This window comes from Orbicella faveolata, unplaced genomic scaffold (genome assembly GCF_042242905.1).
Source record: "Orbicella faveolata isolate gen_17 unplaced genomic scaffold, um_ofav_v1 contig_13, whole genome shotgun sequence".
Lineage (NCBI taxonomy): Eukaryota > Metazoa > Cnidaria > Anthozoa > Scleractinia > Merulinidae > Orbicella > Orbicella faveolata.
The window spans coordinates 4,425,073-4,486,114 of NW_028301540.1; the positions used below are offsets into that span (position 1 = coordinate 4,425,073).

At 40.2% G+C, this 61,042-nt stretch overlaps 6 protein-coding genes across 8 annotated transcripts; 5 read left to right on the top strand and 1 right to left on the bottom strand.

Moving 5' to 3' along the window:
- Nucleotides 1-8,665: 8,665 nt before the first annotated feature.
- LOC110060645 (uncharacterized) lies at nt 8,666-21,467 on the top strand. 3 transcript variants are annotated; one of them, XM_020767434.2, is made up of 7 exons: nt 8,666-9,031; nt 15,635-15,889; nt 16,497-16,609; nt 17,724-17,873; nt 18,507-18,702; nt 19,439-19,540; nt 19,717-21,467. In XM_020767434.2, exons 2-7 carry the CDS (start codon nt 15,638-15,640, stop codon nt 20,932-20,934), a joined length of 2,031 nt encoding a protein of 676 aa, XP_020623093.2. In that variant the 5' UTR covers nt 8,666-9,031; nt 15,635-15,637; the 3' UTR covers nt 20,935-21,467. The 3 variants fall into 3 exon arrangements, with proteins under 3 accessions (XP_020623093.2, XP_020623092.2, XP_020623091.2); XM_020767433.2 differs by lacking the exon at nt 8,666-9,031 and adding an exon at nt 12,778-13,094; XM_020767432.2 differs by lacking the exon at nt 8,666-9,031 and adding an exon at nt 14,176-14,308.
- A 1,945-nt stretch (nt 21,468-23,412) lies between these two features.
- LOC110060618 (uncharacterized) lies at nt 23,413-25,681 on the top strand. Its single transcript, XM_020767399.2, has 3 exons — nt 23,413-23,490; nt 24,204-24,424; nt 24,962-25,681. Exons 2-3 carry the CDS (start codon nt 24,281-24,283, stop codon nt 25,586-25,588), a joined length of 771 nt encoding a protein of 256 aa, XP_020623058.2. The 5' UTR covers nt 23,413-23,490; nt 24,204-24,280; the 3' UTR covers nt 25,589-25,681.
- Nucleotides 25,682-27,318: 1,637 nt separating this feature from the next.
- LOC110060658 (ankyrin repeat and LEM domain-containing protein 2-like) lies at nt 27,319-36,161 on the bottom strand. The gene is made up of 8 exons (XM_089284153.1): nt 35,280-36,161; nt 33,735-33,857; nt 33,105-33,171; nt 32,228-32,436; nt 31,550-31,659; nt 30,049-31,173; nt 29,110-29,241; nt 27,319-28,637 (listed from the first exon to the last, which is right to left on the bottom strand). The coding sequence occupies exons 1-8, from the start codon at nt 36,111-36,113 to the stop codon at nt 28,574-28,576; spliced, it is 2,664 nt and encodes an 887-aa protein (XP_089140279.1). The 5' UTR covers nt 36,114-36,161; the 3' UTR covers nt 27,319-28,573.
- Nucleotides 36,162-37,835: 1,674 nt separating this feature from the next.
- LOC110060650 (uncharacterized) lies at nt 37,836-47,060 on the top strand. Its single transcript, XM_020767438.2, has 3 exons — nt 37,836-40,203; nt 41,920-42,430; nt 43,432-47,060. Exons 1-3 carry the CDS (start codon nt 37,960-37,962, stop codon nt 43,731-43,733), a joined length of 3,057 nt encoding a protein of 1,018 aa, XP_020623097.2. The 5' UTR covers nt 37,836-37,959; the 3' UTR covers nt 43,734-47,060.
- An 883-nt stretch (nt 47,061-47,943) lies between these two features.
- LOC149114686 (solute carrier family 35 member G1-like) lies at nt 47,944-52,889 on the top strand. The gene is made up of 3 exons (XM_089284157.1): nt 47,944-48,727; nt 49,310-49,555; nt 50,641-52,889. The coding sequence occupies exons 1-3, from the start codon at nt 48,010-48,012 to the stop codon at nt 50,871-50,873; spliced, it is 1,197 nt and encodes a 398-aa protein (XP_089140283.1). The 5' UTR covers nt 47,944-48,009; the 3' UTR covers nt 50,874-52,889.
- On the top strand, nt 52,824-59,584 carry LOC149114687 (abl interactor 1-like). Its single transcript, XM_089284158.1, has 6 exons — nt 52,824-53,183; nt 54,369-54,531; nt 54,976-55,428; nt 56,151-56,204; nt 56,528-56,686; nt 57,537-59,584. The coding sequence occupies exons 1-6, from the start codon at nt 52,824-52,826 to the stop codon at nt 57,701-57,703; spliced, it is 1,356 nt and encodes a 451-aa protein (XP_089140284.1). The 3' UTR covers nt 57,704-59,584.
- Nucleotides 59,585-61,042: the final 1,458 nt, after the last annotated feature.

The window sequence follows — 61,042 nt, forward strand, 5'->3', positions numbered from 1 at the left end:
CTCTCTCTCTCTCTCTCTCTCTCTCTCTCTCTCTCTCTCTCTCTCTCTCTCTCTCCACTCCTCAAGAAACAAATGAATAAGAACAAATTAAACAAGCAATATCTCGCTGATCCGTCTACTCAGAAAAAAGCGCGGTATAAACCCAGAGTACAGGAACAAATAAACCAACTTCTTGAGAATTGCAAAAAGGTTATATATATGGGTTATTGACCAAGCTTGTTCGGTCAAGATGGCTGGATATTGGCCAAGTTCTTTTTTTGCGTGTTTATGGACCGAGGCGGAGTCCAGGTCCATCAACTCGAAAAAAAATAACGAGGCCAATATCCAGCCATCTTGACCGAACAAGCTTGGTCAATAAAGGATTTATTATATGGCTTTCGGGGAAATTTTTCTTGCGGGACACGGCGGGTAGTCCCGAGCGGCCAAGATAGCTCCATCTTGCCCGCTCGGGTAGCCAATCACAGCGCAGGATTTGATTCATCTTGCCCGCTCACGGAGCTACAATCTTGGACAAAATAAATGGAACATCTGCACCGTTAGCCGAAATAAAATCTGATGATCTCTGTGAGCGATTGAAGCAGAATTGAAATAAAATCACGACATGGTTTATTTTTGGTGTGTCATGTACTTTATTAATATGAAAATTGAATATGCATAAGTGCGTGTTGAAGCGTTGGCCAAAAGCAAAGTTATTTCTTTAGCCAAGCCAAATATATTTTTATTGTTGGTACTGCGCGCGCGGGAAATAAAAATATTAAACGTTGCACATCTCTGATTAAGCTCGCTTTCTTAGTTTTTCAGAATTTAATTTTGAATTGCGATCCTTTTAAAAGTACCTTATCGATACCTTCACAAGTTGATTTTTTTTTTTTTTTTTTTTTTTTTTTTTGCACCTCTGACGTGGTGGCAATATGTGGATGGCAATGGTGCACGTGGAGGGAGGGTTCATTGATGTGAGGGAGACAGAGTGAACTGATAGCAGTGCATTGGCACTGTTTGCCAGCAGATTTTACGACAAAAAAAAATAGATTTCAACTTACCCGCAGAAAGAAGAAAAAAAAGAAAGAAAGAAAAACAGCAGACGAGGAGAACGGTCTCGAACCCGGGAGAGTTCTCACACTCCACCTTGACCCGCGATTTACGCGCTACTCCAGTGCGCCACGTAAGCCCTCACGCTTTCGTTCCATTATTTTTCTGAAAGCCTTAACTTTTCAGGCAGTTATTGGATATTTTCCTATTGAAGTATTTTCTTTCTGTAGAATAGTTTTCTTTATAAAAAAGAGTCTAGCACGATTTTTATCTACGTTGAAATCAAATTCAACGATTTACAAGTTTTTATTGACGATTTTTTACGGTTTAGCACGGTTTTGTAGCAGGGCAGTAAAATAATATTCTTAGCTTAGTTTTTATTTTATTGATCGCTTAAATCGTCAAAAACCGTTTTAAACCGTCCAAAAACCAACCTAAATCGTAGGAAATATGTCGTAAACCGTCACTTAAACGTGTAAGCATCGTTTTAACATGGTGCAAGTGCCTATAGAGAACGGTAGTTTTATTGACTTCAGTCTTCCGTCATTACTTCGTATTATGGCAGTGATACGACTATTCACAGACTCGATAGTTTTATTGATCAACTCCTGTGAAATACGACAGATTGTTCTGTATTAAACATCTCGCTTAATGTGAAATTCGAAGTTGTCTTCAGGAATTTGTACTGAAACTCAGTGTTTCGTTCGGTATTCTTTTTTTTTTCAATGGCATGTTTGTAGCGAGCTTTTCGAGCACTAATATGATTCGTTATTAATCGCAGTACTACTCTGGAAAGTTGGGGTTAGAATGACGCTTTTATTTATTCATTGTTATCAAAATACACTCTACTTGTAGTGCCTAAACTTAGGCTATCAGCGTTACCATTGAGCTCTGAAGCGCGTGACTGCGACAGACACCACTTCCTTGTACTGCCGATAAATGTGTTGACGTATAAGTTACTAATTACTGGCTCCCTTTGTCTTGTCACGTTGAAACCTTAAATACAATCTTGGACAAAATAAATGGAACATCTGGACCACCCCTCCCCCCATTTCAATGATGCCAAAATGGCGCGCTTTTGCTCCTTCGCGCCTTCATCATTGCTTTGTGGGGGGGGGGGGGGGATGGGGGATAATTGTTCCATTTTATTCTGTCCAAGATTGTAGCCATATAATAAATTACAATAAAAAACTAAACGAATCCAAAACCAACATGAAAGTTACATGAAGGTTGCTTAATGATGTCATAAATAAAAGAAAACCAAGAGTAAAATATCTGACCCATTGGCTGCTGCAAACAAATTTTGTCAATATTTTCCTGCATCGGGCCAAACTTGGCAAAGAGAATACGACCCAGTCAAGAGGAGATCAAGGTAAGAGAGTGAATCCCCCATATAGGCCTTATACCCAAGGTAATCCCTCTTAAGGTATTTTTAGACATGGTACCGAGTTCTTCCGCAGATGTTACTCGCGCGTTGCGTGGATGTTTTCGTGGAGAATTTGTTTATGTTTCGTTTCGTTTCATTTCAAAGCGATGGAAACCTCCAATGTTGTGTTGATGCCTTCTTTGATATTTTAATATCAAGGAACTTCGGCCCTCGCTATGTCTAAATCTCATCTCGAAACTTTAATAGGAGTTTAAACCCGGGGGGTATTCCCAGAAAAATTGCGTGGGGGTGTGGGGCCCGCTTCCCAAAATCCTCTCCCTATTTATGACCAAAATCTGCGATTTTCCCTTCTATTTATGACCTGACCAAAAATTCGATACCCTTTTTATGACCGTTGCGGCCGGCACAGTTGCCCTAAACATAATTTATGAAGGGCTTTGGATGATGTTCTTATCGATTATGATGAAAAAGTAGCTTCTTCTGAAAAAAAACATACCCAATTCAAGACTAGAGTGTAAAAACCATACCGTATTTATGACCAAAATGGCCAAAATCGATACCCTATTTATGACCCAAACGGCTGAAACACCATACCCTTTGAGGCCGCACATACCTATATAGCTCATATGAAGGAGTGCATCCCCCGGGAGTTGAAATAAGACACAGATGTCCCTTGAACAAATAATCAAACGCCCGAACACAACTGGACCGAACAAACAGATGGTGCAAAGTGCAGACAGAAACTCGGCATCCAAACAGCAAAAGGGAGTTTAAGGGCGCGTTTCTTTCAGAAAATCCAACATTGGATTTTATAATCCAAAAACGGATTTCGCGTTTCTTTACTAAGCAGATTAATCCAAGATCACTCGGATCATGGTGCATCAAAGGAACCGAAGAATCCTTGCCCAGGGTGGATTAGAATCTAATCGTGGACCGGATTTTCTTGAAGAAACGCACCCTTAGCAACAACAATAACGCTAAGGACACTTCATATTCAACCTACGAAGCTTGCAAGAATTTAGATTCATGCAGTTTCAATTGCCTATCACTGCCAAAAATATTCCAAACCGAATATGTAAGACAGCTCAAAATTCGTAAAAGAAATTTTTTTAAGATGGGTGAGCAATTTGTTACTAGATTGGATATTGGTGATCGCAAAGAATGTGAAAATCATTTAAATAACATAAGATGCGATTGTAAACAATCCGCTATAGGAATTTTGAAAAACAAGCGGGGATCGAAATGGGTTCATCGTAAGAAAAAAAATATCTTACTGACCACCAACCAGAACAAACCAACTGTTTTGGCAAATCAATCAACCTAATTGGTCAGAAAAGCCATTACTTTGGTCCTGATCAGATTGGTTTTCATTTGAGTGTCGAATGTAATTTCCCGTTTCCCTTGGTGTTGTATTAAACAACATCTCTACAATTCAACCAAGAACTGCTTGCTACCCGTTTTCAGCGAGAGATAAACGGAAGAAAATGGGAGCTAACCCAAAGAACTTATTAAATATTCAACTTCGCACCTCTGGTTCCAGTTGTAACGAAGACAGCAGTGCTTCCCGAGGGACGTCTGAGTGTTTTGTCCCATCACTCCTCCTGAGCAATCCAATGTCTCTTGCGCCGAAAATCGATGAGATAGCCTATGCTGTTCAACAACAAAATATTGATATTGCACTCTTCACTGAAACCTGGCTAAAGGAATCGATCCCTGATGATCCAATCAACATCGAAGGATTCCAATTGTACAAACGAGACCGCAAAAACCAAGAACATGACGGCGTCTGTTTATATGTTTAAGACTCGATTCAGTGTACGATATTGCAGGATTTTCACAGCGACGATCAAGAAGCTTTATGGGCCTTCTAGTGAGGCCTAAACGTTTGCCCCGTGGCTTTTCTAACCTAATTGTAGCAGTTGTATACCACCCAGATCAGCATCCTGACACCAGCGATGCCGCGTTGAACGAGTACTTAACGTCATCCCTGAATAAAATCGAAGCCCAATTCCCGAACAGTGGGATTTTAATAGCTGGCGATTTCAACACGTTCGACTTCAAAGCGTCAGCTAAATGTTACCAGCTCGAACCAATCATCAAGATCCCGACACGGGGTAAAAATACCCTGGATCAGATATACACGAACTTGAAGGAATACTACAAGCCTCCAGTAAGTGGTCAAGCCTTTGGTCTTTCTGACCACTTATCTATCACGGTCCTGCCCAACGTTCACCAGAAATTCCAAGCCCACAGTAAGATCATCAAAACGCGCGACAAAAGACCTAGTCGCGTGGCTAGTCTTGGTCGTTATCTGCTGGAGTTCCCATGGGACACTGCACTGAGTCAAAATGAGTCATGCGATGATAAGCTGGCTGCTGTTACGCCGATCGTCAATTATGGTCTTGACACAATCATGCCTGTGCGATCAGTAAAAGTTCACCATACAGACAGACCCTGGCTAAATGCTGATCTAAAACGGCTTATTCAGAAAAGACAGCAAGCCTTCTCATCCGGTGATACGTTCCTATTCAAATTGCTAAGGAACAAAGTAAACCGTGAAAGGAAAAGGTGACAACAAGGTGCGTGACTTAAAGGACACGCGCCCTCGCGATTGGTGGCGTGAAGTTAAACAGCTCTGTGGAAATGGTGGTAGTGCGCGGGAAAACATAAGGTCCATTTTAAGAATCCACACGGACTGCACTGACCGAGACCTCGCTGATAAAATCAACGAGGCTTTTGTCGGCGTTATGCAAGAGTACAATCCGCTATCCGATGACGTGATGGTTTTATGCGAGGATGACGAGCCTATTTCGGTGACAGTTGACTCTGTTGCAGAACGCCTAAGCAATATTAGTGCGTCCAGAGCAGGGGGGCCTGACAACCTACCAAACTGGGTGCTGAAAGAGTTTTCTGATATACTAGCTCCAGCATTAACCGAGGTGTTAAATCAATCATTCCGAGAATTTAAAGTCCCACGTATATGGAAGCTAGCGGATGTTCCACCTGTTCCCAAGGGTGCGTCTATTGAAGACTTTAACAAGGACCTGAGACCAATATCTTTAACATCTACATTGTCCAAAGTCGCGGAGGGGGCTGTCATCGACCGAGAACTCAAACCCTTGATGCTCGAGTGTATGGACCCTAACCAGTTTGGTTTTATTCCAGATTCAAGCACTACGTTCGCACTCATCTCCATGCTGCATCACTGGTTCGAAGCCACAGACGGGACTGGCGCCCATGTTAGAACAGCACTCCGGGACTACAAGAAAGCCTTTGATCTTGTAGACCACAATTTACTGATCGCCAAGCTCTATAGCCTAGGAGTAAAACCCACCGTTGTCAACTGGGTGGTGGACTTTTTTACGAAACAGATATCAACGTGTCAAGCTAAATTCTGATTGCTTCTCGGATTTTAAACCAGTCCCGGCCGGAATTCCACAGGGAACCCGGATTGGCGCATGGCTCTTTTTGGTTATGATCAACGACCTCACAACGAGCAACACCCTCTCTTCCATGTGGGAATTCGCAGACGACACCACGGTCTCGGAAATTGTCCCCAAGTTTGGTGCTTCAATGCTCCAAGATACAGTACATGATGTCCTTCGATGGTCTAACGACAATAGATTCAAACTGAACTCACTTAAGTGCAAGGAACTCAGAATAGACTTTCGAAGGGAAAGTAACTTGGACACTGTTTCTCTTGAGGGTAATGGTAATGCTTTTGAAATTGTGAAATCAGCTAAGATATTAGGCGTCACTGTAAGGAATGACCTTAAATGGAACGATCATGTCGATAATATTACTACGAAAGCGTCTCGACGAATTTACTTGCATAAACAACTCAAGCGCGCTGGCATAGACCGTAAGTCTCTAATTCAATTTTACTGTGTATGCATACGTTCCGTTTTAGAATATGCATGCCAGCCTTTCCACTCTAGCTTGCCAGCTTATTTGTCCGACCAAATAGAGAGGGTTCAGAAAAGAGTCTTAAGGATCCTATTCCCAGAGGTTTTGTATTGCAAGGCCCTGGAAGATGCGGGCTTAAAAACACTCTTTCATAGACGTGAGGAATTATGTAGCATTCTGTTTAAACAAATTGTAGAGAGTAATGACCAGCACAAACTAGCTGGCCTGCTGCCCGCGCGCAATGATAGTGAGAGATATAATTTTAGGACTAGGCATATGTTTTCAATCCCGAATGTAAAAACAATGAGGTTTAGAAATACTTTCATAATGCACTATGCAAATAAACAACAATTGTAAATAGAATTTTATACCAGTTTGATGTATTTTATTAGTTATATAACTTTTTTATGTATAGTTAGGAATTTTTATAGTTTAAATTTTTTAAACATGTAGTGCATAACACAAGTAATTCAGCTCATACCTGCAAGTTGTGAGTTTAATAAACGATTTATCTAAATCTATCATCCTTACTGATTGGTGTAAACTACTCGCGTTGTTTTCTCGACTGAGCCTGCGCACAGACGTCTATTATTTCCGTTCACGAGGAAAGTGACGTCTGCGGAGCGCCGTCAGTTACCGCGCTCCAGTATCCTGCTGTTTCTCCAGACTTCGGGACCACACTCTGATTGGTTACTTGACAATAAACGTTGTTAGCTATCGACTCTGACTGCCTTTGAACCCAAGATGCTCGACATAATTTATGCGGTGTTATTGGTACACATTAAGTGCGTTTTGACATTTACTTAACATGTCTAATTATGTGTCGTGTTTTACACCTGTTGAAAACAGAAAGACAACATACTATTCCAGGTCAATGCAAAAAAATCACCGATTTGCAAAAATAAACTTCAGCAAAAATTTAGTGTCACATGTTAGCTGTGAGCGACGTCGTCGTTTTTCGTCGTCGCCGTGGTCCTCCTCGTCGTCGTGGAGCGCTTGCGTCCACGATCCATGCAGCTAGCCACGTTGACCATGAAAAAGAGTTGCATGGGTTTCTATTTTTATGCATGCATGTGTTCCTAAAGTTATGGCGTCCGCTTGGTAACGACGCCAACCCAGAAAATGGATAAATGGTTTTCGTGTAAACGATTTAAAACCGTGTACTTTTTGATACGGTTTGGAAAGGATGTAACCGTGTCGATTTGAAACCGCGTCGGTGTAGACGCAGCCTTATTCATTTTCGACTGAAAACTCCAGAGAAGCAAGTACCTGGCTTTGAGTGGCATACAACACGGTAAATATCCCACGAGCGACTTGATTTACAGTATGAATGCAATACCTCTGATAGTTCAGAGTGAATTTAGACCTATTTTAACTTTTCTCGTCAAGTTTTTATGCATCTTTTTTCCATTTCGTTTTTTTGTTTTGTTTTTTTCTTGAATTGAAGTTATTCTCAACTACCTTAACTGTCTTTTTGTGGTGTGTTATTTTATGTAATTGCATTTTTTTTTTGTGGGGTGGGGGGGGGGGGTGGGGTCTCTCCTGAAAGGGACAACTACGGGCGTTGCGGAGGTTTTGATTTGCGTGATCTTATTCGCGACGACTGGTGAAGCGTGACTGTCTCGCGGGCTCACGTGTGTCTCTCACGCAACCACCAGTTGGACGTGTCCACCAGCAATTTAATAGGAAAAATTTAATCACGATTAAAAAAAATCAAATATGAAAGGACATGCATGGTTAATACCGGAAAAATCTTTTTAACACGCGCAATAAAATGACAAGATCAACATTACAAAGATACGGAGAAAAGGCGATTTGAAATATTGCTTTTAATTCATTATAATCTCACTTTAATTTTGAAGCGACGCTTTTTAACACAGCAAAACAAGCCAACCTGAAATTCTGATACGTTAAAATTACCACAAATTTTTATCCTTCGTAGCACACTTGTCTCCTATAGATACTGCTGTTATTGATAACTTTCAATCGACTTTCTACTTGATATCTATTACATGTCGACCACAAATGAATAATTGAGAAGTTTGCCGGATAATTCACACTTTCGAAGGGCGATTTGAGTCTTTGGCGGCAAAGAAAACTCTGTCAAGGGCGCGGCTCAAGAAAGTGCTGTTTGGGAAAATCTGACAATAAAAGCCCGCTATATGAATCTTTTGTATGTTGTTTCATTTCTATGCGTTTATTAAACTTTCAAGAGTGACTTTACCAGCTGATTTCTTGCTCGACTTCAGAATGTAAACAACATTTTCACGCTTGGGCTCCTTCCGATACGGCACGAGGTCAAACAAATACGAACAATGCCCAAGTGCGAGACAAAGGAATATATTAATGTGAGCAAAAATAATCCCAGGTGAACATTTGACCGTTAACGACTCGGTACTGAATCAAATGAAGCGAAACTGCTTTAAATTTTGTTCTCTCGCTCTCGGAAAACGGGCTGTAATTCAGTTTTTTTTAAAAGACAAATCGTTGTCGTTCTATCTCCAGTTATGAAGTGAAATATTTACTGAAGCAGTAAGGTAATTTCCTCGTTGTATTCGGCTTTCCGGCGAGTGGGTGCCTCGGTCAACAGCCGACTGAACGTGAATAGTACAGCTGACTTTGAAGCACTACGGCTAGACGGAAACTTTGCGGATAAGTCAAGCAAAACTTGAAGAAGAGATGGCTAGAGAAAAAAATTAAAACATTAAGGTAAGAGAACTTTTATGTCTCTTTCATGCTGAAAATATATTTCGTACAAAGCGGTGTTATTGTGTGCGCAGCGAAAGTTCAAAGACAATTGGGCATTTGATTCAATTCAAAGTTTATTATTCGAACCAATACAAACAGAATTTACGTTCTGTTTTCTCTGTAATTTTCGAGGGTAAACTGGCTTTCACCTTAGCAAATATGTTCCATTCGTAATTCTTTGCTGCCAACATTTCGCGAATATTTCACCGTCAAAGTATATTGTACTGTTCACAAGTTTTTAAAACGATTCTCCGTTCATTCATTGAATTGTATGAATCGTAAGACTGACCGGCGCTATAATAGATTACTCGTTTGACTTTCGAAGCTGAATTTCATCTATTTAAGAAAAATTTTCCGTGCTAAGAAATTTCTACGGATAGCTATATTGAAAGAATTTAATTGACGATCGATTTGAGCCTTAAAAATGATGACGCAATTTTAGCGTAGGAAAACTTTTTGTGTTTCAAGGTGCTATTTCTACGGTGTTTAAAGGCGATTGGCCTTGCGGAACATTCAATTCCCGTGTAATGGTTAAGTATTTCTTTACCCTTTTTCTCTCATTACAATTCTCGTATTGGCCTTCTGTCAGTTTTGTTCCACTCAATTTAGTAACAACGATTTACATTTCATTGGTCATGCTTCACAGAAAAGACAATAACCCGTTTTCATAATCCACCCCCAGGGGGGAAGCGTCGAGAATGGTTTTAAATTTATAACCCAATAACTATTAACGAAAAAATTCTTCAACCTATATCAATCAAAAGAGAGTAAAATAGTTTTACTTTTCTCCGCTAATGCAGATAACTTAGATTGTAAAAAGGACTCAGTTGGAAAGCTATTTTGTTTGTCATACGTCAGTATCACTCGAAAACACCGTCAGTTCACTTTCACTTCCAATACTTTTTTTCCTCTTTTGGCTGTTTGCGTCGAGTCGGGAAGAAAAAAGAAGAACTGCAATATGAACAATAAAACTATTTATCACATCGTACTCATATTTCTTGAACCCGAAGAGCCGTAATATCATGATTTTAGACATCTGCGGCAGCTTCGGAAACCACTGTCGTCGAGTATGAGTTATTGGTGTATGAAAACAAGCTACCGGGGGAGGTGTAATTCAACATTTGCTTAACTCGCGAGAGAACGCCTACGATATAAAAGCGATCAATTTTCATTCAAGCCAATATGTGTATTCAGTGCAATATAATTAACCAATTTGGGGATTTTCGTGACCGTTTTTAGCAAGCTGTAATATCCGAAATGCCATTTACCGTCATTTTGACTACGCAGTTGTGAAGTGCTTTTTAAAAATGTCTTTAAATTTTCCCTCGTTAAGAAGATGATGCAACTGACGTCCTGTATGATTTTTTATACATATATTTTTGCCTCCTACGTTTCAACTCTTAAATTCAAGTGGCCTTTGAAATACAATTTTTATTAATCTCCGGTTTCGGAAAAACAGAACAGAAACGCGTTGAAAACCATTTGATCTTGTCATTTTTTTACAAACTAAGTTAACAAAAATGCGATGGGGGTGAACGCAAGTCCATATGGCTGAAAAAGAAACCTTTATCTATCACCACTGGCCTACGCATGTTCAACATCTGTTCAGATCATCAACTTATAGAACTCGCCTATATCAACTGAGCATTCCACTAAAGGGACATGGAAAGCCTTGGTGGTTTTTGATTTTCGGTGTTCATGAAAAAAAGTCCGGGGGGACTCCCATGTCAAAAGGACGGGGGTGCTCGTGGGAGATTTTGAAAAGAAACCCTAAGAGGTACCAAGATCCTATTTTGTGGGTATGGGTTGGATTTTTTTTTTAACCTGGCTGAGAGGTACCAATTCAAATAAAGCAACACATTTACTGACACTCATCATTTTTAATAGCGATAAAGACGATTGCTTCAAATACCTTCTACTTGTAAAGTTGATCAATACCACAAAGGTTCCCGCTGTGGACCTTTTGAAGCTGAATTCCCTTAGAGGCGCCAAAACTGCTTTTTTGACTCTCTAAAGGTACAACGAGCACCCTCGTCCTTTTCATATAGGAGTCAACCCGGGGAAAAAAAATCGAGAACTTTGAGCAGCCTGTCGGTATCATCGAGAGACGTCATGTTAACGCGGGGGTTGACATTAAGGCCGTATTTTGATTGGGCATGATTATAGTTTTAACGCAAATATCTCGTTCACGTTTCAAGCAGTCAAAAATCTCCTGTTCGTCCCACATATCTACGTTTTGGGCTGTTTTGTAATTTTTTTGGTGAATTTTTGGGTATATTTGGGTATAAATAGTTTTTCTCAAAGGATTAGTTAAATTTATGGAAATAGGAAATTTTGAAGATTTGATGTTGTTTTAAAATTAGAATTTGAAGTTAAAAATTGGTAGGCGTACACCAAACAGTTGTCCACCAACCTGGGTTGTCCTTTCGGGGGCGTTCAACTGTCTGGTGGTGTTCCAAACCTTTTTTCCCTTTTTAATCCTTCGTTAAACTTCCTGAAATTTGACTTAAATTCATGATAACCCCCCTCCTTAATTTGCACCAGAAATCCACCGACGTCCGAAAGCATCCGACTCCGTGCTCTGATTATTACTACGTAAGCTAACTACATCAAAATAACTTTCATTTCTGATGCTCGTTGTTCATGAGTTTTTTCAACATCCCGCTAAGCTGAGCCGGTAAATCACAGAATTACAAAGGTACATTAAGTTGGAATTCACTTTGGCTGCGGCCATCTGATCGATAAAGATTAGAGGTAATCGGCTTACTAGCGCTGTTGTTGTTTTCTCTGTGTGTGAAGGTGTTGGGGGGGGGGGGGATTTAATCCTCGTACCCATACCTTTTTCTCACTTCAGTGGACGAGTAATAAGAAGATGCGCAGCAATTACGGACTGAATCTGAAAAATAGATTCTTTTAAATCGAAATTTATTGGGAGATGGTAACCTTCCTGTTTTGAAATAATCCAGAACAGCACGTAGGGTCTAAGCCTGGATGTAAGCACTGTAAAAATGGTAAGCTTTCATGGGAATAACGATCAAAATGTTTGCAATAAACCAGCAAATTCCCCCCAAAAAGAGAAAAATTAATCAAGCCAGCAAGACACTCCTAAATTACAAAAATTCACGGTCCTCTCTTTTCTCATATTTTTCTTTGATCACTGTTTCTCGTGCGTTCTCTCCGTTGCAACTTAAGACAATAGAACTACAACCAGCACCTTCCCCAAAGGATAGTGAATGAAAACGTGAATAAATAAATAAAAATAAGAAATGAAATAAATAAATGAAAAAATGAATCAGCAAATAACACATTAACATCCTTAAAAAAAGTTGAGTTAATTATTAAAGGAGCTCGAGTTATATTGGTCACGTCAAAAATTACCTTGAAATTGAACTCGGAAACCTGAAAATAGTCTTTTCCTTAGATAGAAAAACACCAAAGAAATAGTAATCAACCATAAAGGAACAAAGATGACTAAGGATAGAGAAGACTAACTCGAATTACAAACGAGGAACTTGAAAAATGTAGGCTAAACTTTTCAAGATCAGACCAGGAGCCCTTTGAAAGGGCCTTTGCAGTCCTGATAGAAGTTGGTAACCTGTGTGGAATCCCCGCTAGTGCTAGTGGCATGGGCGTTATAAAATACTTACTTATCTTTCATTCATCATTGACGCCTCCGGAAAACTATTACAAGATGAAATCAATATGGGCTGGGTACGACGGTATGTATGAAATGGCAGTTGATCTGTCGAGGGCAGAATGCCTTTGATTCGTATGAGTCGCTATGAGTGCAGTTTTTCACGATCTGTAAGATGAAATAATAGCTATGGAAAGACAGCATCTGTGGGAGAAGCTTTCTGGTTTACGCTAGTCCTTACAGGTTTCATCCCAGATGAAATTTTAAGTCGATTTTTGCTTCATCGACATTTTGACATTAGTGACCACAGAGACGAAAATCCGCGAACGCAGACAGCACAATGGCTTCGTTTTCTCTACATGCACGTTTCTGTTCGCTTCTTCGTAACCGGTAAGTTAACGGTCAATCATCTGTTGTTCTTTGTTATTTTACTTTGGTTTATGTTTTCGGCGTTGTTTATCTCCGCTGGCCTGTAAAATTGGAACAAATACACAGCTCTTCACAATGAAAAGCTTTAAAGGTCAAAATAACACGCTTTAAATGTTGTGATGCGATGAGGCTGTTTCAAACGCGACAACCAACAGCTCCCAAGTTTATGTGTTGATTTTGAATGTAGTATGTAGACAGAAAGTAGTTTAGCTCTCCTGAGGAAATCAGTTCGCAAGACTACATAAATCTTTTTTAAATGAATTATGTACACATCTCTAAAAATAATGAACCGGTGGCAGTCAGACTTTCCGTTGAATCACGCATATGTCTGAACAAAACTGAAAACAACCTTACCAGGGATATACATCTCAAATTTAATTTTTATAAAGTGAAAAATTCGATCACTACTCTTTTACTCACCTTTACGTTCATTCCATTAGCTCAAGCGGCTCTTTAAATTTCATCCATTAGTGTCCTATCTTAATTTGGTTTTTATCAACGTAACATCGACTGACATAACATAAAACGCAGTTTACTTTTATTCTAAAGTTTTCGGCGTTTTGTGATTTGCGTTGCTGTTTTATTTTTTGCAAGTAAGCGAATTCATTTCTTTAGTTCGTGAAGCAATTCTTCTCGTTAAGATCTTTCTGCTTTCTCATGCGATGAAGATTCCATTTCTGGGTGTAGATATCTCAGTTTACGTTAGCCGAGTTATCTGGAGTGTTTGTCAGCTCGCCATGTCTATTCAGACGCCTGCACGCATGAGAGATAGAGTCAATTGGTTATTTTTTAGTAGAATATTTAATTTAAGACACGCAACGGCGGGCCTTTCAGTAATTTAATGGCTTCACGCGTCTTTGACAAAAAGTTAGGAAATCAATTTTTTACACGTATCTTAGCCCTGGTTATCAGTATTTCAGTCGATGGACGCGCTGCATTTAGTAAGGTGATATCTCCAAGACATGAGGGTAATTTCGGTTGATGTTTCCATAACAACCATTAAGTAGCGTCTTTCACTGAGTAGCGTGGCTGGCGGTTTCTAAAAGCTCATGTAACGCGTCGGGTTGAACATAAAAATAGACAGAAGAGATGTCTGCTCATTAACTCAGATTTGCTGCTTTAAATATGGTTTTTCAAGGTGGAGAATCTTCTCGCCTAATTGAGTAAGCATGGAGGTAAATAACTTCTCATTTTTCGTCTTTATATATTTATATATTTTTGTAAAAACAGAATGAGATAACAGTGTGATTAACAGAACTTTAGTCTGGGTGAACCACGCGCCGCTTGATGCCTGTTTACGTTGATCCCACGGTCGAGCGACCTAAGTGAATACAAAAATATATATATTCTTCGGTTTTCATGAGGACGGTGTTTATCTGCATGAAAGATCAACAATTAGGGTTAAATTTTCCAACTTGGTAGCCAAATGACATACATTTGATGAGGCCGGAAAACAGGGAAGTATTATTTAAAAGGTTAAATATTTATCCATTAGATGCGTAGAATATTTCATGCCTTCAAGCGTGGGTACATGTGACGTCTAAAGCAGTTTCGCAATGAAAAATCAGCAAGGAAGACCGAAATTGCGACAAACACAGAAAATCTATTAAGAGTTTTGGGTTATGTGCGATTATTTGAAATGATTCTGTACCCCAGACAATAAATAATTGCATATGATGAGCTCCCTAACTTCCTTTCCTAATCGGTGCGCTAAATCAATTAAACATTAAAAATTATAATTTTTAATGCTACACTGAATATAAAGCAGTCGCTAAGTAGTGCTATTGTGATCAAATTTTTACCTCTTTCTGAAAAAGTTGCTTTGATTCGCGCTACCAGTAAAAATGAAATTTTCGATCCGCAAAATTTCAATTTTCACTGAGGCACTGAAACGCGAAAACACGACACGCGTCACGCGAGTGATCGAGATACGTTGTCAATCCAAACCATCGCTGATTCGTGCCCGTGGAACACTAATGATCAACACAAGGAACAAACTCGCCGAAAAACAACATATTTATGCGGATGCATTCATTTGATGCAAACACGCACTGTTGATGTGCGCGTTTGATGCTAGGCCTTTCTACAAATACCCAGACATTTTTTGGAAAACTTAAAAGGTTCCAAGATAATGAGAAAATATTAAGATATATAGAAAGGAAACATTTTGGCTGAGACCTGTGTTTTTTTTGTTTTTTGTTTTTTTTCGCTTTTTTATTCCGTCTCTACTCCTTCAGTTCTCTCCTGCAAAAATTTGTGAATATTTTGAAACTTTTGGAAGCGACTCAAAATCGGTTTATTTTTTAAACAAAGATATTATGAGAGTTTTTCGAGATATTTAGAAAAAATGTGATATTTAGGAAAAAATGGAGAATTTCCAGAAAGATAGTTTGGCGATTTTACGTTGTATTTTTGGAAAGACCTATGGATTCGTGCGTGTGTTGAGCCGGGTACGAACATTGCCGTGATTCATTTCTATTTTTCTCCTCTGACTGTTCTAGATCATGGACAAGCTAGAGATCATTATCACGGTACTTCTACTCTGCCTGGTAGCATTAGGCGTGTACGTGGCCACTTCATGGACACTTGCCTGGAAGAAGAAGAAGGAGAATGAAGGAGGCCGTGTGGAGGTCCCGTACAAATATCTGGAGGAGGAAGCAGAGAACGCTCGGAAGAAAGTCGCCACGGCCTATGCACAAGAGACTATGCCAAAAATTACCATCACTCCTGTACAACCACGGCCGGACTTCCCTAGGGTACGAGATATGAGTTACTGTTAACGCGCAATAATAGGGTATGAGTTGGAGTGGTGCAAGCGCGCATTGAAGCCACGCGCGTATCCTCGCTCGCGCGCACTGCTCCCACTCGCTACCTATTATTACTCGAACGCTTAGTGCGCAGTCCACTTGCTGACCGACGGACCACTTACTGGCCCTCTGTCTGTCTGTCTGTCTGATCAACATACAGACAACAGACTGACGGATGGCTGTCCTGAGAGTCTTTCTGACTCGCTCACCGACCCAGCTGCTTATCAACTAACCAGCTAAATGATCCTCTTTCTCTGACTGACTACGAACTGACTAACTGAATTACTGACTGACAGACCGATTGACTGTCCGACCGACCGACTCACCAGCCCTCACCCACCTACCCATTGCACTGACCATCTATCGGACTGACCACCAGACAGACAGACAAACGATGGATCGGCCCACCAGACTTCACTGACGCCCATCAATTAACCCATTGACCGAGCTTCTAACGGACTGATCGCCAGGTAGAGACACGGACAAACCTTTCCTTGTCGGAAACTGTATTCCTTTTAGGCGCTACGGTTTATAAGATCTTTACTTTTTCTTGTAGAGTTTAATGTCTTCAGACGAATTGTTTTCCGATGAGGAGGAAGAAGAGTCACACAGCGATGATCATCTAGACTTGGGAAGACTTTATTTTGCTCTTAGATACGATCAACACCGGTAAGACAAATGTCCCAACTCTCCTTACTGATTCCCTTACATGTCTTCAAATAGTTTAGTTTTTAGTTTTATTATCGCACACTGTTTACAGAAAAACAACTTAACGTAAAATGTCAGTGCTGAGAATTTGGCGGGAGATCTAAACAATACCTTCACGTTTATGATGATTCTCTTTATTCTCCTTACCTATCTACTTGGTTATATATAATGGTTGCAAGGAGAAATTCATTGTTGATCATGAGGTCGCGGGATCAAGTCCCGCTCTGATCACTAAGCTGAAGTTGTTTCTTGGTGGACCCTAGTTCAACTCCTCGGTCATGTTTGTAAATAGCCAACTGTTCTGCCCTCTGCTGGTTGGGATTTTCAAGCCTCTTACTGTTGATTTGAAATATTTGTTTCGTTCATTTTAAGAGGCATGCCTGTGAACTAGCTAGGTGTTGCTAAGCGCATTGACCACTATAAACAAACATTGAATACTTTTTTAACATTCTTCGAAATTCGGATCCAGATTAAATGTTATTCTTGGCATGGTTTGTCTCCTTCGAATAGTCGGGGCAAATTTGGAACGTCGCGCATTGTTTCTCTTAGCGGAGCGATGCGTGAAGATTCAGATAACGTTAGTTTTTGCCACTGAACTGGCGAGGACGGGGAAAAAAATGGAAAGGTAAAAAGAAATAGAGGATATTACATGGGCGCGAGGAGATAGGAAATTTCTGTTCGAGTTTTGAAAAATATTTCACGAGTGAGCGCAGCCAACGAGTAAAATATGTTTAAACACGAGAAGAGAAATTTGGTATCTCCAAGCGTACACATCTAATGTTTTGTTAATTTTATAGACACCAATGAAATACCAAACCATTTCACTTTCGCTCAAAAAGCCTCAATGTATTATGTAACTATAGCAGCGGTGATCTTTTTACACGGGTTATTTTTTACGTGTGAATATATCATGTTTTCACGCGAAAGATCCCCTTGTATTTCTTTGGTGTTGTTTATATAAAAAAGGTATTATGTCTCTCTCTACTCGGAAGCGAAAGTTATCCTCCTCGAAGAATCAAACTATGAAACTGTAAAGATGCCCAGGGACCTCATATAAAGTTTTCTATTTCTGTAGTTCCATGTTGATTGTGCGACTGATCAGAGCTGAGGACATTCCAATGGAGCGAGAAGCATCGAGTACTTACGTAGATGTTCATCTCCTTCCACTCAATCTACAGAGCCATACGTTTGAACCCTTCGACACCACAATTAACGTCAGTTTCAGGTATGAGATGAAGATAAATTTTTGCAGAAGTTCAGGGGGTACTCCCAGGAAAATTGGGTGGGGGAGTGCGGCCCACTTCCGCAAAACCCTTACCTTATTTATGACCAAAATCTGCGGTTTTCCCTACAGTATTTATGACCTGATCAAAAATTCGATATCCTATTTATGACTTGACCCTTAAATCAATACCCTGTCTCAGACCAGCCTTATAATGAGCTCCCTAGTTCAGAATGATGTTAAAGGCATCGCGAAGGGCTTCTGTTGATGGTTTTATCGATAATGATGAGAGAGTAGCTTCATCTAGTAAACAACATACCCAATTCAAGACTAGAGTGTAAAAACCATACCCTATTTAAGACCAAAATGACCAAAATCGATACCCTATTTCTGAGCAAAACGGCTAAAACCCGGGAGCCCATGGCTCCTGCTAAAAGCCATACCCTTAAGCTGAGGGCCGTACATACCTATGTATCCCACATAAGGGAGTATGCCCCCCCGGTGGGGAATGAATTAGCAAATTCACTGTTGACATTTTACCTCATTGGTATACGCGTGGTATCATGCCAAATACCAAGAAAAGATAATTTCTACTGTAGAGACGAATTGACTCCAAACTGACTTATTATTCCACAGGGAAGTGTACGAGTTTCCGCTGTCCCAATCGGACTTGGCACAACAGACACTCAACCTGCACATATGTCGTTATGACAGCTATTCCCGACGGACCTCTATAGGTGATGTGTTTCTAGCTCTGGCTGAATTAAGCGCACAAGGAATTGATTTTACACGAGAAGTCTTTCTCTGTCGAAACATCATCAGCCATCAAGAGGTAGGAATTTTTTTTCTGTGTGGTTATCCCATAACAGTGTTCTGTAATTGGTTAAAGAAAAACCCATACGATAAGTTTTAGCCAGTTACAGCAAACTACTTCGGTGACTTAAGCCCGGTCCTCACTAGCGACGCAAACATAAGCATAAAAGAAGCTTATGCGCTAGTGAGGACAGCCACGACACAAGCATAAGCATAAACATAAGAATATCAAAACCTTGCGTTCTTGTTATGCTTATGCTTATGCTTATGCTTATGCTTATGCCGCTATATTGTCCAGTGAGGACATGTTGGCATAAGCATAAGCGTAAGACTTTCAGCCAATCAGGGAGCACTTTATGCTTATGTCAACATGTCCCCACTGAACATAAGCATAAGCATAAGCATAAGCATAAGAAGAAAGCTTATGCTTATGCTTATGTCGCGGCTGTCCTCACTAGCGCATGAGCTTCTTAATGCCTATGTTTATGCTTATGCTTGCGTCGCAAGTGAGGACCGGCCTTTTAGCGTAGGCACGTTTTCCCGCGCTTGGCGCCGGTTTCAAGTTTTCCCGCGCTTAGGACTGGTTTCATGTTGTCCCGCGCTAGGCACCTGCGGCACTTGAAGCTCTGATTGGTCCAAAGAATTAGTTCCATTTGCCGTGATTGGCAAGCCGTGATTGTTTATTATTATTAAGCCACTAATAAACATTATTATTATTATTATTATTATTATTATTATTATTATTTTTCACATAGATCTACCGTACACTGGGCAGAAGGAAACGTCTGCGTCCTGTCGATGAAGAGGGACAAGATGAGAGTGAAATGAAACCCGAGTCAAAACCCAAAGAAAAAAAGGTGAGAGAGATCTCACTTAGTAGCCTTCCTCCTCTTAACTCCTCGCCGGTCTTTCTTCATATTTGATCTTATTGCCTGCATATTTCAACACTTTTATTAGACCTTTTGATATTTACAATTTCATGGCATTCCTAGCTATTGCTAATTCATACTCGGTTCTCCTGCATCTCTTTCAGGCTTCAAGAACAGTGAGCTCCCAGCGGATGTGGGATGTTCTCCGCAGAGCCGTGAAGTCAGGTTCATACAAAGGAGAGAATTTGCCTTCGGAGTCTGCCATGTACTGGGAATCCATATTCTCACCCGGGGCCTCCAGTGGGGAAGGACAGAGGTTTGTATCAGCGCCAACCAGCCCCGTCAAATCCCCTGAATTTGCCTACTTCTCGGGCCCAGGCCCTCCATCTGAACGCCACGATGACACCAGCGAAGAAGAAGGTGTGGAAGAAAGGGAGGAATCCGCTCTTGATTTCCCTACAGAGGAATCTGAGTTTGATTCTTCTGCCAATGAACAAGAGAGCGACAGGCACAAGGAATGGTCCCAGTCTCCTCCGATCAAGACTGTTCAGCTCTCCCCAGCTCCCGAGGAGTACTATCGAATCGTGCCTATCACCCCTTATAAAGACAATGGAGAAGCTCCTGAGCCCTCATTCTCCTGGAAACTTCCACACACGTATTCATCACGTGATCGTGATATAGTACAGACTCTTACCCAAGCCTACAAGGAACCTCGGGTTGTGCCTTTCGCAAGCGTTTCCCAGTTCGAGCCCGGCGCCCCGCCAGCTAAAAAAGTTTCGTTCAGCCCGCCTTCGGTTCAGACCGGAAGTGACGTCAGAGAGCGTAGGCCGGCACAGTCAAAGATATCAAAACAGAAAAAAGTGGGTGATACAAAGAGGACGGCATCTAAAGGAAAGAGAAAAACTGTTGCATCCAAAGAGAGAAAGAAAATGTCTCCCAGAAAGGAACCTGATGGTGAGCCCGCGGAGAAGATGGTCAGCTCAGTAAAAGGGAAAGCCAGGTACTTGCCCTCAAAGTTTCGGGGTAAATCATCGCTAAAAGGTCACAGAATAGCTTTTCGGCGAAAAGAACGAGAGCCTTCCGAAGGTTTATCGAACGAAACGTCAGAAGAAGAGTCGCTGGTAGAGACTCCTTCAAGATTAACGGAGGATGTTGCAACTGGAAGTGGAGGAATGAACTTCCCGTCAATCTCCACCGGAGACTACCGAAGTCCACCGTTATCTCCTTTAAAAGACTTTTATTCAATTACCCGATCGCAGTCGGATCCGAGCGTAGATGTCGAACACTTCCGAAGTTTAGGCGAATCGTCTCCGGGATCCCGACTGACTCGTTCGATGTTGGAAGTACGTGGCGACAGAACAACGGATGAAGAAGAACAATGAAAATTACTGAAAAGAACATAAGATTCAATCGATAAAGAAGAATGATATTTTTATCAAAACCAAATTTGAAGGTACTCTTTAGTACAAGTTCGAAAGTTTACAAATTCATGGAATTCGATTTTGTTAACGTTTTAGTTTCAGAGAAAAACGGATTATGTCTTGGCCTTATTATAGCCTTGTTCTACTCAGTTATAGAATTCTTGATTGTTTGAGTCTAAACTTGGGCAAGGAGTGCATGTGGAAATCGGGGACTGGCCGCTCTATAGCTAGGTCCAGCAGTTTGTCGATGAATCACAAAAATAAAATACAAATATCGATATTTTCCACACGAGTTTCCAGATGTAATTCCTTGAAGTGGGAAAAAAATCGTTGTATATTAATAGGAAATGTAATTCTTTGAAATGAGAAAAAAATTCACTTTAAGTGACCAGGAAATAACAGTTTAATAATTAGAATATAGCTACATCGACAGGAATTTACTATGTATATTACAGATATATATTCAAAATAAATCTATACACGGAGCTACCAAAGGCTTGGCTCAGTTGCATGATTTTAGTGATTAGACACACGTTTCTCACGTTTCTAACGTTCCTCACTTTTCTAACGTTTCTCACATTACTCACGTTTCACGTTTCTAACGTTTCTCGCGTTTCTAACGTTTCTCACCTTTCACGTTTCTAACGTTTCTCTCATTTCTCACGTTTCTCACATTTCTAACCTTTCTCGCGTTTCTCAAGTTTCCTACGTTTCCAAAGTTTCTCAAGTTTCTCGCCTTTCTAACGTACGTTTCTAATGTTTCTCACATTTCTAACGTTTCTCGCGTTTCTCGCGTTTCTCGCGTTTCTCGCGTTTCTCCCGTTTCTCCCGTTTCTCTCGTTTCTCGTGGTTTCGCGAACAGCGAATATGCGGGAACGACAGAGCCAAACGTTAGTTCGTACGTTTGCCAAAGCCGACCTAACGGTGCTAACTGCTAACTGCAAGCAAGCATTAACTCATTTATTTTGTGTAAACAACATCCAGGCGTCTAAACCCCATACTCCCTCGATGTACGCCTGTGATGTAGCTTCTCCTCTCTGGCATGAGAGCCCGCTCGTAGGCTATTGATTTTTTTTTAAGTTCAACCTTGCCTTCGACCAGTCAGACATAACTGACGCAACCACGCGCGCACAATGAAACAACCTGCAAAACTTCGTCAATCGTGAAGGCCAGTTCATGTTTTGATCTTGGCCAAACATTTGATAAAACTCGTGGGATTTTGGGTTACCATTTTAGTATTGATCTCCTCTGGGAGTTAAATTGTCAATCAACAATCATGGAATCCAGTGAAGAGAGGATCAACCGCACATGATGAACGAGTATGGCCGGGAAAAATGCGAGTTTCATCAGAGGTACGTGTTATAGTGTAGTCGACCAAACTAGCCGCTGATGTCTAGCAGTAAACGTTACAAATGTCAGCAAATCTCGGAGAAAGAATATTTTACTGGCTATCCGACGCAAATAAACTCGAAATAACTGGTAAGAAAAACCAAACAAAAAATCAAAATAAACACACCAGCGAGTTCGAGATTCTTTGGCGTAACTATGATTGGTTCCTGACACCAAACGTGTTTAAATAGATGAACTTTCCAAAACTAATAATTACTTGTAACAAGGTCCAAGCCAAAAAACAATCCACCTTTCAAGAAGAATTGTTTGTAACAACGAGCTCAAATTTTCTTCATGCTGATTGGTTTGTAAGCGGAGGGCATTTTTCGTTAATTTTAGTTCGTCGAGAGCAAGCAAAATTACTCCGAAGATTCCCGAAGAATACCCGAGGGCCTAAGAAGTTTTCCGAAGCTGGCCCGAAGCTGGTGCGTTCTGAAGATTGCCAAAGATGACTCTAAGCCTTCCCTAGAATTTCAAAGATCACTCAAGGACTTTTGAAGATTTTCCAACGTTACAGGAAAGCCGTCCCGATGTTTTGCATATAAATTTTGTCTTTTAGGTATAACAAGTAATCATATTTATTCATAGAACTAGTCTAGTGTAAAACCCAGGAATGCGAGTGCAATTAAGGATTTTCACTACGAGTGATATTTCAAAATTCTCTAAAAATTGCACGCGCATTTGGACGCCGGCAAATGCATCTTGAGAGAATTTTCAATTATCACGAGTACTGTAAATCCTTAATTGCTCGAGCCTGCATACGATTACTCATTTATTATATGACTGAGAAAATCACGAAAGCGCGCGTCAATTTGCACTGCAGTGCAAATTAAAAATTAACGATAGATTGGCCTGCTCTCAGCCAATCACAATGAAGTAATTTTCTCAGTTCAGTTGTGTAATCACACGCTCAGCACTTCACCTCGATAGCCTATCAGTTGGGCTGTGTGATTTTCATCGTTCTTTTCCAGTGTAGACCATCACCATGTTGGCGGTTGACCAGATCTCGTGTTTCACTTCTGCTGGGGATTTTATCATTTCTGTTGCTATTCGACTGGTTGAGGCATTCAATCCCAAAGCAAAATGTTTCACTGCATCAACAAAATATTTCGACGGGAAGACTTGAAGGTAAGATTGCTTCAATATTTACCCAGTCCTTTTTGTTTCCCTAATTAGGATGTCACGGGTTGTGGACATACTGGGAAGAAGATTCAGAACTTTAGCTTCCTTTTCGTTCATGAATTTACAAAAGCCCGGGAAGCTTGCTTTGTACAGAATGATGTTTCTCTGTGTTTTTACTTATTTAAGGACTGTGGCAACAGTTTCCAGCACTTTTCCAACAGCCATACTTTGAAGGATGAATACTACCACTGTTTAACAAGCGATACTACAATAAAGGTATCACATAAATGATCAATCATTGGTTAACAAGTTGTGGTCATCCTTTTTATATAACACGTAACCATATCAACAATACAACCTGTTAAAAACACCCTTAATTTTAACTTTAAGCGCTTATAACTCAAAATAAAACTCGGTGACCCTTAGTTTTTATGATCGAATTATGATAAGCATGATAAGATGCAAGCTTTTTACAAAAATTAAGGTGGCTCTGAACCCTCTCCACATAATTTTTTTACCATTGGGGCATATTTGTGATACCATTATTGCAGCACAACTTGATTAACACTGGTAGTATTCATCCTGCAAAGTACAAGTGTAACTATTAGAAAAGTGCTGGAGACTGTTGCCAGCCTCCTTGATGAACAGGTATAATAAATTTATTACGCCCGCGGACAAGCGAACCTTATCAAGTATCAAAATAATTTAACTTATTTCAGGTACACCCATAAACAGCACAACTGTTGAGACCATCACACAACAGCTGCCCAATACACACGCTCCAAAAAAGCCAAACATGCAAATCCCAACAGGAAGTGCTCAACTGCATCTTATCATTCAGTTTCCGGTGTTAAACACTTCCGGTAGCTCAGACAATGACAAAACAAAGCGGCAAACGGAGTATATCTACTGCCTGCAACGGAATCTAATGAGTGCGCAGGTGAGTACAGGCCACATACATTTGAACATAATAAAGGGCCTTTTTGAAGTGGAGCTCAAGGAATGGCCAGAAACGTGGCCCCACAGGTCCATACGGCTCCAAACGTATTTATTACGTGTTAGTAAAATTTGAATGATTTGTTAAGCATCCCAAATTGTTTATTTTAATACATACTTTTGCAGTAATGGTGAGTGAATGAGTGATTTCAAATATGATGTCATATGAGACTGACATGATGTCATCAATTTCAAGCGCTTTCCGCTATCACGGATTTTAAGATGTTGAAAGAATTGTTAAAGTTAAAAAATATGACACTAAATATGTGAAATTATTAACACCGAAAAATTAAACCAAAACCTGGTGGAGCAACCTGTTAAGACATCGTTGTCATGGAATCGTCAAGTCACGTCAGCAAACACGTGATATTGTTCAGCAGGCATCCCAAATTGTTGGTGTAAACAGGTTGCGCAACTACGGCTAAACGAAGACCATCTGCACGTGACTTATGTACCCTAACTTTGGTTGATTTTTTTCCAGGTTGAAAAAATCCATATCTTCTATGAAAGCAACAAGGATCCTGACGTCATCAACGCCCAGAATTTGCCTGAGGACTGGAAATTACATTTTCATTCTCTTGGTCGGCGCATGCGTTACAAGGACGCCTTCCAGTACGCTTCGAACCACTTGTTACGTAGAAATGTAATGATAATGAACGCAGACTGTTATGTGGATAAAGGGTTTGAACGACTGGACGAAAGTATTTTGAACAGGAAAACAATGTACGCATTGACAAGGCATGAAACTTCCGAAAACGTGCGTCTCTGCAACGCGAGGGATTTTTGTGGACCGACGGCAACATACATTGGCTCCCACGATGCATTTTTGTTCAGGCTTCTCGTGCCACTTCCCTCTCAACTATTAGATAGCATTGACTACCGACCGAACATTGTAGGTATTGAAAGAGTGTTGATATTTAACTTTCAAAAGTATGGACGTTTTGAAATAAAGAACCCGTGTAAAATCCTTCATATTGTACACTATCACTGCAGCGGAGTAAGAAACAGGAAAGAGCGAAGTATTCAAGGCCAACGAATTGATCGCTATCTTAACATCACGAATCGAAGACGAGGAAAATTTCATATGCCACGCTTTTCTGGTTTGTGATGTAATTTTGCATTATGTTTGATATATATATAGTGACTAAGTCTACCGTTCAAAACAGAAATAAATATCATTTACATGTATTCGACAAAGTAAGACTTGGCAGTTTTGTTGTCTGGGTGGTTTTTCCACCCATATGCAGTTTAGATATATTTAAGATGCTGATCTGCTACAAATTTTGCACGTCTTCCGGTTTAGACTCTCGTTCCCAGAGTCTTCGTTCCCCTTGACCAGCGGTCGGAAACGAGAGCTCTGGGTGCATCCATTTCAGGCGTGCGCCATAGATGCAGACTGCACAGTGAAACCGGATGGGCAGAATTCGGTTATTTCAAAATGGTTGCTCCCAGAGCTCTCGTTTTCCGACCGCTGGTCAAGAGGAACGAAGACCCTGGAACGAGATTGGCTTAGACCTTGTGCTCTTAACGACCTTACCCCTGAGAGAAGGGGGGGGGGGGGGTGGAGGCCGTCGCAGCCTGAGCGTTGTCTGATTTCGAAATCAAGAAATCATAAGGAAATTAGCCAGGATTTTTGAAGACGATCTGACCATACACGAAAACGTCCGAAGGGCGTCCGAAGATTTCTAAGGACGTTCCGAACATTTCTCCGTGCCAGTCCAAGGAGTATGACTTAGAATAAGATCAGAGTCGTCTCCAGTACTTTTCCCCGACTTTTAGAATAAGAAAATTTAGAGAGCTACCTTGCATTAGTTAGAATTGGCAAATTTTTTGACATGTGTCAGGTTATGCTGTAAAAGATTTTTTACTAAGTGTGAGACTTAGTTGGTCTAAACGCGTCACGTGATTGAATATGCCCTGCTAAAACTTTAACTGGGGAATAGCCGAGTGATATTTCCCAGTTTTCAAAACCGCGAGTGTTTCGAAAAGCATTTCAAGGATAATAAACACAATAGCCTCCATTTGGCATGAAAATATGCTTGGATGTTTGTCCTTGGACATCATCTGTTCGTCGAAGCTCACGGTTTTCCTCGAGCTAAGCTCTCTGAAAACTGTTCGCTTCTCGGAACAGATAATGTCCGCGACAAATATCCGAGCATACTTTCGCGCCAAATGGAGGCTATTGTTTATACATTAAAATCTGATGCGAGATTTTTAAAATATTCCTACTTTTTTATCCCCCTAAATTGTCTGACCGTTGCGGAGTTTGGTCAATACACTATGCGACATGTCGTCATGAATAGTTTACAATGAAAGTGGGTGGCATTAATCTCGCACCGACGTTTTATAAACCGAGACGTCTCTGTAAGTTCTTTGCCTCCACTTGCTAACCCTAACTAAGCTTGTTCTTAGGCTGTGTTCGACACAAGTTGAGAAGTCAACGAAGGGAATAGTTCATCTCGCCACAAAACGCTCGCTATTATGACGGCTCTCGAGGACTGTGGGAATTATCGAATTAAAAATCCCTGTAAAATCCTTCACGTTGTCCACAACCATTGTAGCCAACATAGATTCTACGAACTGTATTTAAATCAAGGCAAGAAACTTGATGTGTATCTCGGCAACCGTGCCGCGAGTGCACCATTTTCCGATTTGTAAGAAGATGGAATATTTTCAACACTTGATGTGTACATAGCACTAACACAGTTTGACAGTAGATGTTGCCATATGAAGGGTGCGAACAGGTCGTAAACACACGATGTGCTTAAAACGCGAAAAAAGAACAAGTCAGAACATGTAGCTACGTTTTGGCCTGATTAAGTGACGGTTCTATTCGTATAAAAGTTCGGTATAGGACGGCTCGGGGAGTGGGTAGCCCTCCCTTTTTTATTTTTTATTTTTCCAAAATATCAATAAACTAGAATACAAACAGAGAATTTAACAGTGGGTTTACAAAGGACCATGGTCATTTTTCATCAGAGACGTTTCTCGTGTTCAGCTGATAAACTAAAGAAAATTCTTGTATGGTGTTCATGGAATGAGCACGATGAAACGATAGGTCCCTGGGGTAAGAGCTCCCATATAAAAAGAACCGTGGTGCTCGTCGGAAATTTTGAAAAGAACCCCTAAGAGCTACCAAGATACTGTTTTGTGGGCATGGCTTGAAAATGTTTTTCACCCCTATTAAGCTAATTGAGAGGTACCAATTCTAAAACGTTACTTTTTTCAGCTCAATGCCCTAAAAGGTACCGAGAAGGCCCTGTTCTCTTTATATGGGAGTTCCCCCTCCCTGGGAATAGACCTTTCTGCCGATTTTTGCGCTATCATGGCCTGAACCATCTTGGTTGGGGACAAACAGGGCAGAAATTATAGTAAATCTATGGAGAAAGTAGGGAATCTTATGTCTAACAATTTACGTTAAATTTGACTTCTGAAATGGCTGTGAATTAAAAACTTAAGACACCAAGTAAAAGAAAGCCGCAAGCATGGTTTTCATTTTTCCGTACGTTTGTCTCTAAAACAGTTTGGGCAAACATTTCCGGACATTCGTTATTTGCAAAAATTCAAATTGAACAAAAGGCATTTTGCCTGCTGTTCGCAATAAACATCAAATACCTTCAGAAACAAGATCCACTCGTACCGCTTACATATATCTTTGATTTCCTTAGTTTCGTGTGTGGCGAGTTTGGGCTCCCTGTGCCCTAGTCAGTTTGCAGGTAATCTGTACTCTGCCCTTCTACAGACATGGAAACCTAAACTAAGTGGTGTTGTTACAAATTTGTGCAGTGTACACCTGACTTGCCAGGGTTTTTTGTTCTGTCAAACCCAAAAGGAACTAGGAATGACCTCTGCTACTACCACCGATGCTGAGCATAATTAACTGTATTGTTTGGAATAAATATTGCATAACTAAACACAATTTGAAAAAAAGAAACAATAACATCATTGAGCAATAATTTTTGTTCCTGAATTTACCAGGTTTTATAAGACTTATTCCAACTAAACATCATTAGTTACTGTAGATATCATATATTCTAACACAGATAAAATTTATTGGGAGTTATTAATCCTCATAAATTGAGACTAATTTAGCTCAGCAGCTCCACATCAAAGACTTGTGTCTTGTTTGGTACCTTGGAGAGCCAGGGCTGGGCCAGCTGGAAGAGAAAGTCAGAGACACTACAAGTAAGGTCTCGCAATGACAAAAGCTACATATGGCTCTGAATACTATTTTTATTCGGTCCTGGGAGTAAGGGTACTGGGGCCAGAGAGGGAGAGAGGTAGAATGTTAGGGAGGTAGGAAGGGGACACAGTTCAGGAAGAAGTGAGGGAGCCAGGGAGAGAAGGAGTGATGGAGGGAGGGGGAGAGAGGGGGAGGGAATGAAGGAAGGAGTCAGAGAGGGGAGGCAGTGTGGGAGAGAGTGAGATGCAGGGAGGGAGTGAAGGAAAGAGATAGGGAGGGAGGGAGGTAAGGCAGGGATGGCAGGAGGGAGGAAGCCAGAGAGGGAGGGAGTGAGGGAGCCAGAGTGGAGGGGGTGAGGCATGCAGGGACAGCAGGAAGGAAGAGGGACAGAGAAAAGTAACAAAAATAAATGAAGAAGTTTAAACTTAAAATAAATGAAATGTAACCTTTGTTGTGTTGCTTCAGAATGAGACATAACCAGTTTCTTCCACTGAACAATGTTTGGATATTTCCTAGCATCAAGATCCACCTGGCCAATGGCTATGAACACATCAAGGTCAAGTTTGCTGGGCTGCAAGCTAAACAATAAATTACAAGCTACTAAAAATGTTACTTCCACAAATAAATTACATTCTAACATGCCTAGCAAAGCTGCATTACCAAACTCTGTATCCATAAGTGTGCATCATTTATCAAGAAGATGATGTTTTATTCATGCTTCAGGTCTAGAAAAACTGCTGATGGTTGCACACGTGGAATGTGAGTACATTCAGCAGTTTTTCTAGACCTCAATAGTGCATTATTTTCTTAGAAAACCCAGCAACACCATCTTCTATTTGGTTTAGAATATAGTATGAGAAATCTAAAATTTTGCATCTGGAATGTTGTGCGTTGACAACACAACATCCAGGACATAGATACTCTATAATTTCCCCAGGAAGGAGGGCACTCCCATATAAAAAGGGCGGGGGTATTCGTCGTACCTTTTAGGGGTTAAAAAAGTGGTTTTGGAACCTCTTCGGGTGTTCAGCCTCAAGAGGTCCACAGCAGGAGCTATTGCGGTACCGGGTATTGAGCAAAAAAAACTGAAAGGAGATAATGTGTTGTTTTAAAATTGCTACCTCTTAGGGATGTAAAAATGTTCAAGCCACGCCCACAAAGCAGGATCTTGGCACCTCTTAAGGGTTCTTTTCAAAATTATTTCCAAGAAGCACCCTCCTCCTTTTTGTATGAGAGTCCCAACTGGGATAATTTCCAGCCGTGCATCTATAAAAAATTAATACAGGCTCAGCCCCAAGTAGCAACTATATTCTAAAATGTCTTCTTCCAGTGGCACAGTCCTTTTTCAGAGGGGTGGGTCTTATTTGTTTAGTTCATTAACTCACCCATGGATGAAAACATTGATATCTTTGCTTCCTGATCCAAGGGTATTGCAACAACTTCCAGACATCACATGCTCCACAACTCTGTTTTTTGGTATTTTAATGTTCTGGTGTGCAATATCACATGGTACAACACTGTCACCCTTTCTTGACATTAGATCAGATTCCAAAGCATTCTCAAACACCTCATCTTCTAGAAGATTTTTCTTTAATTCACAAAGGGGTTGGCTTTGCATCGGTGATGGCATTTTCTCTGCCATGCTTTGAGAGACAGAAGAACTCTTGTCATCGTTGATGTCAATTTTATCTTCAGCTAACTTGACCTTGATTTCCTCATATGTTTCAGTCGAAGTGTCATTAGACGAATCACTGTCACTACTTTCAAAAAGGTCACTGCTAGCTTCTGATAAGTTGTATAAAAGTTTTTTCTTGCTTGGGAAAGCCCTTACACTGTCCTTTTCATCTCTCTCATCAACCACCTCAGAAGAAAAGCTATCCTTTAACACATCCTTCTTGTCTGCAGCATCAGCTAACGAAACATCAAGTATAGCTTCAGTTACATCTTGTTCTTGATGAACAGAAAGTGTATCTAAGGTTTGTGTTAGTGCCTCCACAACAGGTTCGATTGTTTCGCTGTTTGCAGTTTCACCTAGGGATGCATTAAAACTATCATCTCCAGCTCTGAACTTTTCCACAACATGCTGTTGCTCCAAGTGTTGTAGTTTGCTTTCATGTGCCGAGTCTTTCAACTCAACATTTGAATTTTCAAACTTCAACTCTGAATCTGAAAACAAAACTTTCCTGGATGACAACAATGAACTGCCACTGAAATCATGTTTATTGAAATGGTCAGAATCACTCTTGTCTACTGTCTGATCCCGCAAACCATTATCATTCAAAATAATGGTGCTTGTCCTTGATTCAGGAGTTTTAAGAACACTGCTGACACTTTTAAAAGCTCTAACTCTATGAGGTGTCACTGATAATCTGCTTAAAATAACCTTTTCTTTCTTCTTTGCCAGATAATCTTCTAGCTTCTCCAGTCCCTGAGAGCTTGATAGGTCAGCATAACAGCCAAGGAAATGCCAGTACTCCGTCCAGGCAACTCTACCAGTGTGAGCAAGGTCTCTATAAGATATCAAAAATCATAATCCATCAAATATTTTCGCTTGCATGCAATTTGCCTAAACACGTCATGTGACTGAAAAATACTTGAAGAATAATAAACACAATAGACTTCACTTGACACGAAAATATGTTCAGATATTTGGCCTTGGACATAATCTGTTCCTCAAAGCTCACAGTTTTCCTCAAGCTACGCTCTCAGAAAACTGTTGACTTCTTGGAACAGATAATGTCCACAGACAAATATTCAAGCACATTTTCGAGCCAAATGGAGGCTATTCATTTATTTATATTAACATTTGTGCTTTGTCTTTGAACCTCCACACAATACAATTTACATTTAGAAAAATCCAAAAATAATCTTCCCAACACTTTTTACCTTCCAATTCTCTCCACACCACGGCTATCATCTTTTCTCTTTATCTGAATATAACTTTTGCACTCTTCTCGATTTGATGGATATTTCCAGGCATGATAGAATTCCTCAGCCTAAAATGGTTGTTCCAGAATCAGTAATGGACTTCTTTTAACCTCTTATGAAAGTAAGGAAGCTTTAAAATTCTACTTAAAAAAGACATTCGTTTCATAAAATCTATACTTTAATTTTACTTTTATTTGGAAATTAGTTTTATATCAAGACCATATCACCTACAGTTGATTATTTTCTTATTCTTATCAGTCATCTTTTTGGGAATGTATTGATAAAAAGAGAAATTTTGAAAACACTCTTAACTAAGGAAACTACAAGTATGACACCAGGGCAAAGTGACAAAACTTCTAATGGCTCTGTACCGTTCAGTATAATTATTTATGGCTTCAGCCTTTCATTCTGACTGACACTCTATTGTCACAGTAGCTCTCTCTGCCAGTTAATGAAATGGCTATGAACAAATACCTAACATAAATGCCAGGTGTCATCTGCACTGAGTGAGAATCCTTTTTGTTATGTCATGGGAATCAAAGTTTAAAGGCTAAATGTGTGGGCCACTGGGCTTCAAAAGAAAGGTATTACTAACACTACAAAGATGGTCTGAGTGTAGGTTCTATATTGCAGTACCTTTGAGGGAGACATTGGCCCAGCATATGCACGCACAGTAATTGGCAATTCCCCAGGACTGTTTCTTTCTTTCCAGGTGTTAAGTGCACTTCCAGAAAATCCCCCTTCTGTGGTCATTCTGTCTCCTGAAACCTCTGGTGACCATGGACCTCCTATCCAGGGTGGGGTGGAGTTATCCACTGTACCAAGCAGTGGGATATAGAAGCTGTCTGCAAATTAACACATGAAACGAGAATTCAGCAATCATTATCATATACCATTTAAACACACAGCAAAGCCATACTATAAAACTCGGCATACAAAAACATGCATTATTTAACAAATAAAGAAGCCTAAGCTGTGTATTATACTGTGATAAAACACAACAGGCATTTGAGAACACGAGGGAAATGTAGAAAACACGAGCCACAGGCGAGTGTTTTGTACATTTCTCGAGTGTTCTCAAATGTCCGGAGTGTTTTATCACAGTATAATACACAGCTTAGGCTTCTTCATTTGCTTTATGAGAGAGGTAATGTGGCAAAAAACAACAAAACACGCTTTCTCTATGTTTCATACTCTGATAAAACATGGGTTTTCGACCAATCAGAGTGCACGCAGGGTCCTATCCATATTATAAATCCAATAATGCATGCTCATGGCATAAGCAAGTTAACGACACTTTGCCAGGGACATTTTTTCTCATACATGTCATGAAACAATTTATTCATGCTTTTAGCTCTGCATAATATTGAGTTAATGATGTCCTTGCAGAGCACTCCAGAATCTAGAGTTGCTATTGGCTACACTTTCAGCAACTTGTGCTGCTTTCTTTTACGTTCTGTAAAATAAATATTCACCAACACGTAACAGCAATTGGTAAATGTCATTTCTATACCTTCAAGAAGGCTCTTTATTTGAGACTTTAATTCAGAACTTGCACTGGAGCATCTGGAACAGATCACCTGAAATGGAAAAAGCAGGTTACAGGTCACAGTCAGAAATTTTGTAACATTTGATACCCAATTAGATCATGCTTTTCCATGGCATGTTCATACAGTTATTAGATCCAGCCAACAGTAAATCTAAAGGGGAAATTAGATACTGATTTTTTACTCTTCATAACAAATTTGCCAGTTTTCATGTGACGTAGCTGTATTCCAAAATTAAAAATTACCTATCCTTCTGGGGTTTTAGTTTCATGAGAAATAAGACCCTATAAGAACTTTCCATTTTATAACATTTTAACTTGACTGGGTTCCTCGTTTTGTATTACAGCACACTCAAATTTCCAAGCTTTTGCACTGCACAACATTAAAATGGCTGCACAAGAAGCACACTTCTCCGAATAATGTGCAAATGAAAAACCACACAGATCTAAATCCCAGCGACATTGTTTATAGATCAATGATCTATGATATCTTAGATTCTTGACTTTCTTTTTATATTGAATGGTTGCAGTTTTAATTTTTGATGGCATGACAGTGAAAACCAGCAACTAAAAGTTATCTCTGGTGTAGTGTCCAACCTCTGTAGGAGTCTCTCCGTACTTGTTTGGTCGCTGGATGTCAGTTAAGGGATGAGACACAAGATACTCAACAATATCAGCTTTGCCATATTTGCATGCAAAATGTAACGGCGTCTCCCAGGTCTGTGGACATAAACCAAACATATTACAATTAACAGACAGTTAACATGCACATAAAAGTGTTATCACATGGATGACAATGATGGCAGAAAATTTAAAAGGACCCAAGGTCTAAAGGATCTTGTTTGTTGGACTTCTCTGATATACATGGTTGTATATTTCTAACTTCCAAGACCTATTAATGGACCTTTTTACCAATGTCAAGCCCAGTTCAGATGCCGAACTTTTCATGAGCCGAACCTAATTCGAATTTGGACCGACCCAAATTATCAAAAGTGCGCCTGTTGATTCAGACGTCGAACTTAATTCACCAAACTTAATTTAGTTTGAACCAAAACACATCGAAACATCAGCAGTTTCCAGGCAAGGTGTATGCATTAGGTTCGGCCTGTGAAAAGTTTGACATCTGAATCAAAGCCCTTCCAAAGCCGAAATTCCTGGCTGAGCTAGGTGGGAAGAACGGCTGAGCCCTTCCAAATTCAAATAGTCACTCTTAACTGATTCAGACGCCAAACGTATTAGGTTTGGCTCATGAAAAGTTCGGCATCTGAACTGGGCCTCAAGCTTTTCTGATTTTTACATTCAAAGAAAAATCACCCTCACCACTTGATTTTTCATGCCAAATTCAGTAAATACCAGAAGTTTCATAATTCATAGTGTACAAGCCAGGGGGTAAACAAGTGCATCCCGAAACATACCGGTACATTTCTTAGTTTGTAAAAATTGGCAAATTTTTGTGAGTTTGCAACACATTGTCGTGCTTATGAAATTTCGTATATTTAAAACAATCAGCATCATAAATTGATCTATGCAGAGATGGATTTTTGTTTACACGAAAAATACAAAAATTGTTGATATTGCATGACATCAGTAAAAGGGTCCATTTTAAACCAATTGTTAATGTGATATTTTTTGATACTCATAACAGGTTTTTGAAAGTACTTTTATGACCAATACCTAATTTCTTGTAGCTCAGTTTGCAGTTTATATATCTGAAAAAGGCTAACTGTGAACAGTTCTTAACAGTTGGATTAAAGAAGAGAATCCAAAGCACTTTTTAGGACACCAAAATACAAATTTTAGAATTCCAAGAATTTTCCAGGATTTCCAGGAACAGTGTGAACCTGGAAAAGATTTTGAATGTCACTCAACTTGAATGTCACTCGACTTGAATGAATGAATGTCACTCAACTTGTATTGACTTGGGTTGGGTGGCCAAACAGAGAAAATCTGGTGTCAATTTGCAGGCAAATTTGATCTCGACCCGCGTGAGCACAAGTTGTTGCAAGTCAATGCAAATGCACGCAACGCCTGGCTGAATGGAGTTGCAAGTAGACCCAAGTTTTCAACTTGGGTCTACTTGCAAGTCTGTTAAGCCAGGCTTTTAATTGTTATGTAATAAGGTTTCCCTAACAAGTTACTTACCCCTTTGTCTGGTGTATTGAGATACATGTCCACCAGAAATTGCTTTCTTTGGCTGTTGATTGCAGACTGAGTTTCTTGATTTAAAAGAATATTCCAGAAGTGATCACTCTCTAGAGTCTGGACAATCAGCTGACACATCTCTTTTCTGTTGCTTTTCACGGCCACGTGAAGAGCATTGTAACGGGATCCTTCTTGTAAGATCACCGGAGTGTCACCTGGTCCTATCAGGTACCTGGGATTTTTTAAAACTACCTCTTGAAATTCTTCCTTCGTGCCTCGTTCAATTATTGTACGAAATGTAACCAGCTTTTGAGGTGTTGGAGTTTTGAAGTTACTAGCTGGATCTTTGGGAGCTGGCGATTGTTCTTGCTCTTGGAAATGTGATCGAGCAAAACGTTCAGCTTCAAGTTTGGTCTTGAAGCCTTTGAAGCGAGCACCCCTCACCTTCTTAGCCATCTTCAGTGCCTCGTCTTTACTCGTAAACACAGCCGGGGAAACAGCCGGGAGGCTTGGCGACGCACTCTCCGAAGAAGAACGATCCACATCAAAACAGACTCCATAGAAGATCGCAGGGCTTTCTAATACACTCGAAGTGCTACTTGTACTCTCTCTAGTAGATTTTGTACATTCTTCCACGAAAACATTTTCGCTTTTTCCCGAGTCCTTACTTTCATAATTGCTGTCGATTAGGTCAGTACCACGGGCTTTCAAGAGTTTCTTTTCAACAACCCTTCTTGTACTCGGAGTAACTGGTCCAGTTTTTATACCTAAAGACTTCAGTTCGTTCATTAACTCCATGTCCGACAGCTCCTTCACGGCCTTTTTACCCGCCATTTTACTTGATTATTTGATCCCCAGACTTCTGCGACCGTAGACGATAGTCCCCAACCCTCTCACCGACTCAAATTGTGTATTTTGGACTTTGTGATTTGTCCGACAAACAAACCATTGTTCGGCGCGCGTCAGGGACTCGAGTGGGAGACTATTACAAGTCAGCCTCAGAGAAATCTTAAGTTAGTGAGCAATCTTCTAAATATAAAGGTGACAGTCTAGTCCCGTGCTTTCATTGCCGAGGGAGTCTCCCCGTAGTTCTGGGGGATAGAAGTAAGCTGATCATGTGCCCAACGAACCTGGCCAGGGTGTGTTTGGGAGTGCAGGGGAGTGTTCAGGAACTACCTTGCTACGAAATTCGTCTCGTTGTTCACTCGTGTTGCCAACATTATTTCCAAAAATAAGCCTTGAACTAGTATTCGGCATTAAAAATACATTTTCTGAAAAGGCTCCGATCTTACAATTTGGCCTATGTTGAAAGTTCGGGAAGGTACCGTACTTTGAGAGAAAGTTGCACATTGAAAAGCGTTAGAATCCAATTTAGATAGAATTTGTACCTAAAAAGTCAGTAAGGATGTAAATGAAAATCCCGCATCGTGAAATGCGATAAAAATGCCATTCATCTAATGATGAGACCAAAAACTGGTACTACATGCACAGTGTCAGATTAACAATCTCCCAAAAGACATAAAATACAAAGCAAGTCGCTATGTATGAGTGTTCGTAGTTTACGTGATAGCTTGTTTCCTGGAAGTTTAAGGTGGCTATAAGCTTTTTCATTATATTACCCCTTCTCAGGGAAATAAAAGGAAGCGGTCGGGCTCTGGGCAGCTTTTTTGAATTGAGACCACTTGCCAGCTCCGGTTGCTCGAATACCAAATAGCTTTAACCTTGCCTTAACCAATGCAAAACCAGGCTCTGTCTCAGGCCGGTTTACATCACTTTACGGAAATCGGTCAGATCTTTCAGAATGACTCAGCAGCCCGGGAAAGGGGACTTTAGGGAGATAAATTCAAAACATTTTCTGGCCATGGGGGAGCATGTTTCCGAACTCCTCTAAACAGCAAAAAGACCTAACCTGGAATGTGATGGAGCGAAAAGTTCCAAGGTCTTGAACCCAGCAGTAGTAACTAAATTTGTTCACCTCAGTTTTCAAATTTAAAACGGCGGTTTAATAGAGGTTATGGTGTGTCGAGTGTGATTGGAATGCTGTTGTAAGTTATAAAATAATAACGATATTCTTGGAGTGTATTTTGGAAGACTAGACGGGAATTTTTCGGGTATATCCTTATCTTTAATAAACTTTGTAGCAAAGGAAGCATCTTTGACGAAAACCAAGAAGGCCTTGTAGCAACGTGACTACGTAAATGCTGCTGTCTTGGTCCCAGCTAGCTTTCTAGAACGGGATGTGACAATGCCCACACATGTACGCACTCGCTCATTTTAGAATCACGGCTTTTTTAGTCCCAGCCAGCAACAATCCCCCCCTCCCCCCACATCGCCTCCCGTACAAATGAAATGAAATAAATAAATGGAAAAAAATGCTAATAAATCTTAGAATATCAGTGCTTCGTCAATTCGGTAACTTGCATTCTAAATGAATTCCATGTTAATGTAACAAGAATACAGCACTGCCCGTAGAGGTTTATTCATAAAATTTATAGGTCGGAAAAGTTCGCGTCATGCTCGGCTTGTCGGCATTTACGAACACGTCATTGACGTAATTGGAAGTTGCTTAGATTGCAACTTCGTTAGACGTGGAGTATTTCACGGGACTTTCGTTCTGACCATCTTCCGGGCTCCCCTATTAAAATCTTACGTTGTAAGATAACTCAAGCAGTGTAAAAACATGGCAGAGAGTGCTCGCGAAAGTGAAAGCAATGATGAAGACAACACAAGCGTCGTGTCAACAGAATTCACGTCGTTACCATCGGAGTCTGAATTTTCCGCCGTCATTTTCAACAACGTTCCCGAATGTTATCCGCCCGACAGAGATATAGAATGTCGTTATACCATCAAACGTTCAGTCAAACCAAACTCCAGGGATTGGATTGGGTTGTTCAAAGTTGGATGGCAGTCGTCGCGTGAACATTACACTTACGAATGGTCGCCCATGCCAAGTATTCAAGATGGCGAACAAGGAAGATCAATTGCAAATAGGGTTGTGTTTCGTCTGAGGTATTTACCGAAGGCTGACGACGAGTTTTATCAGTTTTGTTATGTCACCTACGCAAGCGATGTCAGAGGGGCTAGCGTACCTTTCCAGATTAAAACCAAACCGATTGAACAAGAGGAGTTAGAGTGCTGCGAAATTGAAGATGACGAAGGAAGTTCAATTATGATCGTTAAAAACAAAACAGCGATGTTGGAGGAGTCACTTGCCAGGGCTTTGGAAGAGAATGCTGTCTTGAAAGCATCGAATGAGACGGCGCTAGCTGATCTGGCTAATGCCAATGATAAAGTAATGGAGTCGGAGTCGCGTAAAGCTGAATTAACGGCTGCTTTGAAGGAAACCGAGAAGAAAGTATGTAATCTGGAGCAAGCATTGGCTCAGAAAAACCTGGTCTTAGAAGAATTGGAGAGCAAAAAAAGAGATCTCGAGAGTGCCAACAGCGATTTAAAAACCATGCAAGAGAATTTGAATCGACGGGTTGATGAATTGATGATGATGCTTGAGCAAGAACGTGCACAGACATCACAACAAGTTGAGAAAAACATGGAAAAGTTAGTGATTGAACGTAAGCAGTACCTAGAGAACATGGCTGCTGATCGGCAAATGATTGAAAAGCTGCAAAACGACCTTAAAGCCAAAGAAGATGAGAGTAACACTCTGAAAGCCCGATGGGTGGAATTCAAGACGAAAGCCAGGTCAGAGTCCACCGAATTTGCTGAGAAAATAGAGAAAGTAAACAGTGAAAATGGAAGATTACAGGAACAGCTTTTGCAGATCACAGAAGAAAATAACATACTCAAAAGAAATTTGGAAGAAGAATCAGAACGCCTTACAAAGAAAGTTCGAGATATGTATATTGAGTTGAAGAACAAAGATCAAGAACGTGAGAAAGTCCAAGAAGAAATTGCAAGCTATCGATGCAGAATTGAAGAAGTGGAAAGTACAAAAGAGGAAATCTTGAGGGATGCATCTCATGAAGCAGAGTTGCTTGGCCAGAACATCCAGAAACTCCAAAGAGGTTTAACTGAAAAGCAAGAGCTTATTCACCAACTTGAACAAGAACTAGAAGATGCTAATTCCCAGCTAGAGCAGGAGAAGGGAAAGATCACTGCACTGGAAGAAGATTATGAATCAGTTATCAGAGCACTACATGACCAGCTGGAAGGAGAGAAAGCTCTAAACCAGTCGCTGTGTTCTCAGTCTGATCGCAATGTAGCCAGTCTTCAGGGTCAAGTGCAAAAGCAGCTAGAGGCAAACATGGAACTGAGTCAGCAACTGGAGGGAAAAAGTGCGGAATTAAGGGATGTCTGTGGTGAACTGGACAACTGCAAGAAACAGCTACAATCTGCTGAAGAAAAGCTGCAGATAGCGTTGGCCCAACTGACTGATGTTGATGCTGAAGTCAAATCACTAAAGGTAGAGAAAGATACACTCCAGACGACACTGACAGACACTCAGGGAGCAAGCGCTCAGTCATCGAAAAATTCAGCAGCTTCGATGTATGCCCTTCAGACAGCTCATACTCACTTGGAAAAGAAATACCTTAAAGCCAAAAAAGAGATGGATGAATTGTGGAGGGAGAGGAATGAGCTGAAGAGAACCATCGCAACCTTCCAAGGCAATGTCCCATGTGATGACCTGCGCCTTCAAATAGAGGAGATGAGGGCATGCAATGAGGATCTGCGGGTGCGGCTTAACATGGGGGCTGAGGCTTTCAAGATGAAGTTTATTGAGTGTCGTCAGCTGGAGGAACAGTTGAATAAAGTAACCAGGACCTCATCAGTACAGTCAGAGGAAGCAGGCTCGGCAACGGAAATGCGAAACAAGATTTCCAAGCTACGGAGGGCTTTGGAAGAAGAGAAGAAAGCTCTGAGCATAGAGAAGAGCATCGTACTCCATAAGAATGATGAGATTAACCAGGTATTTTGTTGCAAGCTTTAATTAAATCTTTTCTTTTTCTCTTGGAAAGTGAATAGTCATTCATTGGGATGCCTGATCAGTGTTCGATCAAGCTTCCTGGTGATGAGAATTGAAAAGGTGATCAAGAAGGGAAGTTGTTATACATGTTTGTTGCAAGTACCTTAGTTTTATATACACCAGGTGGCTTAAAAAATGACCGTTGATGATGAATTAACTTACATGGAAATCTAACTTTGGTGAATGATTTTCATATCTTTCTTTGCTATTGTGTAGTTCCAGAAAATATCCATACCTCCCCCACGGAAGGGTTTTTTTTTCTAAGACCCCCAACCTTCTGGAAATTCCAATAAAACTTCACACAGTTTAAATTTTGTGGTGTTACAGAACACCCACCCCCCAGGAAATTCCAATCCCTTCTGTGGGGGGAGTATGGATATTTTCTGGACCTGCACATTATCAGAAAGTGATGTCTTTAATGAAAAACCTTGAATCAGCAAAAAAAAACATCCACCGATTTTTAAAACATTTTTGCATTGTCATTAACTGGATTCATGGAAGAGAAAACGTCTCCTCCCTTTGTTCATGGTTGACCTCAAACTTCCTGTTGATTGTCATGTTTCAAAATTCTTGGAAATCTGTTAAAAACTTTGTAGTTTGTTGTGCATTTCAAATTGATTTTCAAACATACACATGTACCGGTTATCTACAAGTATCCACCAGTTTTATACCAGTTATCATGTAGAAACATCAGTGGTGAAGAATGACAGTGCGCATGTATTTCATGTGATGATGTCATAGTGTCAATTGGCATGACAAGTCAAAATCAGGTGATGTAAATTAACTTAAATATCTTTGCTGATGTTGTGTTTTTGTCATCTGCCAATTACCATAAATGTCAAGTCCTTTAATAATGTATCTAACCAAATTTTATGGATGAACAATAACTTCACAGGAAGAAGTCAAAATGTGTTGGCAAAGTGTTCGGACATGATGTCCGATCATAATGTGAAATTGGCCAGACATATTCAAAATTTGATCGGACAATGTCCGATGACCGACTGTTATTTCCAGCACTGACATATATTTTCTTTCAATTGTAGTTAAAATTGTCTCACTTAGATAGATTTACATATAACTATGGCTGTGAAGACTAGTTTCTTTCAAACTTGGGACAATAGTAAATCTTGTGTTCTTTGTACAAAATAGTGTAGATGGAATACCAGATGTAAACGATGTTGTTATCAAAGATAATCCTTTTGTTTTCTGTTTCATAGCATTGCACTTTCATAAATGATTAACTTCAAATGAGTATGGCGCAGATAAAGTGAATTTAATCTGTGAATGCTGTGCATTGATGATGTACTGTATTTTCTTGATTAACGATTCCAGTGTTAAAATGCATTTCAAACTTAGCCTGGTGAACCTGGCATTCATTCACTTCTTGCAGTTTGTTAATGGATTAATAATTGAGATAGTGTTTTGATTCACTGGTCTTGACAGAAATGTATCTTGCTCTTATACGGAGAGTTTTTTGTGTCTCAAATAAGTGTGAGGTGCTTATTTACAAGTCCACCTTGGGGACTAGGCAAATACAGTACATTAATGATGAAGGAAACATGGTACTTTTAATAATAAGGCAAATTAGCACTTTCAGCTAAAAGAGCTAAGAATGCCATACATTTTATTTGTATGTAATGTGATTTTTCTTTCAACCAGCTCAAACTGGAGATTTTGGAATTGAGAGAGAAGGTGGTAAGCTCTGAACAGGTGGAATTTCAGAAGGCAGTCCAGGATGCACAAAGCCAACTGGTTGTTCAAAAAATGCTTGAAAAAGTGGCATATTTGGAGAACACCTTAAAAGATGAGAAACTCGAAAAAGAGACTGTCATCCAGGAAATAGTCAATCTACAAGTCGTTTTGAAAAACAAAGAAGAAAAGTTACAAAATGCTGCCGAAAACCTTGCAGCCCTGCAAGACGCTCTTTCCAAAGAACAAGAAGACAGAGAGTTACTCGGTGAGGAGGCAAGAGCAAAACTTCAGGAGCATGAAGCTAAAGAGCGGGAGCTTGATCTGAAGGTCAAGGAGCTAAACAGAGAAGTCGAGAGATGGAAGAAAGAAGTTGATTTGCATGTAGAAGCAGAATCTAGACTGATGGAGAATAGAACTGAAGAACGAGAAGTCACTGTGGAGCCACCGCCTCGACCACAGGAACAAACTCCTACTCAAGGTACTGTTCAAAATTTAATTCATTAGCACTTTACTGCTCCATGGGCAGTTAAGGCGAATTGAATTGTGCAACCTGTTGGATTAAAAAGAATGCCCAATCTTTTCTTTTTTCTGAAACCTTCACATTTTTATTTGAGTTCTTTCTACATATTGGGTATTTTTAGTAGCCTTTTTTTGTCAGAAATACAAAAAAACTTGTTGACTGAGATTGATGCTGATGCTGTGTTTTTTGTTTCTTGGCTTGGTTGAAAAGCACTCAACAAATGGTAGGAACCCATAAGGAAGTGAGAGAGGGCATGTTTGTGATTTAAACAACTCTTGTGTATATAAGGTTCTGTTTTTCTCAGTAGGTAAAGTTCTTTTTAGTAGCAGTAGTAATATCACATGGTAGTATGATTAAACCATAACACAGGGGCATGGTTGAGTAGTGCACATATCAAGTCAGAGAAGAAAGCCATTTCTGTGAAGAACAGAATAACAAGGTCCTTGAAGGCTGTTTTTAATAAGCAAATAAAAGCAACATAGAGCAGTTTTCAATTGAGTGTTGTAAAACCAAAACAAAGTCAATTACTTATCAACTAGACTACTCAGTCAATCTCAAACTGTAGTAATACCAAAACCAAAATAATTGCCTGATTACTTTCGACACTTGGTTGAAAACCGCTCTATGCTGGTACAGTTAGATGCTAAGTGGAACTTTACTGCATCTACATACGTTGCTTGTATTTATTCTCATGGGCTAGTGAAAACCAGCCTTGAGCAGTCAGCAAAAGGACCAGATCAGATTTCCTTACTTCTCACTTACTTTGCATGCCCTCTGTGACCTGGTTTTGATCGTAAAATAGTAAATTATTTTTTGATAAACGTCTGCTTTCTCGGTGTTTCTATGCCTCTGTATGACAATGTTTTTATGCTACCCTCTACAGCTCCAGCTTAGTTTAAGTTTACGTTCAATGATACTTTGTCACATGATATTTAATGATATTTTGTCATATGTTTCAGGTCTCTTTCCAGTTCGTGGCTTGCGTCCATTTTTGAATCGTCTCTCTCCTGCACCTGCACCTGCACCTATGCCAGTTCCAGTTGGCCCACAGCCATGGGTTTTTGTCCAACACCAACCAGAGCAGCAACATGAACAAGTTCCGCCACCTGAGGTCCCTATTCAGCCGCCTTTTCCCCCAGTGCAGACCCTACCACCAAGTGCCCCAGCACCTGAAGCTGAAGTGCCCCAGTGTCCGGTTTGTAAGGCACTTTTGCCACCAAGCGTAAACAGAGATGAGCATGTAAATGGTCATTTTGACTAAGTTTAAATCTTGCATGTATCTTCTCCCATTTTCCAAATGTACCTTTACCTATATTAATAGTTTTGTAGTTATGAAATTTAAATTGCTTAATTGGGAGTTCAACAGGAAGTATTCTAGGGGTACTTTTTTTTGCTTAAATTGTTTTGTTGTTCAGCAGAAGTGTTAAACATTGCATAGCATTTTATATATAGGTACTCATAAATGTGGGTATAGAGTATTTAATTATTAATTTGTCACAAGCAGTATATGAATAAGCATAAGTCTTGTTTCTTCTTTCATGTCATAAATAACATAAAGAAACTAAACAGTTCTTGATCAGCAAGTATATAAATTTATGAACGTCATTTCGAAACAAAGCCTACTTAAAGACTCAGTTACAGGTTTTGAGATTGTATCATCTGTAGGGTAGGTTATTGTGTCTGGTAGCTTCATGAACATGTGTCATGCTCCTTCATCTACTTGTTAAAGGTGATGCTAATAACATGCAATTTTTGTCACTGCATCTTACTGCATAATAAATTACTTTGGTAGCAATAGAGGGTAATCATCACTGTAAATTGTTGAAGAGGTTCTGTACTGTATATATATGTCATAGAATTGAATACCTAACTCGGTTTTCATCCCCAGTAGAATTGAATGATCTGGTGGAAAATTCAGCTATAATGTATGTTACCATAGCATTTTGCTTGTACCGGGGTATAATTGTGTATAACTACCGAAATAATGATTATGAATAATCATGGCTGAAGCGTTCCACTTCAACCCCTAAGCAAACTAGATTGTAGTTTCCAAACTGCACAACGTATTTACTCTACATAGTCATAGGTTCTTCACAAATCTGTCCAGCAGATGTGTTTTTGTGCTGTTCATTTTAAATGATTTCCACATCTTTGTTCTCATATTTTTGCTGGATCTCCCCGCCTTTCCTCTTGGTCCTTTAGGGGTTCTGTTTCAAGGACTGGAGGGTAACGTTGCTTGTAGGTTTCCCGTCTGCACTGTTGGTTTCTATGACATAAAGTAGTTACCCTTAACTTCTAAATTTCCCATAGTGTTTACCATGTATTCTCTATCATTTTGTTGGGAGAATGTTGCTTTAAAGCAGCATTTGATTCAGATAATCAGCTTTCTGCATCTCATGATGTGGCAGGTAATTGACTCTGCTGTAAAAGGTTTTATAGAATTTAAGATTGGATCACCATTGTTGATAAACATTATCTTGATGATCACAGCAAACCTTTGCAGGTCAACTCTAACTGCGTTTGTGACCTGATCTTTATTTTTTCACTGTACCTGCACACACATTACACTTAGTAGCCACTCCCTTAGGTTTATACATCACACTTTGAGTTACTTTGATTTCAGAAGCCAACTCAGATGTTTGGCTAGAACAGTTAGTTAACTTAAGCATTGAAGAGATGTTTACATATCAATCTAAAAACAAGGTTATCAATCTAAAAACAAGGTTAAGTCTGTGTTAGGCCAAGCAACCCATACAGCTGGAGCTTATCACAGTTTCAGTGGCATTAAGCAGCCAGGAGTATTTCTACTCCCCTCTGGGTGGGATGCTAGTCCATCACAGGGCTACCCTCTCCAGCATTAAATTTGCCACTAGTCATTTACACACCTGCATGGAGAGAGGCACTGAGAATAATGTGTCTTGTACTGGAACACAGTGCAATGACCCCATCCAGGGCTCAAACTGGTACTGCTCGACCTGGAGTACAGTGCACTAACCATTAAGCCAGCGTGCCTCAACATTGATCAATGGTGTAACTTTTTTCCCGTGCTGTGTTTATCCTGTGTTGGACTATTGTTGCAGCATCCCTTCCATCAGGGGTCGGAATGCTCAGAAGGGCTTCATGCTCTTGTTAAGTGGAGGTGCTCATGTTCTATCTGCTTAGAACAGTCTTCTTCACTTACAATGCTCTTAGATAGCTTTACCCGCTCTCTCCCCTGACTCTAATAGCCAAGCAGGGTTGCTGTTTGCAGGGTTCAGTTTAGATTTTGTTAGCCATTCTATGGGTTGTCAGACAACATTTTTACTTGGGGAAGAAGCCTTCATGGCATTCCTTTTTAGGGGGAGGGGTCTACTGGAAACGGAGTCCGTGCTCTTGGGAAGGTGATCTACACTTCAAAAGTGGCGGCTTTTCTAGTGGACTTTGATGAAATATTTCCAAATAAACACAACATTTCGCTTTTCATCAATTATTTCAGCAGCAGTAAAAGTTCTGAAAGTAACTGTAATTTGAGGTAACGTTTAGGTGTTTTGGATTAAGACACTTTATTACTTGTAAACATGATTATGCAGTCAATATTCGTTTTGTAAATATTAAAAAGACAATTATTATAATCAGTTTTGATGGGTCTAGATTGGCATTTTCAGACAATAGAGTGGCGTATAACAGCCACTATACTCCTAAAGAAGGGGAAATTTTAAATTGTTTGACATGATCTACGTGGCCACCGTGGTATGATTGAGAAAACGTATTCTAGTGGCTGTAATATAGATAATCAGAATAAGTCAATGTTTAGGTTTTTGGATGGGGCTAGGTACAATAGATACATTTTACTTTTGGGAATTTAAGTGGCAATCAGCCATTTAAGTATGGTTAAGGACTTGCGAAAACAACTGACAACCCCTGCTGCATCGGTGGTTCATGTATGGATTGTCACGCAACCGTCTTTCCCCTCCTAGTGGTCAAGAAGCGTTGCGTGACGACCTTTGTATCGTCAGTAGCGGAGTGAACGGGTTGTAGATAGTGCGAGTTATCTGAGTGATTTTACTTAGGTATGCAACGAACTTTGATAGTTGACGGATATTAAATCCATTTTGGCATGCATTGTGGGGATTGGGCCAAGGGGAGTCACTGTTATTTTGTAGTTTATAAAATGTGCAAGGAATTGCGGGCTCTGGTTGGGCAGTTCGAGTCAATCTTAACTCCAGACGACCGTGTTCCCATGTTCTTTCTCCTTTCCTCAGAAAGACCATTTCCTCAAAGAGAGGTGGAAAAATGGAGAGAGTCTGGCAACGATGCTGAACTCCATAAAGTGCTCGTATGTCGCGCGTTTCATTGAACGTTCTATAGAGGAAATAACGTCCTTGGTCCCATGCATCGTTGAGTTATATTAGTACTTTTAAGAGCTCTTGAGAAGTGCAATGGCGAAGGCTCGCAGCTTAATGTCACTCAACAATGCATTGTTCCTTACCAATAAATAATAGTTAAAGTTTGAATGTTTCGTTTTCTGGTCGTTGTTCACTTCATTACTTGAAGTGAGTTAAAAACTGTAAATTTGTTTAATATGAGTAATAAAGATTCATATCCTGCATTATCTTGTACGTTGAGTGGTTCTTAGACTGCGAGCAGTCTCTCTTTTCCTCGAAAATTGTGGGGAAGAACGCAAAGCGAACGTGACTGCGAGTGTGCTTGCGACATCGCCGCTAGCATGTCACGCTCGCAGTCACGCTCGCACGCCTACTCGTTTTGCGTTCTTCCCCACGGATTTTCGAGGAAAAGAAAGACTGCTCGTAGTCTAAGCGGTTCTCCGATTAAACGTTCTTTATAGTTAGGGGCTTCGTTAGATTGCTCTGATGCAGGGCTAATGCTTGAAAAGTGAATTTATCTTCATTCTATTTGAAAGACCCTGCTTTAAGAGCTTTTTCGTGCTTAATTGGGTCATCACAGTATTTCAGAGAGAGAACTTCCGAGCTTTATATGGTAAAAGAGTTGCACCTTCAGAATTCTTACATGCACCTGAAATGTAATGTTTCAGACGTCCCACCTAAATATGAGATCAAACATTTTAGAAACAAAATTCCCTACAGTCAGTTAGCCCCTCTGTTAAGTAAGCCGAGAAAAAGCCTTTAAAGCCTTTCAACCTTGCGTGACTGCAATTTTAAAATTTCACAAGCTATATTTTTCTCCCTCCTCTTAAAATCGAACGCGTGAAATTGCTCGCCTTAGTTGCATACATAACCATCACTCCCTTTGGCAACTCTAGAGTTAGATGGCGGCTTGACTGCGCATGCGCACGTGGACCCGTTAAGCCATTGTGGCAACGGTCCGAGTGCTCGTGTATAATTTGTAATTGGGCAATAGCAGTCGGAACTCTTCGGGAACTACGAGGATAGGACCGATGCATTTTTGTCACAATGTTTTTCAAATGTTGTCTTGGTTCCAGTGACGTTCGCTTTGCACATTTTTCCGGCTTCCTCTTCGCTCAATAAAAATGGTCGTTCAGTCGGCGAAGATCAAAGTAACCGAAAGCAGAACGCAATATGTGTTCTCCCTTTTCGACCGCTTTCTGGCGAAATTCCCTAAACAGTTATCAAAATATAGATCGAGCACAAAGAGAATCGCGACTTGGCAGCATCCACGAAGAAACAGATGACCGCGTTTTGTTCGATAAAGACAGCGAAAGCTTTCGCAACTTCACATCCCCGAAGCAAATCCTCAGCCATACCTGGAGGGAGCGCATTGCAGAGAAACTACCACTTTGGCAAACACGCCAGTCGCCCGTTTCAAAGTCGCCGGTCTGTTGTCGTCCTTGCAGTTGCTTTAAATCTGGCCTCGGTCTCATCCTCACCACGGCGTCCGGTATTCTGTTCGCGATCGCCTCGTTATTTGTCAAGCTCTCAAACACGACAATTCCGGCGTTTGAAATCGTCTTTTTTCGCTTGATCATTCAAATTCTGCTCGTTCTTCCCGCAGCAGTCTGGGCACAGGCTGATTTGCTGGGCGAGAAAAAACACAGACCATACCTTGTGTGTTTCGGCGCCGTAAACTTTGCCTCTATCTCTTGTATCTACGGCTCGTTTACCAAGCTACCTTTGGGAGACGCAACCGTTTGTATTTCCACGACGCCAATCTTCACCGCGCTCTTGGCGTACGTTTTCTTGAAGGAATCTTGGCATATTTTTGACGCCGCAGCAACCTTTACATGTCTTGGCGGAGTAGTTCTGATCACGAAGCCAACCTTTCTGTTTGGCTCTTCAGGTAAAGAATATTTTCTAGATACAAAACTGTACTCTTATTTTCACATGGCTAGGAAATATTTAATCTGTCCAAAAAATGTCTTATTCGTTTCAGGCAAGCTTATAGGAAATAAGAATGAATAAACTGATAACTTCATGAGGGAATACTATCTTCATTTTTGTACTGCGCAAATTAAGCGAGTGTTTCAATCATAAAAAACATAATTTTGCTCATTTATCTTTTTTCAAATTTTCAGTTAAACGTTTTATGCGGGGTGCAAATCTTTCTTTCCCTGTTTTCAGTTCAACCGACAACTTCGTTCCCAGGGTCCTCTCTCTACCTGAAGTTTAAAATGAGATTATGCGCCAAGTAAGGTCAAGCAAAGTTTGCCTTATCTACGCGCAAGGCTTGTCCTACCAGCACTTAATCCCTTTGTACGTAAGATAAAGCGATAAGAGCAATTTATATTTTCCAAGAAAAGACGGAAAAACGTCATAGTTCTTTCATCGTAAAAGCCAAATTTAAGCGAAATACAGAACACACTTGAACATCTTAAGGTCAAATATGATAATTTCCAGAAACTTGTTTTATTCTTAAATGCAGCCAATGCACCCAGCCACGTGATCGAAGCGTCTCATTTGATTGGCTACGCCATGGCGCTATCAGGAGCTGTGGTCCAATCACTGACGTTCATCATGGTCCGTCGAGTTGGTGGCTCTGTCAGTTTCTACACCAATGTGTTTTATTTTGGCTGGTGCAGTGCTCTGTTGTCTGGTTTCACCATGTTTGTCTTTCAAAAACCTGTAATTCCGGATTGTGGCGTGGCCAGATGGTTTCTCATTGGAGTGGGTAAGATATTGATGCTTGAGGACGGGTTATTATTTTCTTGAGGGGAGCGGGGAGTTGGACAAGTTTCTGGGTCGTGAAATTTTTTTCCAAACTTTAGGTCGCGCATGATTTATTTTGGCGGGCGATAGCTTGTGCAAGATTTTTTTTAACATCAAAAACAGGACCTGGATAGTAAAAGCACTTGCTCGATTTTTTTTCCCATAGCGCCCCTTGCACGATTTTTTTCAGCAGTTTTTGCTGAGCTGGAATGTTTTTTGGAAATTGACCAACTCCCCAGCCCCTCCCCTCAAAACAATAACGGTCCGTCCCCTAGTTTTTGGGATTATATCGTATATTAAGCAGCCTTGTAAACCTATCGACGTTCCAAGTTTTCTTTCGTGCGGAAAAAAATCGCCACAGCGAAACAGCTTTGCGTTTGAAGTTGCAGCCGATTGGCTGAAAAACGTCTCCGTCCTGATTGGTTAGAAGGTGCACACTGCTCATCGATATCGTGTAATGGCCGGAGCCAAGTGCGGGAAAAAGCGAGCTTCCGATTGGCTGAAAAATGACTGTTTTGTTCTGATTGGTCTGATTTAGCGTGCTCGGCAAAGAAAGCAAGGTCGAGGAATTACTACAAATCATTTATTTAAAAGAGTTCAAGAGTCCATCATGGGTTATGAGCCATTATACCATACATACTCTGCATGTATGGTAACGTATGCATAATGTTTCGGGGCGTTTTTGGTTTTATTTTATTTTAGTTTCCTATATTTTGGGGGCGGTATTTTTAATAAAACAATTATTCCACTCGCGCTTGTTGGATATGAGATGATTATATATAGCCAACTCAGCGCTACCTACCTCAGTGGCGGATCCAGACCTTGAGCTAAGGGGGGACGGGGCGTAGGAGGCGTTTTTGTTTTGCTTGCCCTGCCGGCTTTTCCTCCTTCTGTGATTTTTTCCTTTTTTACCCAAAATAAGGGGGGGCGGACCCCCGTACCCCTTCCCTAGATCCTTCACTGTGCCTCGTTGGCTATCTACCATCTCATATTCAACAACTGCGATGGAAATAATTGTTAAATATTTTACTTACATTTTTCTGGCAGCTTTGTGTGGCGTGTTTGGAAGCTTCTGCTTGAATCGAGGTCTGCAGCTGGAGAAGGCAGCCCCTGCAGCGCTGATGAGAAATGTTGACATCCTGCTGGCGTTTCTCTTTGATTACGCCTTCTTCGGCCAGCAGCCGAGCCTCCTCACCCTGCTAGGGGGCTTGCTTGTGGTGCTGTCAACTGGTGGAGTGGCGCTGGCCAAATGGTGGAGGTCACGTGACTCCAGTTTATAAAATGGCTGAGATGCACATCAAAACTCGTGATCATATTAACGTAGTATTTTGAGGTTGAAATAACGATATTTTCGTGGACTTTTGTTGCATGAAATTCCGTGAATTTACTGCTTTAATGTTGTTTTCTATCTGTAACGACGTGATCTGTTCACAAAAATTCGTAAGATGAATATGTAACGGTGATCTGTGAAATAAGACAGCTAGAATCGACAATTTAATTTTTCATTTGTAAGGCCGTTATCGCTATGAATAGATATACGAGATAGATAAGAGATGAAAAAACCCTTTCCTATTTTCCGAAAAGCAAGATCTTGTATCTCATTTCATCTTTAACACCAATCCCTTTTCAGAAACTAGATTAAGACATCAATATTTCACTTGATCATGAAAATCGGATAAAATGAAGAAACTTCGTAAAACCGTAACTATACATTTTCAAGACCAAAATATACGTTGTGATCAGAGGTTCTTTTTTTCTCTGTTCACGACACCGCAGCGGACGAAAACGAATGCCTGACGGCAGGTTGAACTAAATTATTGAGATTTTTATCCTTAGAAATGGTAGTTCAAACAGGTGCTCTAGTTGGAAACAGAAATATCTGAGGGGTGCATAGTAACGAAGGTATTTGCCAGAGTGTAATCCGGGGGGTACTCCCTTACAAGGGCTATATAGGTATGTGCGGCCCTAAAGGGTACGGTTTTTCAGCCGTTTTGGTCATAAATAGGGCATCGATTTTGGCCATTTTGGTCAGAAATAGGGTATGTTTTCTGCACTCTGGTCTTGAATTAAGTATGTTTTTTAGAAGAAGCTTTTTTTTCATCATTATCGATAAGACCGTCAACAAAAGCCCTTCATAAGTTATGTTAAGATCAACTGTGCCAGCTGCAACAGAAGTTTTGGTCAGGTCATAAATAGGGTAGGGAAAATCGCAGATTTTGGTCATAAATAGGGTTTTGGGAGGTGGGCCGCACACCCCCACCCAATTTTTCTGGGAATACCCCCCCTCCCGGGAGTGTAATATACCTGCATTTAGCTGATTGTATCGTGTGTTTGAGTTTTACCTTATAAAACTGAGTGCTCTTAAATGAAGATCCAGTAAAATGCTTTGGTCCGATGTCATTGTTTGCTGACAAGTTGAGTCGTTTCATTCTCAATAATGAAGTCGTTTTGGAATAACTGTTTTTTGAACAATAAGCATTAATTTAGATTGCAAAAAAAAAAATGGAATCCGCACCGTAACTTTAAGCGGAACCGTTTAAAAACTAAGGCAATGAAGAAAAGCAAATTATAATGGATGATTCAGCACGGTATCCAGTCACTTCTCTCAAAAGTGAGATCGCTCCACCTGATTTTGCTCCAACAAAGATATAGTTCACCCCAAACGAGTCACACAAGAATTAGCTTCGCACCATACAAAAGTAACTGCGCTCCAGACTCCGACATTTAGTAGTGCTATACAGGAGATTAAAAACAGACTACATTGTATTTTTCGTTCTTTAAGCGTGGGTGAGACGACCGTAATTAATCTGATTTGACATGTTCCTCATATTGTTTTGTAACTTCCTACATGGAGTGAAGTCAGTTCTCTTGGGAGCGATGCAGCTTCTTGCGGAGAGTGATCTAGCTTTTTGTGGGAGCGAACGTATTGGGAACGATCTCGCATTGGAACGAAGTGACCGTAATGAGCATAGACCTGACAATATTCCAGCACTTTGTGGGCGGATTAGATCTAAATGGCATAATATAATTTTTTGTAAAATTGTAATTAAAAAATAAATTAATTAACAAGTCTGCGAACAACCGTCAAAGTTGTTTAATGCTCTTCAACTTTTTTAGGGACACAAACAATTGGAGTGAATTTTTTTTTTTTTTTTTTTTTTTTTTTTTTTTTGCAACGAAAATGTCGGAAAGCTCGACACATCCAACCTCTGTTATCTACCCAGCATGCTATGCAAGCAACACAGACCAAGATGGCGGAGGTGGAGAATGCGCTTCTATCTCTAATCGAGAAAGAACTCCCCGAAGGGCGCCAGGCTTTGAGAGATGGCCATGAAAACCTGGCTAAGGTGGCGGCATACTGCGAACAGAAGTATATAGAGACAAATAACCGATATAAATCTGGCGCGGATAGGGGTAAAGCGCTGGAAGAAACTAGAGCCGTTTTGGAGGAAACGAAACAATTCGCTACACAGTCGCTAGCAAGTGTTGCTTATCAGATCAATTCATTGGCTCTAAACATGCTCGGTTTGTTAGATCAACAATCTTTGAAACTGCAGGATATGGAATCGAGGATAAATCATATTTCGGAGGTAAGACTGTCCAAATGTTTACTTCAAAACAAACCTTTTACAAGCTAGAAAGATTGATATTGCTTTACTTTGCCAGAATGACAAACTACGTGTAAGACAGTACATTCTCACACCATCATAAGAAAGAAAATCCTAACATGGGCTAGCAGAGAGGGATTGTAAACTTCAATCTACAGGCGCATTGTCAACTTGAAGCTTAAATTACAGATTCAGCTCATGTGAGAACATTCCATTGTACTAAAACTCAGACTTACACAAGGCTTCCCCTGGCAGCAACTAGTAGGTTGATTTTCTATGAGTGAGAAACCATTTGGCTAATTGCTCAAATGAAAGTTCCCAGGTCATACAAAAGACGTTCTTTGAACCTCTGATGTTTATCTGGGCAGTTTTGAATTTCACAGCTGCAGTGGTCACACTAACAGAAATCCCTAAGTGTTTCACTTGCATGAAGCTAGAAATAACAGTCGATTATTGGATATTGTTCGTCAAAATTTGTGAAATTTTCTGACCTTTTTTACATTGTTATCAGCCTTCACAATCAAGCTCCAAAATGACCCAGCTTTTAGTCAGGAAGAGGTTGTTAAGGGTTGCAAATGGTCTCTGAATTACTTCCAGAGCTGTGAAGTGGTTGAGAGTATTGCTACCTATCCAAGAGACTGCAAAATAAATCTCATTCCTTTAGTTCTTGCTCCTTACCTGGCAAGCTTGACAAAACAAAGCAACTCTCAAGAGTTTGTAACAGGCTCGATTTTTTATTGGTTTTGAAAACAATGAAAAAGAGTAGAAGTTTAATGCCAGTGTCTTGACCAAGCCATGTGTTTGCCAGCTAGGCATGTGCAATTCAACCAGAACTCCAATATTTTTGGACTTCTAATCAGAACTTTCCAGAGCTACTTGTTTCCTGACTGCTCATCAAAGGGAACAAAGACTCTGGGAACAAGGTTTGTTTGGAAACTAACTCTATCCACAAAACTCCCTTATGAAAGGTATCAGCTAGCAAAAAGACAAAGAGTCGCAGAGAATCTGTGAATAAGGTACTCCAAAAATAAAAGGGTCCTGATGAAACTTTTAAAACTCTTGACATGTAGGTCTTCAATTAGTCAATCAACAGAATACTACAAAATTTGTAGTTCATTTTCAAATTTTTTCACTGGATAGTAGGTAATGTTTTTATTGGTTTATTAGACTGTTGACATTCACAAAGAAAAAGTGGCGCGTCGAGAAATAGGAGTCTTAGCATCCAGTAAGCCAACTGGACGTACCCACAGAATCATAGCACCAGCAGAACAAGAGAAGCTTGTGAGATATGGAAGAAGAACTACTGACTACTCAATACTGGATCACTTGGGTAAAAAAAAAAAATTGACAATAGATATTAGCCTAAGTTAACCTTACAGACGTTGCTTTTGCAATGATGCAGATTTCTTCTACTGAGGAGATTTCTTGAGAAATTGTGCACTGATGATGAAGCTCTAAAGTGATCCTTCTAGCTTCTTGGTCCGACACGTTGTTACATGCAAAAATCAAGACTGAGCAACAGTTTACTAATGTGTTGTCTGTTTAGGTCATCACACAGAATCAGATAGCCACTATATGCTATAGCTTGCTATAACCCTCTCCTATATCCTAATGGGCAATTTTCAGCTGTTAATATTCATTGTAGCTGCACTCTGAGACTTAGTGGAAAATATTAAATAAATTTGAAATTTGCACAAACAGTACTGTGCATAGAGTTAAGGTATTGTGCCCATTTTTGTTATGAATATTGACAACGTGCTTGACCTTTCTGTAGGGCATGGTGTCAAGACAAGTGATCGCCCAGAAAGTCGGCGCCGACCAAGCAGCAAAAAATTGAAGCCACAAGCACCAGCAGCTGCAGCAGGAAAGGGTAGCTTACGTCAACAGATGCCAGGTGGAGGAACCTCAAGAAGGACGCCACTTACAAAACCTCCGCCCCCTCCTGTACCTCCACCAATGCCTCCTTCTATTCCTTCCTCGGAGCCAGAACCACCCCCACCTCCCTCTGAACCAGTGCCACCTGCAACTCCTTTTGCACCAGCTGGTGATGTCATGGTTCCTCCACCCCCTCCACCCATGGGAGTTCCATCTGCACCACCACCCCCTGGGATACCATCTCCTCCGCCACTTCCCGGTACTCCATCTCCTCCACCGCCTCCTAGCATAGGAGGACCAGTGGCTGCCCCACCTCCACCCCCATCCTTGGCAGCACACCTACCTCCACCAGGTGACTATGATAATTACCGTTTACATTGTTTTATTGATAGCATAGCCAGAGCTACTCTGAGCTACCCTTGAAACCTACGACAAACAAGAATTTGTGTCGCTGTGCATTTTCTTTTTAACTACGAAACATATAGATGCAACAAAAGTGTATATATGTAGCAGGGCTGTCAATAAGGGCTGTAACCTGTAGCACCTGCTACAGCTGAGTATTTTTGCTGGGCCCTTGATGTTACAGGTGGACTTGCCTACAGCTGATCCAGTTCACTCAAAAGGTAACAAGTTTGTTACTTGGGTGAAGATCAAGGCTGCAGGTGAAAACTTAATGACAGCCCTGTGTAGGTAGGGTTGTAGTTGCTAAAAAAGGTCTGATAGCTAAGAATTACATTGAGCAGACTCCAAAAGATAGTACTGTGTGCCATCTTTGCAGGCAAGCCAACACAGATGTTTTGAGGCATAGGAAATCACCAAACACAATCCTGCAGCCGCCAGCACTGAGCCCTTGTAGCTGTTGGAGCACTATTTCACTTGCAATCCACCATCAAGTGTTCCACTTTATGACAATCAACTTTGTATCCTATGCAGTCATACTAATCCAGTTCTTCTTTTTTATCTAGATTTGTAATATTAGTTGCCATTTTGTGGCATAAATGTTTGTTGATTTCTCTATCCTCAGATGACTTCCAATCTATTCTTTAATAACACTTTTAAATATTTTAATTTCAGATTTAATTCCTCCATCTGATGTTGATGGGAGTAGCACATATGCGTCTGTTGTTGGTAAGGGAACATTGATTTGCTGTAGACTTCTTTCGTTACCTAATCAATTTAGGGAGGGCAAATGGTCCTTCAACAAAATATTTATATTTAGCCATATTTCACTTGTCTCAATATTTTTCATGACACCTTGTCAGTGTCTAGATTTCTTTTGCAAGGCTAAGAAAGGTCCAGGCTTGCAGAAAAGTTTAGTCTCACCATGATGCAAAATTGCAAATCTTCTCTTCACATCTCTCAATTTCTGTGACCTATACCTCCAACATACTTGCTAAAATTAAGTTGACTTGGCTGCATATCTAATTAAGAATGCTTTTTCCTAATTTCAGATGCAATGAGTCCTTTGCCCCCACCACCACCCTCTGAAGATAATTTTTATGCATCGCCATCATCACTACCAATGCCTGCCCCACCAGAGTATTTGTACCAAGTCCCTCCTCCACCAGTGGAAGGGCAGTCATGGATACCAAAGAACTACATAGAAAAAGGTACAACTGTTTCTCACAGAAATGTATTTATTCAGGTGCAAAAAAACCTTTGTCTCCAAGTTCAAGAAAAGCTGGTCCTCTGTTTGAAGCGATTTTTTAACTGGCAATTTTTGGTGCGTCAGTGGTACTGTATGTTAAGATTCAGTAAAGATTAGGAAGCACAAGAAGCTCTTTGCCTGACAATGAAAGTCATCTCTCTAACCAAACCATAATAGCACAAAGTCTGAAACATGCACTACAATAGAAGCCTTGTGGTCTGAAGAAACTTTATCATTTAATTTCAGAGCTACAGCTGTATGAAATAAGGGGATTGGGGGTGAAGGGGGTACCTTATCAAATTACAGGATATACCTCTTACTAAGCGAGTTTGAGGGCCGTACTGTAAGTAGCTGTAGCAGCACAGACCCAGAAGATGACGTTAGTAAGATATTTATTATATCTCTACTGTGTGTCTGATGCGTTTGGGAACGATTTCTATTCACAGGGAATGGCTTCAAATTTATGACGCACCTGGAAAGCAAAACAAGTCAATTTGAAATCATTGTTAAGTGACTCTTAAATCATTAGCAGGTTTTCATACACAATTTCAGAAGCAAAAGAAAGTTTAAACTCTTACTTGCTATAAAAGTTAAGAATACATGGTGATAAATCACAAAACATTTTGCCTACAAAAACAGCTATAAATTTTAGCAGGTCGTACAGTAGACTACAGCCTGCTAAATTGACCAATCACAACACGCATACTAACTGAGAGATAACAATTTTTGTTATGACATTTGGAGTATATTTTGGAAGAACGTTTATCATTGGTAAATATATTAATTGGTGTAACTTATTTGCTGTCTTTCAGTGGTGTCCCTGTATGCATATGTACAACAGAGGGATGATGAGCTCACATTTCAGGAGGGAGCTATTATATATGTGATCAAGAAAAATGATGATGGCTGGGATGAGGGTGTCACAGATGGAGGTGCAACTGGCCTATTTCCAGAAAACCATGTGGAAGTTTGCCTTTGATCTGAAATAGCTAATATCTTAATCTTTTCACTCGCTTGATTACCAAGGTTTTGACCCAAAGTAAAATTTGCAGTAATGTTACAAATAAGCAGCATGGAAGTTCTGTTAGATGGTTTCTTATGAATGGTGGTACAAAAGGTTGAATCCATAGGCTAATAGTATGGCATAAAGAACTGTACTATTTAGGAAATAGAACACATGTGCTGTGTTTCTATTGAGTTCAAGAAACACAAGTGGAAGTTTGAGAGAATGAGAAACGCTGTGGAAACACGAGCCAACAGGTGAGTGTTTCCACAGCTTTTTCAAGTTCTCCCAAACTTCCAGAGGTTTTTCTATAACTCTATAGATACACAAAGAACATGTTTTCTATTTCTTTTACAAAATTCCATGATCATCAAAATGTACGTCTCCTTGCTCACACCATCATTATGTCAGCAGTTCATGCTAGTTCTGTGTTTCTATAAGGTTTTTACCAATCTGCACGTATATTTTCTTTGGACTATTTTCTATATTCTGCCCAGTAGTTTTTAACTGAATTATGGTCACATTGTAAGATTTTATCCGCCGACAGAAAAATCTTCATGCAGCGTAATATTTTGATCAGTACCACATACAAGTACTGCATGTCAATGGTCACAACAACTCTTGGAGTGAAAAGATTTCTGATCAATATAAAGAAATGAAGGGGGTGCTTGGAAAAACACCCTTAAGTGACTTATGATAAACTGTCAGATTCTCCTTTGTATTTCCTTGTGAAACACAAGGGGAATTTGACATTACATCAATAGTCACCAAGGGCCTTCTTCTGCGCACCCATTCAAGTGGTCATTTTTGTGAGTCAAAAAAAGTTCTGTAATATACCAACCATGCAACCTGAGAAAGTTAAGTGAACTACTTGCTGATGTTACTAATAGAATAATACAATATTAGTATCACCCAACTAGTGGACTAATGCAAATCCTGCATTTTAATTGGCTACACTACTAGAGGTCTATTAGTAATAGTCCTCAAGTAGCGAAATTGGCGCAATCGAGCGCGACGCTTTGTTTCGTTTTATTCCCAAATAAACATTTCTTCAACTTGCATTTGCTAACTTTATTACTGTCTTTTCTGTCCGACTCGTTAGGTGATACTAAAACAATTAGACCCTTCGCCCTCAAGGGCCACGGGTCTAATTGTTAATTATTTCAAGTCATTTTCAAAATAACTCTTATTAAATCACACATGATCTCTCTGTAAGAAAACATGTAGGTGGGTGGGTGTGGGAAATGTCTTGAAACTTCTCCTTACCCTATGTGTGGCCCAAAATTTGATGCTCATCCCATTTTCATCTTAGAATCATACCCAGTTCCTGATAAGAGTGCATATTTGTTTAAATATTATGTTAAAAATAAATTCTTTGAGTAAGCCAAACTTTCTAGAATAGTTGTACATTTTAAAATAATCACAAATATTGCAGAGTAAATTAAATATAAGTATTACTTCAAGATTTTATTTTGCTGCAACTAATGCTCCAATTTTGATGTGGATTCCTCTCTTCTTGAGAATCTTTTCGGTCAGTGTACTGTGGAGTCCCGATTTTTCGAACCTCCAAGGAAACAAAAATTGGTTCGAAAAATTGAGGGTTCAAGAAATCGGAATTCCACTGTATTATTGTGTCACTCAATTTCAATTATGGAAAATATGTCATGGTGTGTTTTATATTGATGTTGTTTTCCATATTCAACCTAGTATCTAAAATTCTATGAAAAAATTATGTGTCGCTTAAAATTAATGTGGTCACTTTTGCCGGGAAAACAAAAACAGAAGCTTCCCCTCTGCCATAGTTTACTGATTAATATGTAAATATTTTGATAAAAATAAAGATTTTTTTTTTGACAACTTTTTGTTATGAGGTCCAATAGTCCCATGCAGGAGTGGTCTCCTTGATGGAGGTAACTTTTCTCAACCCCCAATCCATCAGCCTTGGTTACCATCACCTGCTTGTTATCCTGGGTAACAGATACTTTATCTTGCATGTGTTGAGTATAATAAGCTGAAGACATACAAGATAAGTTGGTACACACATGTGTGAAACAGAAATCTGGTAAATTAAATCATGTTTCCAACTGCATAGCATCAAAAGGAATATCTTCAAGAAAAAAATGATGATTATTTTTTGTTGTTGTTGCTGCTACTGCTACTGGTTAGAATTACAATAAGACTCTTGCAAAGGAGCCAGCCATAGAAAACAGATACCTCTTTCATTTCTCGCTTTATATTCCGGGAAATAAAAGACTAAAGCCATCAATACACTGCGTTCAATTATAGAGAAAAATAGCTCAGATAGTGCGGGTGTTGAGTAAATAAAATGATCGCTCTATTGACGGCATGTTTGTTTTTTGCAATCCTTGTGCGCGCGCTGGATTGCGCGCGAAAACTGTGTTCGGCCACCTTAAACACTTCCATCGCTCCACGTTCTCCGTTGTGACGGTTTCCGCGCGGAAATTCTTTTCATTTGTTGACCCGGCATACTATGCTGCATGCAATTCAACGCTAGCTCCAAGATGTCTGAGGAAGTCAACAGTGCGATCCTGTCACTATTGGAGAAAGAAATCCCTGAAGGACGCCAGGGTTTGAGAGATGGCCATGAAAACCTGGCGGGAAAAAGCGAGCTTCCGATTGGCTGAAAAATGACTGTTTTGTTCTGATTGGTCAGATTTAGCGTGCTCGGCAAAGAAAGCAAGGTCGAGGAATTACTACAAATCATTTATTTAAAAGAGTTCAAGAGTCCATCATGGGTTATGAGCCATTATACCATACATACTCTGCATGTATGGTAACGTATGCATAATGTTTCGGGGCGTTTTTGGTTTTATTTTAGTTTAGTTTCCTATATTTTGGGGGCGGTATTTTTAATAAAACAATTATTCCACTCGCGCTTGTTGGATATGAGATGATTATATATAGCCAACTCAGCGCTACCTACCTTAGTGGCGGATCCAGACCTTGAGCTAAGGGGGGACGGGGCGTAGGAGGCGTTTTTGTTTTGCTTGCCCTGCCGGCTTTTCCTCCTTCTGTGATTTTTTCCTTTTTTACCCAAAATAAGGGGGGCGGACCCCCGTACCCCTTCCCTAGATCCTTCACTGTGCCTCGTTGGCTATCTACCATCTCATATTCAACAACTGCGATGGAAATAATTGTTAAATATTTTACTTACATTTTTCTGGCAGCTTTGTGTGGCGTGTTTGGAAGCTTCTGTTTGAATCGAGGTCTGCAGCTGGAGAAGGCAGCCCCTGCAGCGCTGATGAGAAATGTTGACATCCTGCTGGCGTTTCTCTTTGATTACGCCTTCTTCGG

Excerpts from the sequence above, each read along its gene's own strand:
- LOC110060645 (XM_020767432.2), top strand. Across the intron at positions 15,890-16,496 it reads CACGGCCGGACTTCCCTAGG|AGTTTAATGTCTTCAGACGA; the intron begins GTACGAGATATG and ends TTTTTCTTGTAG. Across the intron at positions 17,874-18,506 it reads ACAATTAACGTCAGTTTCAG|GGAAGTGTACGAGTTTCCGC; the intron begins GTATGAGATGAA and ends ATTATTCCACAG.
- LOC110060618 (XM_020767399.2), top strand. The coding sequence starts at position 24,281 with ATGCAAATCCCAACAGGAAGTGCTCAACTGCATCTTATCATTCAGTTT. Across the intron at positions 24,425-24,961 it reads GGAATCTAATGAGTGCGCAG|GTTGAAAAAATCCATATCTT; the intron begins GTGAGTACAGGC and ends ATTTTTTTCCAG.
- LOC110060658 (XM_089284153.1), bottom strand. The coding sequence starts at position 36,113 with ATGGCGGGTAAAAAGGCCGTGAAGGAGCTGTCGGACATGGAGTTAATG. Across the intron at positions 31,660-32,227 it reads GGCCAATGTCTCCCTCAAAG|GCTGAGGAATTCTATCATGC; the intron begins GTACTGCAATAT and ends CAACCATTTTAG. Across the intron at positions 31,174-31,549 it reads GGTGTGGAGAGAATTGGAAG|AGACCTTGCTCACACTGGTA; the intron begins GTAAAAAGTGTT and ends GATATCTTATAG.
- LOC110060650 (XM_020767438.2), top strand. The coding sequence starts at position 37,960 with ATGGCAGAGAGTGCTCGCGAAAGTGAAAGCAATGATGAAGACAACACA. Across the intron at positions 40,204-41,919 it reads AGAATGATGAGATTAACCAG|CTCAAACTGGAGATTTTGGA; the intron begins GTATTTTGTTGC and ends TCTTTCAACCAG. Across the intron at positions 42,431-43,431 it reads GGAACAAACTCCTACTCAAG|GTCTCTTTCCAGTTCGTGGC; the intron begins GTACTGTTCAAA and ends CATATGTTTCAG.
- LOC149114686 (XM_089284157.1), top strand. The coding sequence starts at position 48,010 with ATGTGTTCTCCCTTTTCGACCGCTTTCTGGCGAAATTCCCTAAACAGT. Across the intron at positions 48,728-49,309 it reads CTTTCTGTTTGGCTCTTCAG|CCAATGCACCCAGCCACGTG; the intron begins GTAAAGAATATT and ends TCTTAAATGCAG. Across the intron at positions 49,556-50,640 it reads ATGGTTTCTCATTGGAGTGG|CTTTGTGTGGCGTGTTTGGA; the intron begins GTAAGATATTGA and ends TTTTTCTGGCAG.
- LOC149114687 (XM_089284158.1), top strand. The coding sequence starts at position 52,824 with ATGCAAGCAACACAGACCAAGATGGCGGAGGTGGAGAATGCGCTTCTA. Across the intron at positions 53,184-54,368 it reads GGATAAATCATATTTCGGAG|ACTGTTGACATTCACAAAGA; the intron begins GTAAGACTGTCC and ends TTGGTTTATTAG. Across the intron at positions 54,532-54,975 it reads CTCAATACTGGATCACTTGG|GGCATGGTGTCAAGACAAGT; the intron begins GTAAAAAAAAAA and ends ACCTTTCTGTAG.